Source organism: Saccostrea echinata, unplaced genomic scaffold (genome assembly GCF_033153115.1).
Source record: "Saccostrea echinata isolate AGI-Se365-2 ecotype Australia unplaced genomic scaffold, CSIRO_AGI_Sech_v1 ptg000011l, whole genome shotgun sequence".
Taxonomy (NCBI): domain Eukaryota; kingdom Metazoa; phylum Mollusca; class Bivalvia; order Ostreida; family Ostreidae; genus Saccostrea; species Saccostrea echinata.
In genome coordinates, this window is record NW_026889760.1 from 499,670 (window position 1) to 571,758 (window position 72,089).

The following is a 72,089-nucleotide window of genomic DNA, read 5'->3' on the forward strand; positions in this document are numbered from 1 at the left end:
TTGCATATAAATTGCTTTCATATCGATGTTTCATTTGTGAAAATTTCAAAGTGGTGATATGATGCGGACCTATCGAAAAATGCTTTTAAGTCCCTGATTTTAACGATTTTTCCGGAAATACGCATTCCGTGCATGATTTGACCACGAATAAACAGTATACAGGGGACACATTCTCAAAGTTCGGGGTTATTTTTTAACAAGCATATATCCAACCTGTATTTTCAATGTAAAGTTTTGACTCAGCATAAACTTTAATTTTTAGAAATTCTCAGGGCCAAATATTATATCAAATGAACCTTGTCCTTTATAATTTGGTTAGAATCACCCTTGCTCATTCTAACCATGCAAATAGTTTGTCTGTTAAAAACATGTAAAACGTAGCAGAGATGAAGACTTTCAACGAATTTACTTGTATGGCCAATGAAGCCCCGCCTTTACACCAGAACTCCTGACCACGGGATATGAATTTAATAATTTAGGTAGAGGCACACTTACTCATTATAACTATATACTTAATTTGTATGTAAAATAAACAAACAGGGGGAGAGAAAAAAGTTTCTTTTTTTTTTAAAGAATTTATGCATTTTCACTATATGACCAATAAAGTCCAGCCCAAACACCAATATCCCTATACCGTATATACTCGCCTATAAGTCGATTTTTGGGAGTTAAATTTTGAACCAAAAGTCTAGGTCCGACTTATAGGCAAGTCCTAGAAAATTTGGAATTTTTCTGGAAGAGATAATATAGTAATAGTGTGCGAACCCCACGTTTGTAAAGACTGGAACTTATTCCAAGGCAGGAAATGAAGATCTAAGATTACCACATGCACATAAGACAAGTACTTAGATTTTAATGATCCTATATTTGTAAATTGTCAATAAAAGATCAAATATTGATGTCTTACTCCAAAATATACTTTGAAACACTGGTAAATACAACAAATTATGTATCTAAAATTGGTAACAGATTCCAGCAAAAACCTGCACCGACTTATAAGCGGGTCAATGGCTAATTCTTCAGAATGATTCTGAAAAAATACAACCGACTTATAAGCAGTAGGCGAGTATATACGTTAATTTATGAAAAGAAAAAGTTTAAATGTTTACCAATCAAGAAAACAGAGGATGGATGACGACCGACGAACGACTACGGGCGAATACAGAGAGCAATATATCACCTGATTGACTCATGTGTCTTACGAATGCTGCTCATGAAAGGCCAAACCGCCAAAAAATCAATCAGCAATATCCCTGTAAAGTTGTAATTGAAGTTCTTTTTGTAGTATGACGCTTTGATAATTCTGTGCATTGAAAATGATTGTTGTGAGCATTTAAATATTTTTGTACAATTAATGTACCATTAGCATTATTAGAAAATGGGAAAATGGAAATAAATTATGTGAACAAACAAGTGTAATAGCTTGAAAAAGTCGACTTAATGCTGTTTTATATTCTGTTAAAAGTTCCCTTCCTTCATCGGCATAAACAAAAGCACTCAACGCAATACTTTAAATTACTTTGATATGATTTGATTTTTTCCGATATACCTGTTATTCACATTTTAAAGTCGGTATTTGCACAGATTTAATAAATAGCTAGTTCATAGATATTAAACAAACGTGCATGTATCACTACAATTTTTTTTTTCAAATATCAAGAAAATAAAACTATTTCTGTGATTGTGAAATTCAATTCAATTTGTAAACTAAAACACATGTAGTTTTAAAAATATTTTTGCTCCTCACTGTCTACTCCGTTAATTTCTAGAATATTTTCAGATTTTTTTTAAACATAAATGGCAATCTATCAAAATTAAAATAATAATTTCAGGACTGTTTTTAGTATCGAGATTAAATGCTAAAAACACAAGGCTAGATTTGAAACACTGAAAATATCAAATATGCAGCAAGAGAAAAAATATTAATCAAAATAATTAATATGCCAAATATTCTGTCTAATGTGCGACTTTTACAAAGATGGGTTGTTCTGTTAAGCTTTATTTCTTTGTTGGTAGTATCAGATTTCTCAAGCTTTGTCGACAGTTTGCTTCCATTTAAATTGGAATCCTCCGTTTGATAATAAACATGTAGTACAATGGCTTCCAGGATCACAACGATTCCACTTACTGTTAACTGCGTGAACAAATAGACGAGAAAGTACGAGACTTCGTCTGACGTCTGTGGCATGAAGTCCTTCATCATTGTCAGAAAGACAGCAAAGGTTAAGAAAATAGCCATACAGGTACTCATTTTCTCTCCTGATTGGGCAGGAATCAGGAAGCAAATTACATTTAATGCAGATAAAATCCACACAGGTAGAAGGTGTGAACACACTGCAAACAACGGTTTTCTTGTAAGGTGAATAATGAGCAATGCCTGTTCTTCTCCTTGTCCAATACCAAGGACATCTTCGGAAGCTGCTGTAGCGTTTGTAAGCGTCCATTCTATGTGTTCAGTAAAATATCTCAACAAATCTTCATTTCCTGTTAATTGTAAACGAAGTTTTACAACACCCGGGAAACGATTTAAATACAAAACGGTACATATTTGTTTATCAAATGGATAATATTTTAAACTTATCCTGCAAGATATTGAAATGCTATAAGAATATGGTATACCAACTACACCCTTTGATGACACAAGCGACGTTGAATCTTCAGAAAAACAATAGGGAGAAAAAACTTCATTATGAATATAAATTGAACTCGGAAACCATACTTCCTTTGACGGTAGAGTAATGTCTGTAATGTCGTTGTATTCAGATGCATTCCACTTCAGACGATTGTCTATCCAATTCATCACTGTTGCCAATGTCAGAGAGAGGACTTGAGTTTTCTCATCCACACTATTTATAGAGAATATATAAAATGTTAACGTGGTATTTAATATATCGTTACCATGTTCCATCGGTGGAACCAAAGGATTTGAGTGATTCTTTAGATATTGGTATAAATCTGACCGGGTGAGGCCATATACACCCCGAAATATAAAGGAAATTATGGCCAGTACAAGCAAAGAACACGTTTCCATTTTCATTTTGCAACATTCATTTTCCACGCGTCTCATCAGCCTTTGATTTGGAACTTTATCCGCTGCTTTTCAAGCTTTCATCCTTAATATCTGTTGACAGTGGATTTAAATATCAGAACCAAATGAATAATCAATTAGGAAGTACTTGAGCTTGGGTTGCGAATAGCGAAGTATGTACAACTGGGGATTTACACTGTGTTAGTAGGACAATCTAAAAATCTTTTTTTTTGTTTATTGTCAAACATTACATGAGAGGTGCAATGACATAAATCAACAGAATTAATGGACTGTGTATTGTCTTGTGGTACTCATCGATCAAAGCATTGATTAGTTTTTGGCTAAAATCTTTTGAATGCAGAAAAGAGTATTTGACTTAAAATGCTCGCATGGATTTATAACGTTACAAAATTTAGATGTTAATGTTGTAAATTATTTATTGAAAATTTACGAACTAGAATATAAAATTATATTCTTAGGGTAAGAAATTCAATAGCCCTATATATGCATTGAAGAAACTGTAATTAATTTAGATTAGTTATATTGGGAAGGGGTGTGTGTGTGTGTGTAAAAACCTATGGAATTCTCATTCTAAAATAATATTTGGAAGGTGCTTTTGATATTTGTCAATTGATTTGCGAGTGCATTTGTTATTCATCGACACTTTTAACTCCCTTAAAACTTCAACTGATTCATTAAGAAGATAAAAAAACGTGAAATATAGTACCGGTAATAAACGTAAATACATTCTTCTTTCAAAAGTTTTGCATTTTTGCACATGAATAAAAAGATCAAAAATATGCTGTGTAAGGTCTCATTAAAAACAGAGAAAATAATTCTTATTTGAACAAGTATGAGCTGATTCGGGACTTGAAGGCTTTGAGTGTGACCATGGATACTGGAAATGAATGACAGATCACTACTCCGGCTGGAAAGAATGAGACCAGAGAGAATTTGAAGTGGGAGAATGTTTTAAAACCATCAAAGCATGTCCTCTTTTGTTGTTGAGAGTTAGTTGTAAATACACCTATGATATATATCGCGCAGTCCTTCGTTGTACGTCATCCATCTTTTTCATATTGGTCTTGTTGGCATCATCCAATCTCAGATCTGGGGTCTAACTAAGGTCTTATAACTAGTTGCCTTGGTGGACAATGGATAGAGAGAGAGAGAGGTTGCGGCTTAAGAAAGTAGTGTTGTTAGTGATTTTCCATGACATGTTACTAATATGCGATACCATTTGAGCTTGTTACCAACTGTGACTTCCTGGCACTTATTTGCTTCAGTGGTATGCTGCAAAGTTCGCCTCAATTATACATGAACGTTTCTTGTTGACAATACGTATTATTTCGCTTTTCAGCGTTACAACTCCTCATCTAGTTCGACTTACATGTCTGTAGTCTGTTTAGGACTTGCTAAGGAGTGCTGGTGTCCTCCTCAGTGGTGATGTTGCGGTACACCACCCAGCAATGTTAAGGCTTCCCGAAGCTTCAAAATATAACACTGCATTGCAAGGTCGATTTTTATTTTAACTTGTAAATTATGTACTTAAGTACGGCCAATTTATATAGAGAGTTCACTAGGCTATATATACGTAGTTGTTGCGATATCACATGACCTCGTTGATCACGTGACGGTCATTTCTACATTTTTTAAGTGTTTCACATAAATCGCTTCGACGCAGGTGATTAACACAATTATTATTAACGTTTTGTTACATAAATAAACTCATCGCATCCTTGTGAACCCGAAATGTGCTTGGGAAAAGTTATACAATACTTTGGTGCTAAATATTTCACAATAAATTGAACTTACCGACAAATATGAGGGTATTTTCCACTCATTATCGTCATCAGTATTAAAACAAAATTAAAACAAAGCCATCACACATTTTTCCCAAGCAAGATTCAGTTACAGGGGAAACTCCTCTTACAGATTTCCAAAAAAAGAACTCAAATAAAATTTAATCCTCATTAATCACCTGCGCCAGGCTCTTTTATACACATATTTTAAATTCTACCTCTATCCAAGGTTATAAAAAAAGGGAAATGTCAAACGTATATTTTCGTATATATTTTGAAAACGCTGACTTTTAAAGAAGAGTAATAAAGGAAAGTTATCTAGAATATTCGGATATAAAAGATATTTAAAAAAAAATTAAAACACGTTTATTTTACAATACCTTCCTGACACTATATGCAGATTGAAATAAGGTGTTAAGTTTATGACACTCTCCCCATCATATCAACTCAAGCTTGCAGTGACTTAATGTCATTTTCAATTATGACGTCATATATTTGTAGTCCAGAGAAGTGAAGGCACAGAGTACACTGCAATATTCTCTGGGAAGCCTTAACGTACCTGAGCAGGCAATCGTCTTCAAAAAGCCTTGTTGTGAATTTGACACAGGATGGTAAGTAGTTGATGTAGACTCCATTGGGATTATATATTAAATGGATGTAAACATTTTTATAATCTGTACAAAGTTTGAAATCCATACCATAAACCTTACTAAATACACAATAAACATCCACCAATATTGTTTTCATTTAGGATTTTGCCTTCTCTTTGAATGGCTTTTAGTATTACGTATGACTTAAAAACAAATTCATTTATCCCTTTTTAGGCATTTGTACCTATAAATCCAACGAGTATCTTTTTAAATATAGAAATTGAAAAAAGTGTAGGTATCAGCTGAAGCTGGTGACTTTTTTCCCCCTAACATTGCAGTCTTCAGATTCCTAGTTTAGATATAAAACCAACAGTTTATACAATAAGTTGAATGAATGTAAAGTTTCTATTAGAATTGTATTTTAAAATTCCTTTTCCAATCCCAAGAGTTCTATTTCAAAATGTCCTGTCAAAAACTGTAAAACCTGTGATTTTTGGATTACATGCTCTTCTTTCACTAGTAACCTATATATGATATTGTTTTATTGCCTCCATTTGTATCATACCTCTCATAACATAGTTCGCTAAAATTCAAACGAGCAATGAAGTCTTTTCAAGAGCTTCAATTTGCAGACAAATAATTATTTACATATGGTAGATATAGATATGGTTTTTGCTTATTTGTTTGCTTGCATTTTAATTGGGCGTGGGGACATAACTTAAGATTATCTTCTAAAGCAAACAGCAATAAACCCATGGAATTCATTAATGTTAAACAGTTGCAATGTCGTCAATTTTTCTTTCAAAAATTCTGCTTGTCTAAAGCTTCCTCGAGCATATTTAAAATTGATATATATATATATATATATATATATATATATATATATATATATATATATATATATATATATATATATATATATATATATATATATATATATATATATATATAAATTATTTTTAAAAAACTACCATTATATTAGACATGAATATTGAATGTTATGATGTTAAAGAAGTAAAAATCGTATTCATTTTATAGACATACATGTTACTAATTCATTGAGATTGTTTTCATGCCTACCACGACACTGATTCAAATATTTAAAGATTCATATAAAACGTTCCGGTTGAATGTCATTTTTTTCGGAAGAAGAAGAAGAAACAACCACTACCATTTTTATCTCACATGTCTTACATGGTCAGGCTTAAGCTTTGCAGCCATACCTCTTCACAGATTAATTTGAGCTCATCGTTAAAAAAAATAAACCCAGTATCAGATGCTGCTTTTTATTCTACATCGCAAAGTATATTATTCAGAGCAAACATACATAATCCTGTCCGCAATAAGAAGGCGAGACGCGCGAAAGATATTTGAAGGAGATTACTGAATGCTTAAATCGTGTGTAAAATATTAAAATTTCAAAGTATGTTTACAAGATTTTGTAGTGAATAACGTCTGTTCTCATGGGATGAGTGAGGATTTTCTCCATTTTCCCTCAGGGTGGTTTTCATGAAAAGCTCATATTTCACTGCATGCTTTATGTTTCTGAACATCCTTAAGGCTTTGAATATAGCTGAATGTAGTCCTTAAACGGACTAAATAATCAATGGAACCCTAAAAATGCTCACTGCTCAATGGTCCTCAGTGCCGAGTAAAGGTCAAATTTTGCAGCTCTCCACCGGCAAGTGGTGACGTCTACATATGAGTGAAAATTTTCAAGAGGGACATTAAGCAACAAACAAACAAAAAACAAAACGTCTCGTAGTTTCCTCCCTTTGTGTTAAACAAGAGTATTTAGGTCACACTTTTAAATTATTTCATTACTGCTGAAAACCTTATACAAGATCTTTTAACGTTTTAATGTGTAACAGACATAATCGTTGCTGACAAATATTTCAAGCGGTTAATAACGGTATATGCTGTAATACTATGAATTTATCTCTAACTATCGATTTGAATAATTTTATGAGTTTTTCTATTCATTGTAAAATTTATTTTGAATTAAGATGAATTGCAATATTGGTAATTTTAAAATGTTTAATCGTTAGTATCCATTATTTCTAATCACAGGTATTCGCCATTGACGAAGTTGCAATAATCAAATTGTGAAAAAGAAAAGAAAAGAAAAAAAAAAAAAAACAAATCATAGATCTCAAATCTACATCCAGTGCAGCTGATATACACCATGTATATAATAATGATACAGTATGAACTGAGGGAAATATTTTTTTGAAGCAAAGATTTATATTTTTTTAATGTAATGCACGAAGGTTTATCATGGATTGACGCCTTAAAATAAAAACAACTTAAGCTGGTATATCGATAAATTTTTACACATTTATTCGAAATATATTTCTATGTAGTTAATCTGACGAATTTAAATTTTCATGTTCATTCACTCGTGTCATGTCATACATTTGTTCTCTATATATTCTTTTTAATTTTTCAATAATTTTCTCAGCTCGAAGATATTTCTTCATAAATGCAATGGATGCTGTTAAAATACTATGTGTTTGTTTTTTGCCGCTTTTTATAGTTTCACTTGCAGTTGGAAAAGCATAGATTGAAAATGTTTCAATTGGACAGAGAAAAACAAAATATTTTCAGAGTAATTGTTTTAAATTGGAGTAAAGATTCAAAGATTCAGGGATAGGAGGGACACGTTGTATACCGGATCGCAGTGCAGATGTGCAAGGTCAAGTCACGTCAGAAACTAATGTGCTCGCATATGATACAACTCCGATAAGCGATTAAGCTGCCAAAGTTAAGTGAGGATCTTTACTTTTTGGAAGAGCCAATTACAGTTCTTTTATTAAAAAACATTTGTTTAAGTTTTGAAAATATATATTATAAAGAAGACATTCCAGTGTAGTATTTAACTCCAATAAAACTCTTGAAGAAAGTGAGGCAGAGGAAGCAGACGTTGAAAAAGAATTATGTTGTCAAACGTTAACGTTATGAAGCACAAGGGAAAAATCGTCGGATGATCAAATAATATCGTTCGTATTCAATGATAAATTGACAGTAAACAACGTATCTACCTTAACACGTCTTAAGCTTTTGTTGTTTCACGATCCTTAAACATTTTTGTAACCACAACCTATATTGTATTAGTTTTATTGCAACAGACAGCTATTTGATCCTTAGTATACTGATGAGTATATTCCTTTAGGTATTCCAACAATCTGTTTGAATTCCAGTGGTCACTAATTGTGTTCCTTTATTAGCCAATCTTTTTTGAAAATCTTATGAAGCAGAATTTATTCAAAAACAACCCTCTAATTGAAAAGAAGAACACTTACTGGGGTCTTCAATACGACGTTCAGATATTTCTAAATTGATACATTCATATTTTGACTCAATATATCCCAGTGAATTCGAAATAAGATACCACACAGTCTGCCACATCTGTTTCATATCTTGATGTTATAAACAATAAGGCTAAATATCATCAGTATGCCAAACGAGATGATATCTGTTTTGCCATCGTCAATGAAGTAGGTGAAAATAACGAGTATAGTTGGAAGACATAAACACAGAATTATATGCAGGTGATTCATATTTCTTATCGTCTATAATCAGTTTACTTTACTGACTGTAGACGATTTGGGATATGAAATAGATGTGGAACTTTTGTTTATTTATGTAGATATATTCCACTATCACCTTCAAATGATCTTAATGTTTCCCGTTTTATCATATTATATATTTTATCAAAACTTATTCTATATGTAAATAGATTGATTGGTTGTAAGTTTTTTTACGTCCTGTTTGAGAATTTTTCACTCATATAGAGACGTCATCATATAAAGGCTTCAAATTTAGACCTTTACTCGGCACTCGGGGCCATTGAGTAGTGAAGGTAATTTATCGTGCCAATGCCTCCGTGACATGGGGCCTCGGTTTTTAAGGTCTCATTCAAAAGACCGGCAACTTTCACTTTAAAGTGTCGAACGATTAGATACTCAACATTTGCTACCCATTTTTTATCGACTTAGGTCAGTCGCGGCCCTGATTCGAACACACGACCTTCCGATCACAAAGCGGACTCTCTACCGACTGAGCTATTGTGAAGGCCTACACCTTCGGACTCGTTTTTTTTTTTTTTTTTTTTTTTTTTTTTTTGGGACAAAAAAATCTCTCCACTGTCGGGGTATATCTCCATCAATTCCTCCGACGTGGGAATACTTCCTAAATATTATAACTGCCGTCAACAACAATAAAAAAATAAAACGTTCGTTATATTGTCTCCAAACTACCAAACTGTTCAGGGGAAAAAATTATGAAACCTTGAATGATGAGATACACTTATTATAATGAGTACGCAAATTGAACTTTTATGACTCAGTATAAATTAGCAACGAGATCAAACCTGACAAAAGGTCCCAGAGCAGTTTCTTTTGCTTTTTTGGTCAGCTCTTGGATTGTTCATCAGTCATTGAGTATTCCCACAATACTCCCAAGAAATGTGTTTTACATGTATGGTGTTGAAAATTTGGTCATTTGGTTCACTATTCAAACGGCGTATATTTAGTACAAAATTTTGCATACGGATTCTTAGCAAACTTTGTAATGATATGGTGGCGAAAGAAACAAAGTCAAACAACTGTAAATCAAATGAATTTTCATAATTTATACATGTACCACTTATGAATATGTCGATCTCATTTGGAAAAAAACCCCCATAAGATTACTTTAATTTATTAAATAATTTGTAAATGTATCATCAGTAGGTGTTTTCTCATCTTTTATGCAAGAATGGAATTTTTGTCATCGAGATTCATTAAATCAACCTTTTGTAAGTGTATCCACTGTATATACCAATTTTAGATATTCAGATTAATGCCTTTTTTGCATTTGAAACGTACTGCTATGTTTATGTTTGTAAGTTTATGAACTTCAAGGATTATTTTATTATGTGATTAAAATTCTGATCTTCAGTCATTCGAGTTTTCAAATGCAATTTTTATATAAACAAGTGAAGGGCGGCGCCGCGAGAGTTCCACCGCCATCGACAGCGATCTTTTAACATGCCTCGATGGCTGTGCGGTCTCGCATGCTGTTCCTTCACTCCTAGGAGACATGTTTCATGAAGGTCAACCCCGGATTGTGGCGTGAGTGAGTATCCTTCCAAAATGATTTTTATTTCTTTCCACATTAATATTTTTCACTTAGGGCAGCTATTTTAGTTTTAGTCATTGTAAATTACATGTGCTTGATATATTAATAATTTCACGCAATACGTATCGGTAACGATCCTCTAATTAGGCTAATGTCTAAATCACTGTATCTCACTAACATTTTTAATGAACGTGTAGTTTAGGACGGTGCCACGAGAGTTTCATTACCATTGAAGAATTTTTTTACTTGCCTAGATGGCCGAGCGATCTAGCGTACTGTTCCTGTTCAAGTTGTTGATTGGCTGATGGATTGTACATCTTAATTTCATTTGATAATATGAGTCATGTGATGAAAGAAGTAGGTAATACAAGCAATCACACATTACGTTACACTGTACGTTAAGAAAGATTTCAGCTAGTTGTACGATGTAAACATTAAAAAAGAAAGAGGATGAGAAACTTATCATGTAAATATGGCTTTTTAGCCTGGTAAGAAATCTCTTACCACACCGGGCGACATAAACTTTATTAAGAATCAAATATAGGCTTTGTTAATGTTAAATTATACAGAACCGAACATTTGTAAAGCATATACATGTAGTATTATGTAGGCCTTTCAACTAATTTTTTGAAGTTGCACATATGGTTAAAAACATTTGATAGATAGATTTACAACTATGTGAAATTCTCAAAAAAGATTACAACATATACATACCTTTAATTAAATCTTTGAAAAATTTAATAAATAATAATTGATGTGTAAGGACAGATAACTCAAGTGCAAAAAATGACCAACAAAGTGCCGATTTATGAGTTATCGTTTATAGGAATGACATATAGGCTGCTTCAGTTGGTATTGTTATGTACGCAAAAGGTTCCTTACATTGTTTTGTACACAAAAGGGTTGACCAGAACAAGGAGAATGTCTTCACTCTACCTGAAATAACGAAATCAAATGAATGGGGAACGGACTATATTAAGATATTTAACTCTCTCTGACATTTGTTACGAAGAAGAAAATATAATGTCATGTCTTTTGTGTGTGCATTGTTGTGCTTCTTATATAAAGATATACATTTCTACAAGTAAATGCAACAATTTATTATCTTATTCGTTTTACTAAGCACGAAGAAGAACGACCAAGTATGAAAATTTAATCAGATTAAAATCAAGGACGGGGGTAGATTTCACTTTATATTTTTATTAAAAATTTCACTCATATATTATTTCACAGAGTCCGTAACTACATTATAAATAAATTTAACATTTGTGCTAAATTTTAAAACCACTGGATTCCGCCGAAAGTAAAGGAACACTGGGGAAATGCTGAAAATTGACCTATTAAAAAACAATTAGATACCTCGGACCTGCTGTAAACAAGTTCCGGTAATGAGTTATCGTTCTTTACATCGAACCCTAGCGGCAGTTGGAAGGCCTATATTATGCCAAAGAACAAATTTTTGATAAAATGTGTAGACTATCAGATCATTTAGTTGGTCGTTATTCAACAATTTACCTAAGCAAGGATGATAATTTTTTTTTCAAAACAAAGAATTGTCCTATCCTAATATTTCCCAAAGCAAGCGATAAACCTATTATGATTTAAATCGTTGATGAGACGTGAACTAGAACCAAACAAGGAAGTCTTTAGAATTTTACCTGTCTTTGAATGTGTCAGGTAGCAATGCTTGAATGCTCAAACACAAGAACTTTCTTCAAGCAATGCATAGGAAAGAAAGCTACAAAACTGACTGGGACGGTTTACCTGGCTGGCATTTGAGTAATTTCATATCATATTAACCAGACCTTTATGGGCGGCACTTGAACTTTACCTCACAAGACTTTACAACACAAATGCACAGGCATTTGAAGTTTTAATTTATTCTAAAGAAATACACATCTTTTATCCAATAATACATCTGCACCATGCTGCATTTTAAAACGGCATATAAATCAACTTGTTCTTGTATCCGGAAACTCGGTGAAATAAATTTTCTGCTGCCTTATTCATTCAGTGATTAGTCTTTCAGGGTCCCAACGTTCAAACCACACAACCAAAGGGGAATATTATACGCTCAAATAATAAAAAAAACCTCTTTTCAAGCTCTTTCGTTTGCTTCAGAAACACTGGGAATTAAATTCCTTATTTTGGCGGGATGCTAACATTCATTGGATAATCAAAGGGAAAGTCCATCTTATTGGTTAAGGTATTTTTTATTTAAAAATTATAACAAGTTTAAGTAAATAGTTCCGAAGAAAAAAGGGTACATGAATTAAAAAAATAGTGCTGTTTCCCCTGAATTATCTTTATATACCGAAGCAAGCAAGCAAACATCTAAAAAAAAATATCCAAGTCGGATTAACTACGGATTTTGCTGTTTGTTATTCAAATTGTGATGTTGTTGTAGAGAATAGCTAACATTTACTGCTATATATATTTATCTTGGTTATTGACAATTCTAGTTGTTGCTAAAAATATTTACAATTGCTGTTGTTTTATTATTCATTTTAAAATCTGCTGATAAAAGCTATAGAAAATGATGGTGATGCTGAGATATACCATTGTTTGTGTTGATTACTATTGGCTATTGTTCTCGGTAGCTGAATATTTGATAAATTGGGCCGTGCTCTTCTCATGCAATGTTTCACTGAGTCTATTTTGAAAGAAAATTTTTAAACATGATATACACCTTTGTAATCTACTTCTAAATGTGAAAAGAGTTTAAAAAAAAGAAGAAGATTCTATTCTGAACACGAGAGAGAGAAGAACAGAAAAAAGGGAGAGAGGTTTTGTTTTTTCTGCATATAGTTTGTGCATAACTTTTTCTGTAAATTTATATTTAAGTGTTGCTATGCAGTCTGAATTTTATTAAAGGCTTTTTATCACGTATCTAAATTTCTTTAAAATGAAACACTTTTGTATTCTTGAAACATATAATTATCGTTTAATTCTGAAATAATGCTGAAAACGGCCGTAATTAGACGATAAAATGCCCGTAATATAGGGTCCTCTAAGTAAAAATCTCCACTAATTAGATAGGGGTCACGTGGTACTGAAACGTCATAGGTGTCAATGGTCAATAGAACTCGTAAAGCTTATCGTAAGAAAAAATATATTGAATAGATTTTTACGCTAAATAAATAGACTACACAGTATGTCCGATTGAAATTTTGACATCGACTATATTCCTTTGGTTATGGACGTTCAATCTTTTATGTATGAACGTGTAGCAAAGAGAAATAATCAGAAAATATGCCGGCAATTGGAGAGATCACCGAAGACGAAGCCGTTGACCACTCGGGACTTCGACTAAATAGAACGAATTACTAAAGTTTAACTTCGTAAACATTTATAAATATGGGAATTTTAAATTCTCCTTCATTATTATTTTAATTAATTATATATCAATAAATCCTGTATATCTTCTATCTGTTCCAGCAGTGAATATCATGTACTAGAAATGACACTTCTTCAATGGCGCCGTACGCCATTACGAAGTTCACAACATTCCTACTAGATTCTGTGCAACTTTTAAAAAATGCGTGTTTGTCATTTATTATTTTTTTTAAAAGGTATCTTTCCTTAAAATATTTTATAGGTCAGAAAAAAAAATCGTGATCGATCGGGCATAAACGATTGTTCTGAATGGAGATAAACGCCATCGCATTTGAAAACATCTCTCGACCAAGTCCAGGAAATGTGGAAAAAAAATCTTCCTAAAACCTTTCTTGTGCACATTTGTTCATCTTAAAGCCATAAATTATACCTTACTAGCTGTCAATTATCCAATTACCTCTTAATTATTTTCTAACAGATTTAATAGACACAACAAATGAGCCCTTTTGTATACACAATAAGTATTTCGCTTGACCAGGATTGACACCTATGACGTCAGAGCAATGGCGCGTAACATCGGCGATCAAAATATGCATATTGAGAAATTCAAACTTTGAATCGCTGCAACATCAAAAATATTAATTTTCTAGCAAAGATTTTTAAATATATGATTTTGATAGCATGTATACTTTGTCATATCAAAAAATTTTGAGACGTGATAAAAACCCTTTAAACACAAACTGAAGACTGGAATCCCAAAAGTCTATTTAATGTGAAATACAAACACCATGTGGCTTGTCAATTAAGCGAATTGTATACCTAAGGTTATGATTCAAAAGATTATATCACCTAACTTTGCACCAAATGATCCATTTCGTTTAGCATAGACCTCCAATGGCGTTCGGAGATTGAATATCTCTCATGTACCGTAAGATTTTTCACTCAAAATCGCTAATGATAGCGGAAAGTGAAAAAATTAGCATAATACATTTTGAGTAGATTAAACAAAATTCTTTGATTTTATTTCATAGCGTTCAATACTTGCAAATACTTAATCTTACTAAGTGGCATTTGAAACTGGACATTTATGCTTACTTGACACAGAAAACAAATCCTGTTATTATCTTGATTGATTACATTTTTTGGAGTCATGGCTAATGCAGAATTAAAATAAACATACTTAACTGTATTAAATTTCTTGATCTATTTTGTCCGATAATATAAAATTGCTATGTTAACTTGGAAGTCGGTAGAGGGTGAAATTACTTATCACACCAGATATTTTAATGTAGAAATTTGGACCAATATATACAATAGGAACAGAGAAGAAGACTTTCAAAAAATGATAAATTTTTATTACATGTATATGATCAATAGAGCCTCACCCTAACACCGGAACCCATGATCTAGTAGTTATGAATCTCGCTATTTTTGTAGAAGCATCATTGCTTTACTATCCATGCGCTTAGTTTGTCTGCTAAATACCAAAGAACAGAGAGGAAAAATTTGAAGAAGTAATATATATTTACTTGTATGATCAGAAGAGATCAACTCAGAACTCCTGTCCCTGGGCCATGAAGTTCAAAATTAAGATAGAAGCACCCGAACTCATCATAACATTGCACTTACAGTTGAACTTCGTTATCTATAACGTCAATATCACTAATATGATCTAAACGTCGAAGTGGGAAAAGAGTCCCAACCCCTCTCTTCATCTTTAGCTCGTCAGCAAATACAACCTATCTTTAAGTCAAATGCTGACCGATGTTTTTTCATACTGATTGTTAGGCCATTTTTACACATTGAATTGTCTACGGATTTTTCCGTTTTTCCCGATCATGACAAGGAGCACAAGGCGGGTGTGACCGATAGGCAGGGGATGCTTATTCCTCCATGACACCTGATCCCACCTCTGATGTTTTGGAGGTCCGTGTTTGCTCTGCTCCCGAACTGTATTGTCTAAATGGACTTTGAGTTTTAATACTGTTCATTATCTCCATATTTCACCATCATCCTTATTGAAAAATTGGAAAACAAAAGTAAGTCGATAATTTTAACAATCAAATTTAATAGTTTGAAAAAGATAGCTTTATGCTAGTTATTGTGCTGTTGTTCACAATCATTTGCAATATAACGAAATCGTTTTCAATATAGTAATACCTTCTATGGTTTTGATATACTTTGATTTGTCAGCCCAAATGGTATGCAAATCTTATTTGCACAGGAGATATTGATTTGATAAATTATCGGTTCAAGGATACGTTAATTACAAAAAATACATATATAATTTTGAAAAAAAAAATGCTTAAATAGCACGAGAATGAAACAATTCCCCTGACTGTGAAATTTTGTCTATTTTGTTACAAGTTGAAAAAATATTGCCTCCTGCCCACTTCCTTAATTTCTAAAATATTTGCAGATTTTAAAACATAAATGGCAATCATCCAAAATAGAATCGTTGTTTTGTACTGTTTTTCAGAATAGCGATTAAAAGTGAGAAATAAATTTCTAAATTTTAAACTGCGAAATGCCTAGTATGCAGCAAGAGAAAAAAAAATATATTAATCAAAATAACAAATATGCTAACTATTTTGTTTAATGTGCTACTAGAACAAAGTTGAATTTTTCTATTAAGATTCATTTCGTTGTTGCTGGTATCAGATTTCTCAAACTTTGTCGACATGTAGTTATCAGATTTAGATGTATTAGAATCCTCCGTTTGATGATAAACGTGTAGAACAATGGCCTCCAGGATCACAACAATTTCACTAACTGTTAACTGCGTGAACAGATAGGCGAGAAAGTACGAGACCGTCAAGTCTTTTATCAAAACATCAAAGGTCAAGAAAATGGTCATGCAAAACTTAACTTTTTCTCCTAATGTGACGGGAATCAGGAAGCAGACTACATTTAATGCCGATTAAATCCACACAGGTAACAGGCGTGAACATACCCAAAACAACGGTCGCCCGCGTGGCACAGTGGTAAGAGCGTCTGCTCTAGAGTCGCGACGTAGGCAGTTGATCCTTACATCGCGGGTTGGAATCCCATTGTGGGACGTGGAGACCGGTCCTTCGGATGAGACCATATGAACCGAGGTCCCGTGTCGCAGTAGCTGCTGGAACAAAAACGATCCCTCGTTGCTCAATGGCCCTGAGTGCCGAATATAGGTCAAAATTTGCAGCTCTCCACTGGCAAGTGGTGGTGTCTCCGTATGAGTTAAAAATTCTCGAGAGAGACGTCAAACAACAAAACAAAGAAACAAACAAACCTAAACAACGGACTCCTTTTACGGTGAATAATTAGCAACTCTTGTTTTTTCTCCTTGTCCAATACCAAGACGTCTGTTGAAGCTGCTCTTGCGTTCGTATGCGTCCATTCTGAATATTCAGAAAAAAGTATCTCAACAAACCTACATTGTGTGTTAGGTGTAAACAAACCTTTATCATATACGGGAAGCGATTTTAATAAAACTCGGTACAAATCTGCGTATTCGCATGATCCAGAGGATAATATTCCTAACTAATCCTGCAAGATATTGAAATGCCAGGATAATCTGACTAATTATTCTTTTAGATGATACTATTGGATTGGAGTCTTCAGAAAAACTTTCAGCATTGCTTGATGAAAGTCGTTGTATTATGCTTTGTTTTTTCTTATAATCCCTATTTCTTTTCTTTGTTCTATTCTGATTTCGGATTACGGAAATTACCAAAAATTACGGATTTTTCCGTTATTTCCCGATCATGACAAGGAGCACACGGCGGGTATGACAGGTCGGCAGGGAATGCGCACTCCTCCATGGCACCTGATCCCACCTCTGATGTTTGGAGGTCAGTGTTTGCTCTGCTCCTATTTTGTATTGTTTAATGGACTTTTGAGCTCGTTTACTGTTCGTTATCTCCATATATTTCATTCCAAGTTGTCTTTTTTTTTAAAATTATTATCCCACTTCATATTTGTTCTAAGCATAGAATAAGTGCTCTCTTTTTTATATTATAGTCATGACACAAAAGCAAACATTTATGAATTCAAAACAATTCATCTCTTTCAAAAACATATGAATTTAAAATTAAAAATAAAATTTAAAAAAATTCATAAATCAACTTAAAAGAACCACAATGTCAAAATGTAACTATTTATCCATAACACGCTTAAGCATTTTAAAGCTTAGAGTTTCTCCTAGCAGTTTTCATATACAATATGATACGATTTATTGGTTTATATAACAAAAGTTTACAATAACCGTAATAATCTAATTTTTGTGCATTTTAGGAAAATTACGAGAGTCAGTCACGTGATCAACACAATCATGTGACTTCACAAAAATGCCTTATTATAATAACTGATAAAACTCTCTTTTTGAACTCGATGCACTTATAAACATTGTTTACAAATTCAGATCAAAACCTAGCTCACAATAAAATAACATGTTTTCATGCATTTTGAGACTTCGAACAACATTAATATATCTGAGTACATTGAGTTATAGATACATACCTCACAATCACAAATTACAATAACTGAGATATTCCGAAGGATAATCACCGCCTAATTTCATTTTTTAAAATCTTTTTTCTTGTGTTCAAAAGAAAAAAAAAAGAATATGAGAACTTCAACTGTTAAATGTACTGTGTAAGATAATTTTTTTTTTATATTTTGATACCTCGAAGTTATTAATACAAGAACACTCTGTACCGAATTTGGCTGACCTTGAATCTCAGAAGAGGTCAGTTGATAAAAGCGTTATCGTAATACATGTCTTATATTGTTTTAACAGAATATGACCAGAAAATGACAATAGTTTAAAATAATTGAACCTAAGAAAAGTTGTTATCAATATAATTAAGATTGATCATGTCAAAATGAATTATGCAATACATATTATCTATTCTTGTTGGCCTCATAAAAATAATCTTCTGTTGATCAAAATAAGTTGGTTGCATGAATGACAAAATTCCAATAAAGGACTAAAAATTCATACAGAGGGAAAAAGTCATCCTTATTGTCAATTTTTAACCACGTTTTACAGCATTCTTTTTAACAGGATGTTTCTATGTGATTTTGGTTTATGAATATGAAAACACTTACATAACATAAAATAATGGGATATAAAATTCTTTCAGAATAAACATTGTAAATTTTATGTTCAATACTATAAGAGTTTCAAAAGTCTCTTGAACCTGACAAGCTCTTTCATCCTATCAGAAACTAAAAAGGATTACTGCACTTAAAGCCAGGTTTTGGGTCTATTTCTGTTGCTTCTGTTGCTTATTTCACTTTTGTATATTTATGAAAGAATCCTGTCAGTTTGGAACCAAATTTAAATTTTATAATGATTTTAAACTGTGCTACAATAAAAAAAATTCAATAATTTTTGTCATTTCTGCTTTCCAAACATAGAGAATTTAAACTTACCTGCCCTTGACTGAATATTAGATATGCATGAGAGGTGAAGCTAACATTGCGAAGATTTTATATCCAAACCATCTTTTTCACCTATTCAGCAAATGAAAATGCTTATATTAAGTGATTCATTGAATTTTCTGGTTTGTCAATCGAGCAAATGAAAAATAAGCTCAAGGTAGTCATTTTGTACGCATATCATTTTAAGTAGAATTTTGATGCTTGAGATACCGGGTCGATTGTTAGCCTCCTTACGCCTCTTATTGGCTAGTACATTTATTTATTACTCTTGATCTATTTAATACATTGCAAATTTGGTTTGATGTTCCTTCAAAAGGCTTGTCAGTATACAGTTTTAAATTGATGCGAAAGTGTTGACGTGATAGAGGGCGAAAAAAAGACATTGGTGAGTATATCGTTAATGCATACAATGTAATATTTTATAAATCTTGAATCACACATTCATTTTATATATAGATCATATTTTAAATTTCCCAAAGATACCTTCTTTTTAATGAAGACTTTTAATCTATTATTATATTTATTATTTGGTTATTTGTGTCTAGTTTTAATTTATAATTTGTCTGAAATCTAAGAGTCTTTTCTCCCAAAAGATTAAAGAGGAGCAATTCTTAACATGTAGAAGATACAAATTTCCGTCATTTTAATCAAGTTATTTAGCATATATGAAATTTGCTCATTTCGATAAATTTTAGAATAATATTGAATAGAAAGTTAGTAAATGAGCTTTGAAATTTTTTTACTGAGATTCGTTTGAATAAAGGTAGTCATTACATTTATAAATTAAAAGACACGCTCGAGCTCCATCTAGATAAGATTCAGTTGGCAAAGAAAGTTTGGGAGTTCAGTACTACTATGGCGTATTCTGTTGAAAATGAAAATTGGGTGAATACAAATTTTACCGCAAATATAATGTGCCAAGGCATTGGCGAAAATAGAATTTGGTGCATTTTTAATATCTTTCGACCGTTCACGGTAGCTCAGTCGGTAGAGTGCTCGCTCCGTGATCGGGAGGTTGTGGGTTCGAATCTCGGCCGCGACAGACCTAAGTCGATAAAAAATGGGTAGCACTGAAGTGAAAGTTGTGAGTCCTTCGGATGAGCCCTTAAAAACCGAGGCAGGCGTTGGCACGATAAAGATCCCTCACTGCTCAATGGCCCTGAGTGCCGAGTAAAGGTCATAATTTGAAGCCCTTCACCGGTATATGGTGACGTCTCTATATGAGTGAAAAATTCTCGAATGGGACGTAAAACAACATACAATCAATCAATCAATCAATATCTTTCGAAATTTGTTTAATGCAGATGTTGTGATTTATTCAACGTCCTTTTTGGCCGTCAGTCAAGCACACTCACATTATCCTCAGATATTACAAAATGTGTCAGACACATTCTTTTTGACAATCCCTCGATCAACTTGTAAATAAAAAAGTGTAGTTCGCTGAAGAAGGAGTTTGGAATTTGGTACGCCGATTTGATTCTTTGTGAAAGTTGCAAATGACAAAATGTCTATCCTAGATTCTTTTAATTCTTAAACTGCCCGTAATGAAAGTAATTCTTCTGTTGGTTGGTTCCTTTTGACAATGAAATAATTGCATCTACTAAATATATGCTTAATAATTTAACCTTTTTCTGTAACTTGCACCACAAGGCAATCATACATATATCCTATACAACTGAGGGGATACACTTCAAATGTCGCTCTGCCTCTATTATTTTCATTGAAGAAAAAAATTAAAGAGGTAAAAAAGGCAAATTGAACTTCGTTGTTTCTTGGCAGTATTTTAGCAATTCTAATTACAATTAGAATCAATAATTTATATGCAACTATTATGACAAATTAATGTAAAAGGAACAAATACTGTTGAACAAACGTTAGTTAAAGTGTCACTTTTTACGTTTAATTTCAGTTTGGAAATGGGTCTGATGTTTTGCATAGTAGCAGTTCTGAGTGTTTTGATGCAGATTGGTGGAAATATTGATCACTGTCCTTTTGAACTAAGATGTAGATGTTACAACTTCACTAATGGTATTCACGCCGACTGCTCAAATTTAGGCCTTATACTGTCACCCTTTTTCTGGACAAATGTAACAAGAATCAATCTCAGTCATAACAATTTAACAGAGCTTCCAAACAGGAAAAAAATACCAGATAACATACATTATTTGGATCTTTCCCACAACTTTATCACAGCCTTTAGAAACGATTCATTCAAGGGGCTGTGGACTCTGTCAGTATTAAAATTAAATTCAAACAATTTCTCTATTACTGAGAATCTAAGTATGAAAGTTTTTGCAGATTTAATCAACATTAAAACCCTAGATTTATCTGAAAATCCTAAGCTCACTTTTCGAATTTTACCAATTTTGACATATGGTCTTCAAAATTCCACTATTTCCTCCCTTTGCTTGAACAAAATTCACTGCACATTTGGATTAGGTACAGAAATTAAAAAGAATGATGTTAGATATCTTAGACATACTAACCTTACAGAGATACATTTGTCAAGCAACAGAATTGAATTAGTGGAAAACGGAGCAATTGATTCTTTTCCAAAAAGTATTAAAAGAGTATCAATTGCTGACAACAGATTGACGTTCGGTTATTACCTCTTCGAACTTAAAGCATTGACAAATTTGGAATGGATTAACGCAAGTTTACAATATCTCTCCCACAACCCCACTGATGATATAATCCACAACATAGAGTGTCGAAATGAAAATAGAAAAGAATATTTCATATACCCGCATAATTACTCATATGATTGCAAAAATAAGGGCCGTGAGTCGCCGACGTTGTTAATGGCACATAAAAATAGAAATGGAGAAAAGTCTACAAGATCTGATCGACAGAAAAGTTTACGAGACAGCCTGAAAGAAGGCTTTCAATTACCACCAAATATGAAAAAGATTTTTTACAACGAAAGTGCGTTACGATTTGAAATACCAGCCATGTATTCGTCTGGAAACTGCGTAAAGGAGGTATATCTGCAGGACAATGTTTTATATTCATGGAAGGGTCCTATAAAAGGAATGGATAAACTTCGAATACTAAATATGTCCAACAATTTTTGCTCTACAGTCTCCAAATCTTTTTTTCAATACCTTGGGAATCTCTCAGAATTATACCTGAACAATAACTTACTGGGTTTTAGTCTGTTACCAGATACAGAAGGACAACTATTTGCAAGTCTGAAAAACTTGATTATCTTGGAGTTGAGAGCGAACCGAATTTCAAATCTACCAGTTCAAGCTTTTAAAGAACTTCGAAATATTAAGATTTTAGATCTGGCCGACAATACGCTCAGCGCTCTAGACTTTAGCATTTCCACTTTAAAAAATTTAGAATTTCTTGATTTATCTGGAAACCAAATCCAGTTTCTTTCAGATAAAAATATGAAAGACATTGACCGACAGACAGATCAAGTAAGTTTAACTTTAAATCTTGTTAGAAATCCAATTTTGTGTAATTGTAAAACTGTCATTTCTAAAGTGGATGGTAATCGGTCACGAAACTAAGAAGATCAATTTTAAATCATTTGAAAAGTACTCCTGCACCGCATCATCCCAAAGAAAACCATTACTGTTTTCAAAAATTAAAGAAAAGATTGAAAAGCTAGAAAAAGAATGCAATTCCTATATGTATTTGATTATCTCCATGTCATTCATTATTCTCCTTTTCTTTTGCATTCTTTTGTTAGGGCTATTGTACAGATATAGGTGGAAAATTCGTTATTTTTACTATATGACTAAAAGCCGATATCATGGATATAAATCTGTTAGAAGTGACAGCCAGTCAGATTTCAAATATGACGCATTTGTTTCATATGCAGATGAAGAGTTGTCATTTGTTCAGAAAATGATTTCGGAATTAGAAATAAATAATGGGATACGTTTATGTATTCACCATCGAGATTTTGTTCCAGGATATGATATTTCCGAAAATATTATCACTGCCGTCAACAAAAGTAGAAAAACAGTCGTTATAATGTCTCCAAACTTCATCAATTCAAGTTGGTGTATGTATGAGCTACACATCGCAAAGATGGAAGAAATATATTCTCGAGATAATGAAGGCGTCCTCTTTTTGATATTTTATGATGCTGTTCCTGCGGACAAAATACCGTTAAGTGTAATGGATCTTATCAAGCAAAGATCGTACATTGAATTTCCTAACGATGAATATGGAGATAAGGTTTTCTGGAGGAAAGTTTCTGAAACCCTTAATGATGAAGTTTTATGTTAGGCACGAGAGTATAATTATTTCACAAGTGGGAGTAGAATGGATATATTTGAATATTGTATCAAACAGATTTGACCTTTTCTTGTTAATGAGACTTTTTCGGAACTTGGTTTTCAATGTCTTGGTTTTTTTTTATGCATATCCATTTTCATCAATGGCAGTGGATTTTAATTTCAATATCTATCGATAGAAGATTTATACATGTAATATTGGACTATATGGTATTTATGTATAATATGCATAGTTTCAGTTGGTGCAAGGGAGATTGATGTACATAGCTGAAAATGTGAAACCCTTTGTTCAGTTGAAAAGGCTTATTTGTTTGGTTTTTTTTTTAAATACTAAAATGTATATTTTGTTCTTTCCAAAACATAACTTTTTCCCCAGTTCAAATAACAATAAGTGTCATGAGAATACAAAATTCCTCAAATCTAAATATACTTTCTTTACAATGCTCATTGAGCTTGTTCCTTGGATTTATTTTCTAAGGAAGAAACATGTTAATTTAAAGTTGTGTTGTACGTGAAATATATTTTCATGCAAGAGATAGATTTGACAGCATTAAAGATAAAGTTTTTTTTTTCCAAATTAAACATTACATTGTACATGTACTCATTTTGAGCCTAGTTGTCGGTTCTCAAAAAGTTCTAGATTTTGTTATTTTATCAGCTTGGTTGTCTTTTTAAAGTCACCTCGAATATTTTTCACTCATATTAAGATGCCACCTCTTTTCGGTGGAGAACTGCAAATTTAGACCTGTACTTACGACCTTACCTTATCTTATTATTAATATTTCACTTTTAAATTGTAGCATAATTCAGTGTTCTGACTGCTTTGTACATGTTTAACTATTCAACGTTTGTTCTTACATTATTTGTTGAATAAATCTTTTTATATACTTGGTCTTACTTCTAGAAACTACATTTTACTCTATCGTCTGTAGTTATTCATACGCTGTGTTGTCCTTACCGGATTCAAAGCATAAGGATGTTTTTAAATACATGTGTATAATGAATATATACCTTAATTTTTGTAATCGGTCTTCTATTTCTGTAAGTGTTGTATTTCCAGTTGGTGATTATACATTGTTATATTTGTTATGATGTACATAAACTTTTGTGACTAAAGTGGTTCTGTGTGGGAATTTATGTTGAAAATCAGCTTCCTGTACGAGAGTGGCTGATAGATTGTACAACAAACTGAATAAATCGAATCTATACATTTTAGGGATTGTCTTCTAAATATTCTTCCACCACAAGAAGTAGTTTTTGTCTAATTTAAGAGTCTTTTCTATTTAACGGATTGTTGTACAATATGCATTGTTTTTAATTTAAATATGAAATAAAAATTAATGTTTTATTGATAATTTTGATATTACAGGTCAATAAAAAATATTCTCACAAGCTGACGAATGACATAATTCAAACTGGCAGTCTTAATACCACTCATGTATTATACTATAATACAAACTGTTCGAAAGATTAGAAATTTAGGTTAGGTATCTTCTTGCATGAATGGAATTTTTGACGAGTCAAGCTTACGACAATAACTAGGACCGAACAAGGAAGTGTTTAAATTATACTTGTAATTGACAGTGTTTTGAATCAATGCTCGAATGCTTTATGCACAAAAACTGTCAAGTATTTATTCAATAGCATCAATGCATAAGGGAAAAAAGCTGTAAAATGATTGCGACTGCTTACCTGTCTGGTTTAGCATTTTCACATCATATTTACTTGACCCTCAAACTTTTCCAAAAAGCCCTTACAGTGCAAAAGAACAGAAGTGGTTTTAATCAAATTTAGATACTTAAAACCTCCAAGGAACTTTTAGAAAATTTAAAATCACAATGTTTTACCGAAATCAATAGCATCAAAATAAAAGAAATTTTCACGATTTTATAAAACAATTCCCCACGATAAACTAAATACCGGGATTTTTGACATTATAGACAACAGCTTCTTCAATACAAATTGAGTACTCCAAAGTTGATATTAAAATGATGCTTGAGTTTCTCATTGACATATCTTAGTACTTTTAGAGACCAGACTCCGGGATCATGAAACTTCTTAAGCTTAAGGATGTACAACACACCTACCCCAAAAATTTCCTGTCGTTTAATCTTCGTTATTTTTGTATGTTTTATACATGACAATGTCTACTATGTGTATGTACATTTTGGTCAAAATCGTTCGAGTCGAATTTGGACAGGAAGTTCCTAAAGTTACCTCCCTTTGGCTGATCACGAGTACAAAAAAATTTCAACCAACTAACTAAAAAATCCCTTATTTTAAAATATTTAAGGTTAGCCTAGCTGTTAAAATTTGCTGAATTGTTCGTTTAACTATTAAACACACAAGCAAAGTGAATTCGTAGAGGTACACTTCGAGAAAAACGATTTTGAAGAATTTAAACTGAAAAACTGTCGTTCATTTTGCATTTAAAAAATGCGTGATTTTCAAATGAAATATATTTTTTATAAAAAAAAATCTGTCGTTTAATTTTGAAAAAAAATGATTACTTCTTGTTACTGGTCATCAAAATATTTTTTATTTTTTTTTTAAACGACGCGTTTTGAATTTATAACGGAAAATCTTCCCTCCCCCTCTCTCCGTAAGTTACGTTTCTCACAGCGTCTTTCAGACTTGGGACGAAAGCAATGCCATGATTCTACAAATACAAATAAAAATTCCTGGCTGGAAAATATCTTTTACTTAAAAAATGTAATGTACATTATATTTATCATAAATATAAAACTTTACATCTGCATTCAAATGAAGATGAATAAGCAATTTCTGAAATTTTAAGACACCCCCCCCCCTCCATTCTTCTCTGCAATGCAGGACATTAGAACTTGAAAAAAAGAAAAAGAAAAGAAAAAAAAAAAACCATCGGTTACGTAGACCTGCATAATATATATAATTGGCATTTTGAACTCCTTAAGTAATGACCTTCATTCGTGTATACAGATTAAATATTGACTACTAATATTTTTTGTTATTCTAAATATTATTTTTTTTATATTTATATTTAGTAAAACTATTTTTCTTAGGATTTTATGACCACGTGTCCGGTTTGGAGTTCATGCACACAGGTGCAGTTTCAAACCTTTATATGATTTCTACTTGCATTGAATATTATTTTTTTAAGTTAACCAACAGTGGTGTATGTACAACTCTCTTGCGATGAAAATGGAATATATGTACGTATAGGTTTTAAGTTATTTCTGTTTCCAAACGAGGGGGGTGCCCGCCCTTCCCATCCCCCGGATATTGTATCCTTCTGTTGTTTCAATAAGTGGAGATGATGTATTTGTCCATATTAACTTCAGTTGTACCAAATTGTAAATTATTTATCAATATTGAAATTATTCATGTGCCTGAATCATCTACAATGGTATCATCTACATTGGTATCGATCGTTTTGTTTTTTATATTCGAGGAAATGCGAACTGAAACTGTTTACAGTAAAAGATTTTCTCATTGGGGCGCAACCGTTGTATTAATATCAGTAAATAAATTTTCACTGTCGATACTTACTTTAATTTGTATAAACTTTGGCTTTCAGTTCTTGTGTGACCTTCTGAAAACGGTTACGCTATTTCATTTTTTTTTTCAAAGAAAAGAAAAGCAAGAAAATGTTTATTTTCGTAATATGATGATATTTAGACATACCGGTAACAGTTATTCTCAATGTTATGAGGTCGATTGTAACGGGGAAAAGCAATGTAGAGTAGCATTAACATTTTTAGATTAGAACATTGCCTTTGTGTATATCATAAATACAATATTAAAGAATTTAAATTTAAATTAAAGAAGTTTAAGGAACCTGTCTTTTTTTCTTTTTTATGGAGGGGGGAGATTTATTGCAATTGCGCAAATGATCAAGGATAGGATTTGGTATTCCTAAAAAAACAACAATAAAAACCTCTATTCTATTTTTTTTTTTTTTTTTTTTTTTTTTTTTTTTTTTTTTAAACATAAAATTTCATTGGGATCGTATCGCTTGTCATTTTGACGCTTCGTAATTAACAACAAATTTAATGTTATGTTAAACGTTTTTTTGAAATCGCAAAAGTTATCTCCCCCAGTGTGTTGTACGTCTTTAAGTCAAAATCTTTCAGTTATATTGAAATGTTGTAGACGTCAAGCAGACAAAAATTAAAATATTTTTCAATATTGCTTCACACATTAAGTGTTGCTATCTTCAAATTTTGAGATTCATTCAATAATAAATAGACATTTTACAGCTGATTGAAAATTTGATTGAAGTCTAAGTCTGTTTCATGATCCTGGGGTCTGGTCTTTAAACAATCTGTGAAGAATTCTCATAGGTACAGATTGTGTCCCGCTAAAAGCAGACCTGTTTTTGTATTCTTATGGAGCAGAAACTATTCAACATAAAAAGAAGTTTCTAACTTCCAATTCAATATTTAGATATATCGACGACAAGTTATCAAACATTATTTTCATTCCTAGGTTGATTCCATCCATTCCTATATCGAACTCGAAATAAAAGCACCACACAGCTTCATAAATCTGTTTCATATTTACATTTTTTAATAGAGAAAGAGATTACGGACAAACTAACAGCTAAAGTTTATGATAAACATGATTAATTGAATCTTTTTATCGTAAACTTTCCTTATTTACACGTATGTAGTAATATTCCATTATCATCTGTATTTGGAGTTCATGTCGTCCAGTTGATTCGATATGCAACAGTATTATCCTGGGAACTAACAATTTCTAAAACGATACAGGCTATTTACAAATAATTTGATGATATAATTAAGATATGAACAATTTCGTTTAAGGTCAATATTTTGCAAATTCTGTTCGCTACAATTTCTTGTTTGCATATACAATCTGTCGTTTCGTCAAATGTATTTCTTACAAATTGTTTGGTCATTCTTTTCACATTGATTTGCCAACGGATAATTATATTTGCAGGATCATTAAAAGGAGCGTACGGCGAGTGTAACCGGTTGAAATGGGATGCTTACTTCTCCATAGTATCTGATACCACCTCAGTGTCCAGAGTTTTTTGGCTGCACTTACAATTTGTATTGTTTAAACTCGACTTAGCATGACCACTGTTAGTTATCTTCACATGTCATCAATATAAATGGTCTAATGAAGAAGACAAAATTGAAAATGAATATTGAAAGTAAGTGTCGCAATCAGGAAATTCTCTATCTATTTTAGGTCCCATATAGAACTAAAATATTGTGCCCACTTGATATATCTCGTGCAGGTGAACATGTGATTTCTGAAGTATAACAGCCAATCAGAGAGCTAGGCACAGTCAAATATTGAGATAATAAATTGTATTATTACTGGGCGTTTTTTACATTAGCGTATGACATGAAAATAAAGGATAAAAATATATGTATCATTTATTGGTATTAAGTCATCCACATAATGCTACGATATTTCACAAATGAATTTTTCATCGGTGGTTACATGTACTACATAGCTTGCTAAAATCATTAGAGAGGTATTGAGTCAGGATATATCTATCAATGACGTGTGTTGTGAGCAAATATTTGCTCCTTTTTTAGATAAAATATATACATGTTATTCCTTAAAACTGAACTGAGTGGTAACTCGAGCATTTATATTGTGTGCATGATATATTACTCCTCTGAATGATTTTTTTTGTTTAATTTTGCTTGTCTTACTCCAATAAAACACCATTCTCCATTCAAAAATAGTAAATTCATTAAAATTACACAGATATACTTTACTTACACAGATTTCATCAAGAACCTTTCAGTGATACATGTAAGTGATACATATACCATAGCAATATTGAGATTCTATCTTTCTAGCAAAAATAACTAAATATTCATGTACAGTTATTGAAGCAGAGCGTTACAAGCAAAGTTACAAACATGCCAAATATCGTGTCTTCCATTCAAGAACATGTTGATATATGTAGAAAATTGCCTCTAAGCTTCTTTACTCTTGTGGTCGGTAGATATTTTTCACGATAAAATCTTAAGAATCCTGAATTGAATAGTGATCATATAGAGGAAAAGACTAAAAAATGAGAACGAGTATACTTACTGTGAATTACCTGAACAAGTAAGTAAGAAGGTAATAACTCTCATTTTAGGTCAAGGCATGAAAAGAATATTATTGCCATGAACTGCTTACTCCCCTTATTTTCAAGATATGTGTTATTTTAAACACAAATGATCAATTTATCAAATTTAAAAGCATTGTTTCTGTATATTATTTATATCTTGATTAAATGCACGGAAAACACATTCTAAATTTGAAACACTGAAAATACTAAATATGCAACAAGAGATAAAAGATTAATAAAAATAACTAATATGCCAAATTGTTAACTGCGTGAACAAATAGACGAGAAAGTACGAGACTTCTTCAAACGTCAGTGGCATAAATTCCTTCATCATTGTCAAAAAGACTGCAAAGGTTAAGAAAATAGCCATACAAGTACTCATTGTCTCTCCTGATCGGGCAGGAATCACGAAGAAAACTACATTTAATGCAGATAAAATCCACACAGGTAGAAGATGTGAACACACTGAAAATAATGCCTTTCTTTTGATGTGAATATTGAGCAACACTTGTTCTTCTCTTTGTTCAATACCAAGGACATCTTCTAAAGATGCTGTACCGCTTGTAACTGTCCATTCTATGTGTTCAGTAAAATATCTCAACAAATCTTCATTTAGTGTTAGTTGTAAACGAAGATTTACAACACCCGGGAATCGATTTAAATACAAAACGGTACATATCTGTTTATCAAAAGGACAGTATTTCAAACTAATTTTGCTTGATGTTGAAATACTATAAGAATATGACAGGTCAACTCTGCCCTTAGATGACAGAATTGACGTCGAATCTTCAGAAAAACAATGACGAGAAAAGCTTCATTATGAATATAAATTGAACTTGGAAACCACAATTGTTTTGACGGTAGCGTGACGTATGTAATGTCATTGTATTCAGATGCATTCCAATTTAGACGTTTGTCAATCCAGTTCATTATTGTTGCCATTGTCAAAGACAGGACTTGAGTTTTCTCATCCACACTGTTTATAGAGAATATATAGAAACTTGACGTGGTATTTAATATATCACTGCCATGTTTAATCGGTGGAACCAAAGGATCCGAGTGATTTTTTTTATGTACTGGTATAAATCTGATCGGGTGAGGCAATACACGCTTCGAAATATGGAAACAAAAAAAAAAAAAAAAATAATGGCCATTACAACCAAAGAACATACCTCCATTTTCATTTTGCAATATTAATTTTCCATGCGTAAAGTCAGCCTTCAGTAGTTTATCCGCTGTTTTTTTGGTTGATTGTGGATTTAAATATCGGAACCAAATGAATAATCATTTAGGAATTACTCGAGCTTTGGCTACGAACAGTGGAGTTTGTTACACTGAGGATTTACTCTTTGACACTATGGCAATTTAAACAGTTTCATTTTTGTTTATTATCAAACATGCCATAAAAACTTGCAAGAATATAAATCAGCAGAATTAATGGACGGTGCATTGTCTTGTCGTAGACATTCATTAGTGTTTGCTAAACCTTTTGAATACAGAAAATGTATTTGACTTATACAATATTAAATGCTCGCAGATTGCTTGCAGCGATTTATGACGTTTACACACCTTGGGTGTTCAATGCTGAAAATCTAAGAAAATTTTATAAACTAGTATACAAAATTTGATTTTATATTGCAAGATAAGAAAATCAATAGGTCTATATATTTAAAGGAATATTATACAATTATGGACTTTTTCTGCGGTGAATATGGTTTGATATTTACCAGAAGCATTTCAGTATTGATCAAGGGTTTACTATATATTCAGGATTTTAATAGATAAGATATTGAAGGCGGTATGACTAACGAACTTAATTGCAGAAAAGTTAGTAATGTCCGGATGACAATTTATATATCTTCAGGTCCATGTTTTCTTAAACCATCATATCCATCGAATTGTTAGGATAATATTCCATCAATAGGCTTGCCTAACGTTTCTTTTGTTCAGATATACAGCTCGCCCCGGCCGTTACAGCCAACGTTATTTGAGGTTTGAGGGGTGTCTTTCCTCGAAACTTCTTTCTTCCCTTGACATGATCATGATTAGTATCCATACCTCTTCACATGGTGAGCAGTTTGAGCTCCATTGCTTAGGAAATAAAACCTTCACAAAATAAATTTGCTTAATTTTTCTATATATCAAATTGTATTAGAGTAAATTACATGCTCCTGTCCACAATGAGAAGGTGAGTCACGTGAAGATATTTGAAAGAAATGACTAAATGTTTAGATATTGTGTAAGATATCTACATCTCAGAATATGTTTAAGAGATTTTGTAGTGTAGAACGTCTGTTTTCATTGGATGAGTGAGGAATTCTTTCCCTTTTCTCTCAGGATGGTTTTCATAAAAAGCTTTTATTTCAGCGCATGCTTCCTCTTTTTGAACTTCCTCAAGGCTTTGAATATAACTGAATGTAGTCCTTAAACGTACTAAGTGATCAATGGACCCCTAGAAATGTAGAATAATCTTTGGGAAAAAAACGTGTTATGGAAATATATGTACATGACAAATGATGAACGTACTCATTTTTCATATATTTTAATATATATATATATATATATATATATATATATATATATATATATATATATATATATATATATATATATATATATATACTGAATTAGGATGGAAAGATATTTTTACGCCTGACTTGTTGTCATTTGAATTCAATTACTTAATTAAAATAATGTTTGAAATATAAAATCTAAAATATTGCTGAAGACTTATGCTTAAATCGTTGCCATCAAACACTTTTCTTGAAACCAATCGGACCTGGTCACAATTGTCGAGAAATTGTTTCCATCTCATGTCATAATACTGGGGTGAGTCCTTTATCCACTTTAAGATAAATTTTTGGAAATCCGCATTTAAAAGTGAGCTCTCATCTAAAACGTTCCAAACTAAAACTGTAATTAAAAAAAAAACAGAAATATCTTTATTTAATTCAGAATACATTTTATGAATGTTACACGTTTTAAATTATGATTATTACATTTATACATTTTGACATTTTTAGATCATACCAAAATTTCCTCCTGGTTTCAATACTCGGGCAATTTCGGAAATGTTCTCTTCATTTGCAAACCAGTGAAAGCATTGAGCAGCAATTATGGCCTTGAGAAGGAAAAAATATCTCAAATAACGTCCAAAGGGGTCAATTTTCAATGAAAGCCATTCCTGTTAAAGGATTAGTAAAATTAAGTTCTCCAAGATTAAAAGTCATTGTTGCAATGTTTCATTTAAAACTTATGTCCAAACAAGGGAATAATAGGTAAAAATAAAATAGCTCCTTTTGCCGTTCAGATTTAAAAAAAAGAAATTTAAAGGACAGATCACCAGAAAAACTCATTTATTACTCTCATAATGAGCTTTCTTACTTTAACAGAATTGTCAGGAAGTGGTATTTTGTTGGCACTGCACTGTCTTGTCTCTACAACAGGGATTTTTTCTTCCAATGTTTTAATGAAATCATTGGATGGTTCTGTTACTAGTACTTTCATTCCCTGAAATTAAAAAAAATATTATTCATGCTGCAGTCATTACTATGATCTACGTTATTTTAGTTATTTTTCAAATAATTTAAATTGGCAAAATATTTTTAATTAATAAGAAATTTGCTTATATATGATATTTTGTTATTAAGTTTGCTTTTCCATTATTTCTATTAATTTTATTAATTTGTTTATTAAATTATTTTGAAAATATACCTGAGGACAGTGTTTCAGCAAACATTCTGTAAATTTGCCTGTTCCCGCTCCTAATTCTAAAATATCGTACTCACACTCTATTGAACGAAAAACACGTGTTATGCTTGTTATGATAATTTTACAATAATTATATTTTTCAAAACTATAAAATAATTACCACTCGATATGTACAGAGAGATAAAAGTAAAAAAAAAAAATCTTCTGAATGTGTATTTTTAATTAATTACCTCCATCCAACAAATCCACTGAGTCCGTTGCCATTAAAATAATTTCTTTTACAACATCGTCGGTATAACCAGGACGATACGTCTCGTAGTTCCCTCCCTTTGTGTTAAAAATAAGAGTATTTAGGTCACAATTCTAAATTATTTTATCAGTGCCTAAAACCTTATATTTCGTGTCTTAACGTTTTAATGTGTTACAGACATATTCATTACTGACAAATCTTTCGAACGATTAATAACGGTATACTCTAAAATGATATAATTTTTCCTCTAAATATCGGAATTTGAACTGTATGGATAATGCAAATACTTACATCAACGAATCCAGCTTTTGCTAAAGGTATAACACTAATATTCCTGTCAGAGGACATCCTGTTACATGTACAGTAAAATGTTAATTGGAAGACAATAGGCTAAATACACATGTCAAGAGCGTCCGAGAACACGATTTCGTAAAATATTCATTGATCTAACTTTAAATGGGACAGTCCAACGGCAATAAACTTTATCTTCGCATAATAATAAATATTGGTGACTAAGCAAATTTATAGTTATGATGTAATCTTTAACATTAGAAAGATTTTGAAAACATTTCCTGTCCATGAACAGTATTGACGTATTTTTTAACAGCGTCTTAAGTAGTAGGCAGCTGGCTATGTAATACCTTCGTTTATGACATAGAACTACATGTAAGTGTAATGTTGATAAGAGTAAAGGAGATATGTCAAAAGTAATGACCTTCTGAAATCTTGTCCAGCCTTTTTTCGTGTGACATTTTTCGTGGTGAACATTAAATTTTAAAAATGACACGGTAAAATCGTATGAAAGAATAATGTAATTATCAGTCTAATTGTCTTAGATATGATTATATTATTCCTAAAACTAATAATAGTTAAATAATTTTATGACTGTAATAGTCATCGTAACATTTATTTCAAATCAAGATGAATTGTAAATGTGGAAATTTTTTTATCATTCGTATCGATCAATTCTGTTCACAGGTATTCGCCATTTACGAAGTTCCAATAATCAAATCGTTTTTATACCAAATCCAATCATAGATCTCAAATCTACATCAAGTACAGGGGCAGCTGATATACTCCATATATGTAACAATGAATCAGTATGAATTGTACAGAGGTAAAATGGGGGGAAATATTTTTTGAAGCAATGATATCCATTTTTAATGTAATATACGAAGGGTTATCTTGCATAAAAAGTTGGTGGACTGACGCCATAAAATAAAAACAACTTAGCTGGTACGTCGATGATTTTTTACACATTTATGGAATGAATTTAAAAACTATACTGTATAACCTGGGTTGGGTTAGTTTACGCTTTATAAACCGCGAAGAGCTTTATAAAAAAGCGTGAACTGTTCCAACACTGGTTATACCAGTAAAACTTGGAAAGATATTGAATTTATTCCTTATAATTTAATTTTCCATCATTAAGTGTAGAAAAAAAAAGAAGAAAATTTACCCTTCAAAAATGCCTTCAAATTGAACATGTTTTAAATGTAACGTCATGCGGATCGATAAGTTTTTGACGTAAGTTATTGTGACGTAGGCAGCACAGGTTAAAAGATATAAAGTATTTTTATCCAATCAAATGACGTGTTACATCCAAAATAAAATTATTCAACATCATTTTTTTCTGTTTACATATTAATAAACTATCAGCTTTGAAGAGTTTTTTGTAAGTATACGACGTATATTTATAAGTAATGAGTCTGACGATGAATTTAAATTTTCACGTTCATTCACTCGTGTTATGTAATACATTTGTTCTACATAATTCTTAATTCATTTTCTCGATTCTTAGAGATTTTATCATAAATGCAATAAACACTGTTAAAATAGGGTGTGTTTGTCTTTTTGCCGCAATTTAAACTTTCACTTTCAGTGGGAAAAGCAAGAATAGTTGGAAATTTTTGAATTTGACGGAGAAAGACAAAAAATGTTCAAATTAACTGTTTTTAATTGGCATAAAGGGTTCAGAATGAGGAGAGACATATTATATGCCGAATCGTGGTGCAGGTGTACAAGGTCAATCACTTCGAAAAGTAATCTTGGGCGCTTGTGATTGAACTCAGACAAGCAGACTTAGCTGCCAAAGTCAAGTGAGGTTTTTTTATTTTTTGTATATATTCAATTACATCACTTTTGTTAAAATCATTGGTTCATGAAGTTTTAAATTTATATAAAGAAGAATGGTTTCAGTCAGTATTTAACTCTAAGATACCGTATAGCGAGTTTCTTTAGCGGGTGTAAAATTTGGCGTTTTGCTTGCTCAAAGGTATGCCAATAATTTTGGCAGAACTTTTTTTGGCGGACACGGAGTTCCATGACTTTGCAAAAAAGAGGAAATTTATTTTTTAGATTAGTAACAGTACTTTAAATATACGTTTGAATACCAATTTACGCAAGTACCAATACCAGTTGAAAGACGTAAAGTTTAACAACAGACTGATCAAAGTTATTCAAGTTATTTTTCTTGTATTCGGTACTAATAAGCAAGAGTGCAAATTTAGCGATTAAAATTTTAGCGGTCTACTACAACACCGCAAAAATAAGCCAAAGTTAGCACCCTGCTAAAAATTCCCCCTATACGGTAGCTCTTGAAGAAAGTATTCTATGGCAGAGGGAGCAGACGTTAAAAACAATGATGTTGTCAGACTGGATGGTCAAATAATATCTTTTGTATTCAGTGACACATTGACAAATTCTCATCGTATAGACAATTTGTATGAAACAGATGTGGCACTTTTCTTATTTACGTAGTTTAGTTAGCAGCTTATTCCACTATCACATGCATATAGTGTTTATATTTTTATATGTATGTCTCTTATTTTATAAGCTGCAAATCTGTAGCTGGCTGATCTGGAAAAAAAGTTGGGATGGACGACCAAAGAGCTTGAGATGGCAACATAAATATAAGGAGATATAAATCGAGAAAACATCACACCTTTTGTGGTCAATAAATATACACTTTTTTCAATTGGTGGCAATTGGCTCTCTGGTCGTCCATCCAAATTTTTACAAACTAGCGAGCTACAGATCTGCAGCTACAATTTTATCATATTATAATACATTTTATCAAAATTTAATGATTCTACATGCATGTGAAAAAAATATATGTAATTGACGAAATCTTGTTAAACTGAAATCAAAACGAAAAGAGTATACATTCATTTGGATCAACGAAAAATAAATACGTTTGCATTCAACAATACGCAAATATGCTTATCTGCTTAACTAATTTTGTTGTACCAATTTTACAATTTCAGCCTTGCACTTCATACAAATGATTAACAACAGTCCAGCGAGGACCCAAAGCATGTAGCTGATAATGACATATTGTACTACTCATTCCAATTAAAGGTGAACTAAATGAGAATTTTACTTGCATAGATACGACAATATATGTAGCATTATATATTTATAATAAATTAAAGTTTCTATTAACAATGATTGTGTTTCAGATAGGGCCAATTAATACAGAATGATATTATAGGGTAATGTTAATGATTTCATTTTTCTATAGTTATATATGAAATTCATATTAAATTTCATATCTACAGAGTAAGAATTACAACATTTCAGCCAGATATGTTATGTTTTGCACGATCCTGAATAACATCCTTGAAAATACACATGTACAGGAAGATGTTTTTATTTTAAGATATGTATACATTTATAAAACATGCATCAAAATTACCACTGCGTTACAGAATGTAACACTTAATTGTTTCATCATTAAATTTATCATAACGGCTACTGGTTCAAAACAAAATCAAGCAATCATATTATTAACAACACATCTAGAATATAATGTAAACCTCAAAATATCATCTATAATATAAATATACAAATTGTGGTCAGGAGTTATATGTACACTTATTCCAATCTTTAATGATTATTGTTTGGTTGATACAGTTTAACATTCTTAATTATTTAATATATACATATTATATTCACAAGCATACTTCTTTTGTGAACAATGATATATATCTGTTGTACTTCATTTATTCCAGTGCATGTATTTCACCCGTTCTCTAACTTACTGATCAAATTCCTAAATTTATATTTTGAAATACTTTTCTAGTATTCAGATTTTTTATCTTACTAATGCAAAAAGAAAAAAAAAAACAAAACAAAACAAAACAAAACAAAACAAAACATTTTAATATTCTACAAAAAATGCAAAACAGCTTTCCTTTAACCTTAAGGTGAGTAACACTCTATGACATTAGCGCAGAAGGATTTCTTCGTAGATTTATATTATTTACAAATGATGTTATAATAAAAATATTTTTATTTACCATCTAGAATTTTTCCGTAGGGAATACAAATCTTTTACAGCCTTGTCTCTTGTTACTCATGAGTAATTGTCAGTTTAGAGTCTATGAGATATTAATTTGGATATTTGGTTCTTAAGGTGTAAGGTTCTTTTAAATTTCCTTTTTCTAAGATAAATAACAAATGATCAAAACAAATGTAGATAAACCAAGAATTAAAAAAGTCATTATAAGCATAATGGAGTCAATTTTGCGAAGAAAACAGCTCTGCAGAAATATTTTGCTGATGCACACTTTAGTCTATCCTTACTGTTGCTAGTAATCAATTTATTGTTGTTGTTTCCAAACTCAGCATTAGAGGGTAGGAATTCAACGGCACTTTCGGATGAAGCTGTTGGCAAAATTTTAGTTTCAGGTTTAGTGTTCAATTTGATTGTTATGAGAGAAACTGTAGTAGAAATCGCGCAAAGAAACAGATGGAACGCAACAAAAACAGTTATATAAGGAACATCCGTGGAATTTCGAGGCATTGTTTGATCAAATAAGGTCAGAAATACAGTAAATGTTAAAAATAGAGTCAAACAGTACGCCATTCTCTCCCCTGATGCTACAGGAATTAAAAATGTCAGAGAATTCATCAAAGCCAGAATAATGACAGGCATAACCGTGCTCAGTATGAAATATTGGTACCTTCTTCGGAATTCCAGTGTGTAAACAATCTGAGTTAAATCAAACTCAGAGTTATGGATTACAGCGTGAGTAAATCTTTTGAACTCCCACTCTCCGTTTTCTGTGATCTCTTCAACATCGTTCTCGGATCTTGCACGCGGAATAACCTTCTGCATCCAGTCGGTCGTCTGCCATGCTCCAACTACCATGCTACATTTTTGTTCATCAAATGGAAACTTTTTCACAAGCAGATGACATTGCACTGTATACTTAGCTCCTGGAAACCATGCCACATAACCTTGAGACGTGATGGAAACGAAAGGATGGGCTCCAAGGTCATGGATATGTTCTTCAGAATAATACAAGGATATATCTGGTATCCAAACTTTTTTATAAGGAACGTTGATTCTTTTGATCCCCGGATGTTTATTGGCATCCCATGTCAAAAATTCGTCCTTCCACTGGACATTAAACCATCCATAAAATGAGATAAATTGGAATCGTTCGTCCACTTTGAGAACAGTTTTGATTACCATTGAAACGTTTACTTCCACAAGTTCGCTCTGATTTCGTCGAGGTTTTGCAAGGGTAGTGTAGTTTTTGAAAAGATGGTCTTCAAAGGATTCTGTGCAAATTCCACTGAACATTGCCTGAATTATTACAAAACCTTTTATGATATCCATTATGCCACTAAAGTTTAATTAGTTTATAATTATAATTCGACGCAATTTCTGTCAGGAAACACCTCGTTCGATGCTCTTTTCAATCCATATACATTTACTCACGGCATATAAATACCAGAAAGGAATGATAACTCTTTGTTACAAAATATGTTTTCCTGTTTGGACTTTGTTAATTAATGCAACTCAAAACGAACGGCTTTTCTAAACGTTGCCAAACGTTTCTTATATGGTTTCCTTCGAAGTTTCCATTTTTGAAGCTCACTGTGAAATGATTAATAGAATAGGCACTTTATTCTTATTGTTCCAGACATGGCTACTTTGAAATAATGGCACAGTCATTGTGCTCTGCATACTTTTAGGCGATTTCCATGGCTAAAAGCAAGACCAATCGACAATACAGATGTTTGAAATGTTAAATTATATAGAAAACATGCATTCTTAATTGCTCAGACGGGATTGTTCACATCATCAAGATAAAATGCATAGAATACTGTGAAAGGAAAAGTCGTTAATATTCTATAGCCTGTGGGACAGTCCAATCGCTTCTACAGAATTTTACTAATGCATATTGTTCTCATTAAACTCTGATAACCTTTTACAGAATAAACAGAAACCTTTTGTTTCATTATTTGTACATGGAAATGTACCTCCCTATGGAATTTCATATCTAGAGATACGCGGTAACTTTTGTAATGTTGAAATACATGACATTTGACGACAAAACTGTGTTCATGTGAACGTCACTTTAGTTTTTTTTTAATTTTAAATTTCTCTCTATATTTATTGTATAAATAACTTGAGTTTAATGGTTTGAAACTTCATGAAAATTCTTAACATTCAATCCCAACAGTGTTTTTAGTAAACATGTGCACGAATTCCGTTATTGTGTCGCCTGCAGAGCAGAGCGACACTTAAGAATCACTTTACCCGGCGTCTGTCTGTCCATCTGTCACCTTAAGAACTGTATAAGGTATGGATTTAACATTTTGCACATATATTGCGTTGCACTTAAGCTTTTGCAAAATACCATTGTTATCGACCTCGTGAACTTTGAACTTGACCTACTTTTTAAAATAGCTCACTGTGTCGATATACGGTATATTTTTGACATTTAAGAGTTCAAATTCATGCTATTTAGCATGTGCACGTTTGACATAAAATATCAAGAAAATTACTAGATTTGCAATCCACTTGACCTTGACCTTTGACATACTTTGCAATAATACTCCGGACGGTTGATTCAACTTGTGTCTCTTTTGATTTTGTGAGGCAGGGTTTTGATATTGGCATTAATATTATATGTTTGAGAACTCATGACACTGTACATTGAAACTGTATGCTATACAGTTACCACACAAACTGAAATTTAAATGCTATGAAAATACATCGGGATCAGTATACCAAAATGATCGTAATATAGAATACTGCAGTAAAGAAAGACTGAAATCTCTTTTGGAGGATAGTTGGATTAAAAACGTATTTTTCATGTTTTGAAAGGAAAAATAAATATTTCTAGTATGTAATTTCAATTCATTATTCACTCTAGCTTTGAAGTTTGGGGAATCATAATACTATTTAAATGTCAGATTTTATATGATAAATGCTATAATTCTATCGGTCTTATTATTCATAATTTTTTTCTTTGCTATTGTAAATCATCATAATCTAGCAGCAAATAAATAACAGGCCACCATGATGCTATAAAGCAGGCGACGTATGTGTTCCTTGGGGCATTCTATTTTTTAAGTTGTACTGAATGCGTTCGATTTGTTAATACTGCGTACTAAACATTTGATTAGTGTGTTGGTTTTGTTTTCTTTCATTTCTACTTTGACTTTTCTTTAATATAGTTTTAATATCTTTTAACAAAACACCACACAGATTCCTCTTCTCTTAAATAGTATGGATGAATTTTAGTTTGGTTTTAGTTTAGTTTAGTTTTTTTTTTTAATAGACAAATAAAAGAAGTTTTTAATCACACTTTATAATAATATAGGTCTGAAATGCTGTAGAAACATAAAATGATAACATGATATGGAATTTTACCGTAATTTATTGATGGATATAAACTTCAAAAACTGTGCTCAGGCCTCTTTTCTATTTGATTTCTATAAACCCATTTTTCTAACAGAATTAAAAAGGGCATTAACAAATCCACATTGCCGTATCTTTGCTTAAAAATTTTATTTTCCCTGTTAATTTCAATAATTTCCGAAGTTTGATGAATAATTGCACTTATTACAAACAACTGTTTGTAAACATAAGCTCGAGCTCTGAATTATTGTTTGTGTTTATGTTTTATCGGTTGTGTCCAATTTGCTACTTTTATAAAAAGAATTAAGTTCTTTAAAAAAGTTCAAGGATGTATAAAAATTAAACATGCCCGAAGTTTGCTCTTCTGAAAAAGAAGGTTCTGTTTACAATTTTTGCAATATATTGTTGGAAACGAAAAGCTGAAAGTCACGAAGTTCTACCAAAAATTTTGAAAGATAGAAACATCGTCTAATTCATATCCATTTAAAATCCTGAATTTTGTTGAATAACTCTTGCAATATCTTAAGATGGAGCTCCTCATAGTACTGATCAATGGCTAAATAAATAAGCCATTGTCACGATAAAACATATCATATACATACATTTTTTTGAGTGCTGGATACAGACATGACGTTAACTAAGAACTTTGAAAGTGAGGAAGGATATTAACACCCCTGCGATTGTTAATGAAATTTAATTTCAAGACACCTGGTCTCTCGCGATACATTTATAGGTTGTAGGTTAGAGCCAGTTTGAAAAAGAATACAAGACAATAAACAAAGCACAGCTGTAGCCTAGATGTTTTTTATAATACTATGGGATTCGAAAATACGTATTGTCTACTGCAATATAACATTTAAACTACACAAGCTTGTTGTTTCTTAGACTACAACAAAAAAATTAAATAACTAAAACACAAACTATGATTACTGATTAAAGAAGTTAAATTTAAGTGGAAGTAGAATCATTTACTATAAAGTAATAATAATTTATTTTTCTGATATAATTCTTACGTTGAAAACCCTTTTATCAATATCTCATATCCATGTATCTTGAACGTAAGTGTATGACTTTCTTGAAACGCTATTCTGACTTACTTTCCATTTTTTCTCTAAAAATTGAAGGAATGTCAATGACAAATTTTCGTGAATATGTCGAATTCTTTCCTTTTCTACTCTAAAGTTTAATGCGACATTTTTATTCAGTCAAACTAATGTATTTCGTTTATGTTATTTGTTTCATAAATCAAAACATTTATAAAAATAACGGGGAAATAATGGAAGCTAAGCCAATTTTACAATGTAAAGGGAGTGTGTAAAGAGTGCAAAATATATGTGCCAGAAAAAAACTATGGTTGTATCTACTGCACCTTGTTATTGTCCATGTCAAGGTTACCCAACTTTTATTTATACCTACTGTAAAACTCTTAAACGACATTGAATTGAAGCATGCAAAAATAAAAGAAAAATATGTAATATATGTATCTTCTAATTATCTTTAAGGTTTGTATCAAATTCTTGGTCTACCAATATTCCACTTTTTTAGACCAATCGTACAGTAAGAAGGAGGGAATCAAACAATATTTTCATTTTGGGCCAGACATTTTTTTTTCTCCATAAAAATAACTTTTTTAGGCTTTTGAAACCTTTAATTTTATGAAACCTTATACTTTTAGGAATTGAAAAATTTGCATGGTCCATGCAAAATTTCTACTTTTGTCAATTTTCCCTTTTTTGCGTCAATCATCTTGTCTCTGAAATTTCGTATTATTATTTTCGTCATTGTTTGCAAAAATAACTGTCAGTTTATGTTAAGTTTAATAAACAAGGTTTTCAATGAAAACCTGTTTTTGTTTCTATAAATGCCTTCTTTCCTATTTGTTTCAGGACATTTTCTTTGGTGAGAAGGTTAGGAAATCGATTAAAAGTCTCGTTTTAGATAAGCAAAGCCTTTTTGAGTAAAAGCCACTACTTACGATTAAAAAACAAAATCAATCTGTACCCCCTGCTTACCTTTAACTCGTTTGTGCTATAAGTGCTTATTTGATAAAACTCAAATATTTTTTTATAACATAAAATACCCTTCTTTATTTACAGATGCTAAAAGCATATCGACTATCAGGTATGCTCACCTGTGGGATAATAATCTTTGATAAAAACTCTTTAAAACGCATTCAAAATAAGAAAATCTTAAAATAAGAGAACGATGATGATAACACTTATGCTCTTCGTGGTTGGGTTTATTGTCTACTCTGTTCATAGTTGTTCTGAGAACATCATTTATGGTTACCGTTTGGATGGTTTTACCACTGAGAAGTTACCAAATATCGGCGAACATGCCTGTATTAAAGATTGTCTGTTAAGCAAACACTGCCAATCTATCAATTATAATAAAAAAGGTTTTCGTGCGAAATTAATACTAAATCGGCTGAAATAAGTGTGGAAGGGGCTCAGAATACTGATTACATTTACGCCAATGTTGTGAATTCTTCTGAGGTATTTTTTGATTGATTTTGTGCTTGTGAAAATGGTTAAAGTTTATTATTTGCATCTAGTATTTTTTTATGATTTTGATATGAAAATGGTATGACGTAAGTCATTCCAAGATGAAAATCTTTTGTATTTGACTTTGTTCAGTAGTGTAATTTATAAAAGTTATCCAAGAACAAATTTTAATTCACAATATTATTAATCTGTATAAACATATTAAGTGGTAAACCTTATAAGAGGTAATATCCGGGATTGTCCAAATTTTGTGGAAATTTGCGGTAATATCAAAATTCTTGAGTCGAGCCGAGAAAATTACGATTTTATATACAGTTTATCGTATTGTTTAATGTGAAATCAGTCATTCATTAACGACGTGAACAGAATCCCTTATCTAAACTGTGTTGTATCATTCTCAATGATTCATGCAGGTATTTTAAATAGTTTTAAATGTATATTCTTAGATACTTTGCTAAAATATGATGGTAGGTTTGTATTTCTATTTGATATAGCTGCAGAACTGTAGCTCTCCGAAAAAAAAATTGACAGACCGGAGAGCTACAGTGCCACGCATAGAAAAAAACTGTATATTTATTGCGCACAAAAACTTGCGCTCGGTTCTGGATTTATTTCTCCAAATTCTTCCCTCAACTGCACAAAAGCTCGATTTCAAAAAAATTCCTTAGACTTCTATCAACTACTCTTGTAGTTGACATCTTTACGAAGCGCGTTTGGCCGAATTGTCTAGCCACCCAAAATGGCAGTATTAACAAGCGAAATTTTGGATGGTCTTAATTTCAGGCCCAGGAGGGCTATTAACAACGGTTATAGAAAATGTTTTGATGTGGGAATTGTGCAAAAATGTGTCAGTAAAAAACGGTCAGTAATATTTAGAGATTGTAGTTTAAAAATACGGAGAAATAAATCGAGAAAAAGCACACTTTCTGTGCGCAATAAATAAACAGTTTTTTCTATGGGTGGCACTGTATCTCTCCGGTCTGTCATTTTTTTTTCGGAGAGCTACAGTTCTGCAGCTATATTTGATACAAATGTAGGCAACTTTGGGAAAGTGTAGGGATTCCATATGTCCATCCTTATTCAAGTTTGTAAATACACACGACAGTGCCACGTGTTTATCAACAGGTAACACATCATATTTTCTTATAATAGTATTTATCTCTTTCTGATTAATTTTGTTTTAATCAAGTCAAAACAGTATATAATGAGTTACTGTAATAATATCTGGCAGCTCAACCAGAATTAACCTTTATTAATCATGCGTTTCTTAATGACAGAATATAAATATATATATAAGCTTATAATTATGACGAATAAGTGAAGTATCACAGCACAGTACTTGTATTATTAGATAAAATAACAGAATTTGATATACATGTAAATAGATAACACTAGCAAAGTCTAATTAATACACAACTTTGTGACAATATCAAAATTACATAAAAACCACACCATAGTCATGTAAGCATAAATGTACGAGGGCCATTCCAAAAATACGACTTTTATTATAACTTCTCTATTTAACATCATTTTAAAAGCAATTCGGTAGAATTATTTTAATAATAAATCCGAATAATTTGAATATAAAAAAAAAATAAATCATGATATATTTCAAAATTTTTGAGAATATAAAACTGCAAAAAATGGGATCTCGGAGCAATGTGAACGCAGTACACTATGCACAATAAAATGTGTTAAGTCATATCTCCTTAAAATGAGTTTGAACATTTAACAATTACAATTCTATGAGAAACTTAATCTTCTAAAACAAATTCAAATGTTAATTCGTAATGAAAGTTTGGAAATGCAGTATTGCTTCATATACTTATTTCCTTAACCTTGCTGGATGAAATCTTTATACATGTCCAGATACACTGATGTTATATATGTATGTACCTTCAAAAGATTTCTATAATATCAAGTTTACGTTCATGAACAAAGTATAATTTATCCTCTTTGGACAGATTGTGTAGCTGGAACATATAGTAAGGATGGTCAGTGTGAACCTTGTCCAGTTGGTCAATACAGCACTGGAAATGGCATGCACTGGTGTTTGATGCGTCAGCCAGGAACCTATCAAGATCAGCTTCGGTCAGGCTATTGTCAGCCCTGTCCCACTGGGACTTTTCAAACTAAACAAGGACAAACGACTGTAAGTTATATTGTAACGTGCACAAATGCATTCAATATTGCACTTCAACATTCATCGATTAATGTTTGCTTGCTTGGAATTCTGATTTTAGGATTGCTTTTCTTAATCGCTGGTATAGGATCTATAAATTGTGCACACATTTTGCATGATACAACATGCCCCTTTAATATGATTTTTTTTAAACTTTATTATTTCCGATATGCATACCATTATATCGTAGCTCACAAAATTTAAGAGTTTGACTCGGTACTGCATGGCAAACTAAAAACTTGTCGTTAGCGGTATTTCACTGCACACCACACGATATTATATTTTTCGCAAGATATACGAACTTTTTGTAGTGTATTACATTTTCCGCCGAAATATGGCTGAAATATTGCCGACTCGGCGTAAAACAACAATAATCAATCAATCATTTTATCATACACAAAAGTGTTTCAGCGCATATTTGATTTAAATTGTATTTATATTTCTATTGATTCTCTAATATTTATTAGAACTTGATATGATCATGATTTAAAAGCAATGAACCTTCGATTCTTGGTGCGGTATTCACGTCAGTAATATAGAACTTTTGTTCATGGCTGTTCTAGAAACGTATAAAATACATGTACTAGTAAAACGATTGAACCAATAAATAAAACATTACTGCTAGAGAAGATATTGTGACACTTTGAGTATAAAAAACATCTGTTTGAAAACCCCTACCGTTAAATGATGAAGATTTTAAATATTGCACCTTAAGCATAATGCGACAAAACATTGCTTGTCCAAACTGCCTGTTTGTACTGTGTGTAAGCAAACTGTGCTAGTCTTAAAACGTTAAAGCGCGTGCACATGTGTTTGTGTATCATACTCTGCACTAACTTTTGAGGGCATAATTACGTTTTCCAACCATATCATTTTGTTTATAACAATGCTTTGTGATTCCTAACCATAATACAAGGAAATTAGGAATATCACTTACATTGCATGCACATTCAACAGAAGATATACGTGTAGGCGACACTAAGACACTAAACTTGAACTGTTTTCTCTAACACTTTTCTTTTTTCTTCTAGTGTACATCTTGTTCTATTGGTCATTATAGCAACCAAAATGGCATGCATTTTTGTGCTGTGTGTCCAAAAGGGACCTTCCAGGACCAACCCGGATCTAGTGAATGTAAATCCTGTAGTTCTGGCACATATCAAACTGATGAAGGGGGGACAACTGTAAGCTTATTTTCACTATAATTTCAAAATAAAATCTACATGTAATCATGCACTGAATTCTTTTTCCTAGTGTCTGTCCTGTCCTGTTGGTCGGTAAAGTGCAGAAAGTGGTAGTTGGCAGTGTCTTGAATGTCCTCCTGGGACTTATCAGGATGCAACTGGATCGAGCCATTGCAAACTTTGTCCTGCTGGAACTTATCAACCTAATTACGAAGAGAAAACTGCAGGTCATTTGTCCTGTTTCATATTACATTCAAGATGCATGTATTTATTTGTAAAAACATATTTATCTCCGATTGCTCATGTTCTTCTTCACTCTAAAACTATAGTTCCACTGGACACGTCATTACTGGTGACGTAAAGATATTTATTAACGAGAACCTTAAATTTGACTTATTTTAAAAGGACCAAAATTTATGGGAACCCCGATCTTTCAACTGGCGTCATAATTTTATTAAATTGTAACATTATAAATTATGTGGAGGATTATGCCAGGTGATGGACCCACATAAAAAGAAGACCTTGACACTTTGTCAGAATGGATTAAAAGTATCAGATGGATGTTGAAATCTCGCATTAAGCAATTGAGCAACAATATGAAAATTATCTATCCCTCTGTCTTCAATAACTCACAAGTGAAAAAAAAAAAGAATTAGATAGACTACACGATCATTTTGTACTGATCCCAGCTGACAAAGCAAGTAACAATATTGTCTTTGTTTGTAAGGATCATTATTTTAATTGTATTATAGAAGAGCTGAGGTTTAATTCTGCAGGTTGTAACCCAATATATACCCTAGCTCCCTTTCTAAGGAGGAAATTCTTCAAAATCATACGTTAGTTTTAAATATTTTTAATATTCCGATCAACCAAATTGAATTTGAATTACCAAACTTATACTGGTTTCCTAAACTACATAAAAATCCTTACAAACAAAGATACACAGAGGGTTCCAATAAATGTTCTACCAAGCCTCCATTTTCTTTACTACTCACTAAAATATTAATAGCAGTGAAAGAGAAACGTCAGGAGTACTGTGTAACAATATATTTGAGAAGTGTGTGGATACTTAAAAACTCCAAGGAATTGTTAGAAAATTTGAAATCACAAAATTTTACCAAAATCAATAACATCAAAAGGTACGACTTTTCAACACATCATACAATCCTCCCCCCCCCCCCCCGATAAATTAAAGGCCAGACTTTTTGACATCATAGACATTTGCTTTTCAATAACAAATGGAACTTGTTAATTTACTTACCTTGTCATTGGTCATTTGCAACATCATTTTTTAAAAACATTCTGATTGAACATACAAGTACTCTGAAGTTGATATTCAAAAGATGCATGAGTTTCTGATTGGCAATATCTATGTACTTTTTGGTGATCTAGTCTTCCAACAATCTGTCGGAGTTCCCAGGGCACGTGTACCAATTGCGCCCCCATATTAGCATTATTAGTTTTTGCATTAGTATGAAGCAGAATTTACTCAAAAAACTATACATGAAAAGAAGAAAACACTTTCTGAGGGCTTCAACTCGACATTTAGATATATCGACTACGTATTATCAATTCACAATAGTTGCTTCCATTCAATAACATGTATTGACTCGATATATCCCAGTGAACTTGAAAAAAAAAGATACCACAGAGTCTGACACATCTATTTCATATTTGGATATTTTACTAGAAAAAGACGTTATTGGTAACATAAAACAAAACTTAATGATAAACTTGATGACATACTTTTTTATCGTCAGCTTCCCTTATTTATGTAGCAATATACCCTATAACTTGTATTTGGAGTTTATGTCTCCCAGTTGATCCGCAACTCAAGGGCATGCTCTACGAACAATTTCTAAAACGAGGCAAACTATTGAAAAACAAGTTGATGAAAAGAGAATATCAACAGTCATGATTTAGCAAGTTCTATGGTCGATACAATGACCTTGTCAGCTAGTACAGTCTATCGAATGCTGACTGACGCTTTTCATAATTGTTAGGCCGTTACTTAGATACTGTATTGTCTACGGATTTTTCCGTTGCCCTATCATAACAAGGAGCACACGGCGAGTGTGACCAGTCGACGGAGGATGCTTACTCCTCCATGGCACCTGATCGACTTTTGAGCTTGCTTACTGTTCGTTTTCTCCATATTTCATTGTTCAATAATTATAAACTTTCACTCAAAATCAATAAAGAATTGCAACATTCCTGGCATATAAATTATCAATGTTTATAATGATATATCAATGCATCACCAATAAAGCCCGGGTGATAAATCTAAACAATAAAATGCTTTCTTGGGTTGTTGGTATGGGAATTTATGTTGCAGCTGTTGCAAAAAAATAAAAGTAAATAGGTATTGTAATTTTTTTTTCTGTAATGGCTGCAACGTTAAACCCCCATACTAAAAAAGACATTTTTGTCGCAGATCGAAGGGGTTTACAATGCATTGATTTGTAGCTCCCTGGTTTGTCTGTCCATTTCTTTTTTAACCAGAGAGCTACAGTTCTACAGTTCTGCACTAATAGGAATACTAGTACATGTACTGTTAGAGCTACTTCGTGATAACGACTACGGTTTATGTTTGCAATTACTTATACAACCTAAAATAAACAGGTTAACTACATCAACAATATATAAGAAACAAAATCAATACATTCACGATGCAGGATATAAAGTGCGTTGGTCATTTATCATTTTTTATGCCCCGGTTTTCACAGAGTAGTTCACTTCATCCCTAATAAAGGTTTATCATTGTTCTTTATCATCAATGTACAGTTTTTATTTGAAGTCAGTATAACTAGGCACATTTTATTATTTAACCATAAATTTGTCGAAGGATGGTTAATCTTTTATATACTGTTATCCATGCTACTATTTGTAATCTGTCTGTTGAGATTTTAATGACGTGGAACATGAACGTGTACATTGCGATCGGTGATTCAATTATAACTATTTAGTCGATGTGTGACATCAGTTTGTCTTTAGTTAATAAATAAAACATCGTTAAAATAAGTGCTCTTGAAACTTAACATCTTAAATAATGTGAAACAATAACATTTTCACACATAAATTGACTAATATTATCATTTACACTACAAGTTTACACTTAGGTGAAGATGACCCTCTACAATTGCAAGTTGTGCGAAAGCGTAGAAAACATATCATAACTAAAACTGATGACGTAATAAGCGAGGAATTTAGGGAATTTCCCTCCTAGACGTACTCGTACACGTATGAAATCTCAACCTCTGTAATGTTTGAAAGTTTAGTAATTTTAAATTTTCTAAAAGTTTTTTGGAGTCTTTTTTAAATCCACAATTGATTATCACTACCATTTGAATATGTAGTGAGACATTACTCCTGAAGTTTCTCCTTCACAGCCGTTTATTTGGTGAGGGTTTGGTTGATCATATACTGAACCCTGCAACATATATTTTGAATTTTTTGGAAGCCAGTATAGAAACGGTAAAATCAAACTCCCTTGTATTGACTGGACCGCTGAAAGTATTTAAAAGTGAAAGTTGGCTTTGAAGAATTTTATCTTTTAAAATCACACTGTGTAAAGTGTCAAATGTTATTGTGGGTGGAATTCATGTCTCTTGACTCTAGTTTTAAATCTGAGGTTGTGTAATCATTTCTAAATATTAAAATGTTATTTTGTTTCATTTCTCTGGATTGAAATTAAGTATATTCCATACGTTAATACAAAAACTTGACTTTGAAAGGCTTCCGTTAACTAGAGAAGAATTTGTGAATATAACAGGCTGGCGCAGGTGATTAATAAAGATTAACTTTAAATACTTTGTGAAAATTCATAAGAGGAGAATGTTCTCTAAATGAATCTTGCTTGGGATGGAAGTGTAATTTCTTTGGAGATTAAAGAAAAAACTGTTGTGAATTTTGCTTATTTTCTCACACATAGATAATTAAGGATAAATAATGTTAACCGTTAAACTTTTATTTTAAATCAATGATGGATTATTGAGTAAATTGTTCACAATCCTAGTAAATCAGATATGTCTAGAATGCAATATACAAATGCAATAAGATGGCGATTCATCAATCTTGTATTTTTGCATGCTATCCCTTATTATACCATGAATTATTGTCCATTTTAACCTACTATATTTACTAAATAATCATAGACTTAATTAATATTTCATTTGCATTTACTTAGCGTAAAATTACTGACTAGATTTTACGCTAAGTATTGAAATTATTGTATTCTTGCAAATTTTACTTAAAAAAACAGTTTGTTATACAAAAGTTAAGTATCAATATTTGCATCTTTAAATTTAATTTCAGTTTCATGAAAATGGGTCTGGGATATCGCTTAATATCAGTTTTAAGTGCTTTGACGCTGATTGGAGAAGTGGATTGCTGTGCGTCTCAACCAAGATGTAGGTGTTACATGAATCATACTCTAGCCGACTGCTCTAATCTAGGCCTGAGATGGTCACCATATTTCTGGTCAAATGTAACACATATCAATCTCAGTCAAAACCAATTATCACAACTGCCAGATAGGACGATGATTCTAGATGGTGTAACTTATTTGGATCTTTCTCATAACTCTATAAAGGCATTTAGAAACAACTCATTTAAAGGATTATGGAAGCTTTCAGTTTTAAAATTGAATTCAAATAAGTTACAAGTAAACGAAAATCTAAATGACAGTCTTTTTTCAGATTTAATTAACATTAAAAATCTAGATTTATCCGACAACAATGAACTTACTTTTCGAATAATGCCAATATTGACATATGGTCTTCAAAACTCAACGATTACATGCCTTCGCTTAAATAAAATTCATTGCACATTTGGATTAAGTACAGAAATCAGAAGAAAGCATATTCGATATCTTAAACATACCAATCTTACAGAGCTGCAAATGTCAAGCAACAAAATTGAATTAGTTGAAAGTGGAGGAATAGAATTTCTCCCAAATACACTCCGGAGATTATCAATCGCTGACAACAGGTTTGAAGTTGGAATACATGTATTAGAACTAAGCGCATTGACAGGTCTAGAATGACTGAACGCAAGTGCACAGCATTTCTCTCATGATCCTGTTGAATTTATTCACCATATATCATCTGAATGTGAAGATAAAAAGGAACCTCTAACAAGCACGCACACTTACTCGCATGATTCAATGCGGAGGTTAGTTAATTCTCTGAAGTCGTTATTAGTGTATAAGAATATATCTAATGTGAATTTAAAACAATCACAGAAAACTTTATATTACAAGAAAACTACAGGTTTTCCGGGACCACCAAATCTAAAAATAATTTTCTTGAACGAAAGTGGATTACGGTATAGGATATCTGAAATACATTTTTCAAAAAACAGTGTGGAGGAGATATATTTACAGGACAATATTTTATATTCATGGAAGGTCCTTGGAGAGGACTGGATAATCTTAAAATAATGAACTTGTCGAACAATTGTGCTCCACAGTCTCCAAAACTTTCTTTAATCACCTTGCCAATATCTCAGAATTATACCTGAACGACAACTTACTGGGCTTTAGTTTATCCTCAGACACAGACGGAGAAATATATGCCAATTTGGATGGTTTGATTCGCTTGGAGCTTGGGTCAAACAAAATTTCAAAGCTACCATTCGAAATTTTTAAAGACCTTCAGAATCTTAAGGAACCTAGCGGACAATGCACTTAGTGCAGTGGGCTTTAATATTGTTAATTTAAATCATCTATAGTTTTTTGATTTATCTGGAAATCAAATCCAGTTTCTTTCAGAAGTGCATATGAAAGTAATTAACCGACATGCAGATAGAGTCAGTTTTACTTTAAATCTCATGAAAAATCCTCTTCTGTGTAATTTTAAAACATTGTCGTTCCTAAACTGGATGACAAACAATCACCATACTAAAAGGGTTAATTTTAAGTCATTTCAAAACCATTCCTGTAGAGAATCTACGCAAAGCAGTCCAATCATGTTTTCCAAAATAAAAGAACATATCAAGAAACTTGAAAAAGAATGCAGTACCTATAGAACCTTGATTATCATTGTGACAATTACCCTTATTCTTTTCTTTTGTATTCTCTCGAGTGGGTTGTTATATAGATATCGATGGAAAATACCTTATTTCTATTATATGACTAAAAGCCGATATCATGGATATAAATCTGTGAGTAGTGAAAATCAATCAGATTTTAAATATGATGCCTTTGTTTCATATGCAGAACGAAGATTTGCCATTTGTTCAGAAAATGGTTTCGGAATTAGAAATAAAAAATGGGATACGCTTATGTGTTCATCATCGAGATTTTGTTCCAGGATATGATATTTCCGAAAATATTATTACTGCCGTCAACAAAAGTAGAAAAAAAAACAGCTCTTATTTTGTCTTTAAACTTCATCAAGTCCAGTTGGTGTATGTATGAGCTGCATATCGCAAAGATTGAAGAAATCTATTCTCGAGATCATGAATGCGTTCTTTTTCTGATATTTTATGATTCGGTTCCTGTGGATAAAATACCGTTAACGATTATGGATCTTATTAATCAAAGATCGTATATCGAATTTCCTAATGATGAATATGATACAGTCTTTTGGAGGAGAGTTTTTGAAACTCTAAATAACGAAGTTTTAAGCTGACTACAAAAGGAAACTGGTTTACAAACGAAAATAGAATGAATATATCTAAATGCAATATTAAGCATGTTGACATTTCAGGTTGATAATAGTGTAAATATTCTGAGCTCGGTTTTGATTTTCTGTGAGTTGTTTATTTTAGTAGTGTACGTACAGTAACTCTGTTATCTTTGCTAGGTAGGCTTTGATTTGAAATGAAACAGAAGCGTATTCTACGATGTATGTGAGTTTCATTTCTAATTCATTAATTTATCATATGTAGGCTAAACAGTGGGTGAAGTGTGCACTAATGTTATTCTACTTCATCTTCTTTAAATTTTACTTTTCCTACACGTTTTTTACTATTTGCAGTATACTTGGGCAATTAAGAATGCTGTTTGTAACATACTTTTATTTCTTATTCCGTATAGAGACACCCCAAAATTAACATGTAAGCTTCATCTTTTTTTGCTTGTAAGCAGCTAATACCTTCACTCGCACAGGACTTGGAAATGGGAATCTTAAGCTTGAGAAGACAAAATAGTACTTTTGATACTAAAAGGTGTCTTTTATTCTTTAAAGGTCGGATAATTTTTCAGTTTAAATAACTGAATAATGAGTACGTACAAGTTTTCCCTTATAGAAATTCTTGTGAAAACTGTATTCATTGTTGATGTTCCAAATAGTAATATTTGTATTTTGTATGCTGAAGAAACGTGTTAATGTGAAATTGTAATGTACGTAAAATATTTTGTTACACTTAATTATGGTTCTCACTGTCAAATCTCCCAGATTTCTACGGGCAATTGAATTGGGTCTGGATCTGGATAAGGATCCAAAGCCCGAAAACGACTCCACTGGCAACGAAAAATAGAATCTACAATTGCATATGAATTGGTATAGATGTAATCTGCCTTAAATTCTGAAATAAAGAGTATTAAGCACCAGTCTTCTAAACAGCGTCATAAACTCAGCTGATTTGAAGTTTGTTTATATAATACATATATGTGTAGAACTGCTGATTGTCAATGTGAGTTTATATCTTTTTTGTTAGTAACTGGGACCCCACACTAATATGACGGATACTACAGGAAGCAACTCGGTCAGCCTGTCTACCCGATTCTATCAATGTTGAGCCATATATCAAAAGCCCACTGATTGTGAAAAATATTACAATTAAATCCCTCCTCCCACCCTCAACCCCAGACATAACCCCTGCACTATCTGTAAATATTTGGAGAGTATCATTGGAGATCCAAAGTCTCTCAAGAAAGAGGGTCACACCATTATAATGAATAAGAAAATCCAGCCACATCGCCAAGTTAAATATCATAGCAGATGTTACTCATATTTTATATAATTATCCTCCATAATATATATCGTGACATAATGAATCTCCTGATGAAAGCTCCACTAGCTGCAACAACCTGACCGTATTATGATTTGCACCTCACCTAAAGTAATATTTTTAGCATGTAATCTGTCTTAAAATTTCATTGCAAAATGTCAAAGACCTTTTACATGTAGCATATAGTTTAGGAAGAAAGTGTTACACAGACACAATGTACGGATTTGTGACCTTGACTTCTGACCTTTTTAACTCAAAATCGATAAGGGTCTTTTTTTTTACGTTAGAGGGAGTTGTTATATTAAATTTTATTGAAGTAAGCTCAAGGAAAACTTAAGTTATCGTCTGAAAATGTTATTTGTAATATTTGGTTTTGACCTTGACATATGACCTTTGACTTTAAGGTAAAAGTGATCTTTTTAGGCGATAAAAAGTTGTGATATAGAATTTCATTACATTAGCTCAAATAATTTTAAGGATATTGACCTGAAACGAAAGTATTACACACAAACAGAATGAATGAATTTATGACCTTGTGGAATTGTGATATATATCATTACATTGCAATAGCTTAAAAACTTCTTTAAACATAATTTGGAAACTGAAGTGTTACACACAAAGATAATGTATGAATTAATCACTTTGACCTTTGACCTAAAAATAGGGATCTTTTTCAGGCCATTGGGAGTTGTGGTATAAAATGTCATTGCAAAAGCTCAAAGGCTTCTTGAGATGCATGTCCGGAAACGAATGTGTTACACACAGAAGACTGTATGAATTCATGGCCTTTACTTTTGACCTTTTGACCTCAAAATCAATGTGTATAGGTTTTGTGTAGGCCAATGGGAATTGTAATGTAAAAGTTTATTGCAAAAGCTCAAGGGCTTCTCGAGATATCGCCCGGAAGCGAACGAGTTACACACAGTCAGATATTGTATGAATTTATGACCTTGACCTTTGATCTTTTGATTTCAAATTCAGAGGGTCTTCTGTAGGCCATAGAAAGTTTTGATATAAAATCTCATTGCAAAAACTCAAAGTCTTTTTGAGATATCGTCCGGAAACAAAAGTGTTACACACGGACATAAATACAGACATATAGACCAAGACCAAGAAATACAGACCAAGCTGAGCACGAGCTAAAGAAAGATATCTAGTGTTTATTCTAAATAAAGTCATCTGCTTTTCGAGGAAATAAATATTCATCCAGGTAATGTTTGTTTTGTAAAGCCGTTATATAATCATAGGACTTAAATATCAATTGAAATAACAAACTATATCCCCACTCTGTATTGAATTTAGTTTGGTCAGCTAATTTGACATGGAGTCAAAATCAAATAATATCGCAAGGGCGTACTGCTGCTCTATATATAATATGTTCCCGTTATTTCCCGATCATGACAAGGAACACACGGCGGATGTGACGGGTCGGCAGGGGATGCTCACTCCTCCATGGCACCTGATCCGGCCTCTGATGTTTTGGAGGTCCGTGTTTGCTCTGCACCTATTTTGTAATGTTTAATGGACTTTTGAGCATGAATACTGTTCGTTTTCTCCATATATTTCATTTATTAGTCTAAATTTCAAGTAATGTGGCTTAAGTTGAAATTTTTGTGATCTTAACCAAGTAGTTTATGCAATTATATTAAGCATTCATTTTAATTTCACAAGAGCAGCAGACCTTTCAAGTTAAGAATATTTCTTTATGTATTTCAAAAATAAGTCCATAAGTATTATTTGTTTGTTTGATTGTTGTTTAACATTCCTCTCGAGGATTTTTCACTCATATGGAAGCGCTACCACTTGCCGGTGGAGGGCAGCAAATTTAGATCTATACTTGGCACTCAAGGCCATTGAGCAGTGAGGGATATTTTTCGTGCAAGCACCTATTGCGACACTGTCTAATCTGAAGGACCTGTCTCCCCGTCCCGCAGTTGGATTCGAACCCGCGACATAAGGATGAACTCCTTACACCGCGACTCGAGAGCAAACGCTCTAACCACTGCGCCAAGCGGACGACTCCATATCTACTAAATGAATGCATTTGCCAAAAGGCAATTTAATGAGGAACCTCGATGTTAAACATCAACTCTGAACACAAAAACACGGTAAAATTATTTCAGTACATTCTCTCGATTATATTTTGATAATGACACTAAATCAAGATTTTTTAATGGTCTGTCTAACGTAAATGATATTCCGTTTGATAATAAAATAATTTTACTCTGAAAAAGTACATGATCTGCCTCTCACTACAAATAAAATGACTAAAATTTTACCATGATGACGTCATGTTACCTGCATTGTGGTCAGTTACTTGTTTTTACCATGCTGTGTGGGATTTAACTAACAACAAAAATAAATGCAGTAATAAGTTTTGATGTAGTTTAATACGCTTGTACAGTAAAAATAAGGAATTGCTCTTTTTAATTGTGTGATGTGATGGAGCAGCAGTTACATAAAGAATAAAAGAAAACTCAGATTTGTTGCAGACTTTTATTTATGCCTGAAGTTTGGATTTCTAGTCCACTTGATCAAGGGACATGAAATAAATACAAATAAAGCAGTGTAAGCATATTTAAATCTTACTTTCAAGTTCCATATACGTCTAATGACATTAATTCCCTTTAACCAAACGTGTGCATGTATGTTTTGTTTATGAATAATACACGTCTATTATATCAATTTTTTTAAAATACAGAATAAGGAAGTGTAAATGTTATGTGAAATGATTTTTTCAGAAAAAGAAAAATCCTTCTTGACCTCGCCCACTTTCTCAACCAATCAACAACTGATAAATCGTCTATCAAATGAGTCTCTTGATTGTTTAGATTTTCTTTCTAACTAAAGCTCATCAATTTATTTTAATGGTTGTATGAAAGTGTCTATGTAACAGGAAGCAGGCGCAGAAAGAAATTACTTGGTTGATTGTTTTTAAAAGTTTGCTTTGGTAAGTATTCATTCAAATTTGTTTTCCTATGCATAAACATATTTTCCTTTGTATGAATACTTACTTGTTGCTTATTTTTCTGCTAGCTGATTATGTGTTAGTAAAGCTGTCATGCTGTCTATCCGTCTAGACGTACGTATGTCATACAAATTTGTTCACCTATATCTCTTATACCTTAAACAGTGCCAAGAAACTTACCAAGATGCATTTCAAACTAATATATGTGTAATTCACTATCAAAAAAATATTAAGGACATAGGCAACGTAGTTTGAACTTTATTGTCTTTTTCTCTGGAGTTGAAGAGTTCCAATACTTAAAGGAACTGTGTGCTACATATTAATGTCTATATATGCTGTTGTACCCTTCTTCTAAAACAAGTTTGGATAAACAAAACATCTAGAATACACCCCTACTAATGTTATTGTGATTTAAATTCAGGACACGTGGTGTATGTTGACCCATTCAAAGGTTATAGGGTAGAATCGGTTTTATAAACAAAATTGGCAGTAAACAGGAAATTGCTATAGTCTTTTTCTTTTAAAAACATGTCCTATGAAAAATATGTTTACCTTATATGGCTATTGTTATATATGCGCACAGAGGATCTTACCACAAACAACTGACCAATCGTTGAATGAATAGCAACGTATACTGGACAACTACATGTTTACATTTTACTTCGAACACGTGGTTCAGGTCTATCTAAGATCGATATTAAATGCACTGCAAAAACCAATTTAAAAAAAAAACTGTTTAAAAAAAAATAAATGATGAGAAACAATGAAAGATGTCACTAGTCTGGTGTTTGCAATTTGTCGTTACGTTGTTAACTAGAAATATTACATAATAATATGTAGTCTGTATCACGTTCAGAACACCAGCACTTCAAGGTTAAGGAAAACGAGCAGCATCTCTTAGGCATTTAAACAGTTAAATGGACAGCAAAGATTTTTTTTTCACATTACAACACCCGTGGTCACGTGTTTTTGGCCAGGGAACCCACCTGAAAATTGTATTCACCGATAGTACAACAAAGGAATACAGACGCAATTAAATCGCCTTAGTCTGACTTTGAGAAAAGCTAGAATTCCACGTTTATTTAACAAATGAATTGTTTGTAATTGTGAGCATGGGAATAATAGAATAAAAATGGACAAATTACTTTTCATCTACGAAATGCATGAAAAAAAAATGTTCATTGTGCCTTTCCGATCGCCTGTAGATTTGGGTTTTTCCCAAGCGTAAAATTCCTATAGTATCCGTAGTAGCCCACAATGCAATTCAACTCATTCAGCTGATTTTTCAGTTTAAGCCATGTTGGTACCTCATTTGCTAATCTGACGCCAAAAAAAAAAGTCCCAGTTTCCTTGCAAGTATTTTTGTTCAAAAATAAATTATAATACATAACTGCAGCTGAAAATAATTTTAAAAGGAATACTCATTGAAGTTTGAATGAGTTCAAAAGAGACTGAAGTACATTTCTACAGATATTATACTGTGGTGAAAACTGAAATGCAAGATAACTTTTCTGTTTACCATGTCTCCACGTGGAAGTCACTTCATAGCCACATTTCCGTGAATAATTTACCTTATCTCGCTGCAGTCTCACTTAATCTCGCCAGAGCTACTGTCAGAGCTACTCTGAACTCCTCGAGTTTTATAATTTGCAGAACACCGAAAAATAAAAGGTTCCGAACACATTAGTAGGGGTGGAATATATGATAAGTAGTTTTTGTATTTTTTTCTTTGAATTATTCAAAAATTTTCACCAAATGATATCTTTTCAAAACCCCTGGTAATGTATGCTGATTTTTTGTCTACGAATATCTGACGGCACTATAATCTTAAATTTAAGAATATCTTGAAAAATTATCAGTAGGTAAGGTACGTTGTGTATGTCCTTAAGTGGTTTTAACTCATTGTATTATTTCAAATGAATAAAATCAGTGACGGATGGGATAGCATAATGATTATCAGGCTATAACTGATTATTTGACAATATTTAATACTGATTTTAGGTGAAGATCATATTATAATCATTAGATACACTGAACGATGAATTGATGAAATTGCATGCTGATCACTTTGAAGTTCTTGAAGTTTAAAATTTCAACTGTTTTCTTAAAAGAGTGTTATGCCCTTGAGTTAATGTTAAAATTTGGCTCCAACCAATTGCGAAAGAGTAGAGGATGATGAAGTGGTGGTTCAGTACTGTAATGCTATATGTAATCATACAATTGCTCCAATATTTAGGACACACACACACAAGTGTTGCAATGACCCTGTTATTTTATGTGTAGGAAAAATAATTTTTATTACATTTTCAACATTTAAATACTGTTATTTATACTTAAAAATATCAAAAGTTATATAAAAGGTGCAGCAAAGCTTTCAACTCCCATCCCCTTTACGAGGATGTTATAAAGTAAATGCTCCATGTTATCAAATAGCACGAGTAAGAAAACATATTTACAGCGCATGTCTTACAATGGCTTAACTACATCGTTTCATTACACTTCATCTATGTCTTCCCAGCTACGGCATTGCGTTATGAAAAGAGAATAAGAAAAAAAATAATGAGCAGAAAATTTAACATTTTGTAATTGGATAGAGAAATCATTTCAGTCATGAAACACTTTTCTTTTTCATTTTCATTTGTGCTGCAAGGTCGTGAAAAAGTAAAAAAAAAAATCCTGCTGCATTCCTAAAAATTAAACTAAAAGTAATGAATTTGTTCTATTTGCATTATAATTACCTATCAGTTAATAATTAATATGCATTTTAAAATGCAACAAGATTGCACACTTCCAAAGAAATTAAGATCTGATTTACGTTTACAAAAAAAAAAAAAAAAAAAAAAAAAAAAAAAAAAAAATGAAATTTCCGTACCTTTGTCATGGCATTTTTTTTTTTTACCAATAAAGCAAAAGTATGTTGAAAATTCGAAAGTTACAGTATCACTTTTTTTAAAAATTTTATTTCAGTTTGATGGAAATGGCTGTTCGATGTCGCGCACTATCACTTCTGAGTATATTGATGCTGTCCGGGGGAAATATGGATAACTGTCCATTTGAACCAAGGTGTAGGTGTTCCTATTCTTTGAATAATATTCACGCAGACTGTTCGAATCTGGGTCTGGAAAGGTCGCCCTATTTCTGGATAAATGTAACAAAAATTAATCTCAGCCAAAACCGATTGACACAATTCCCAGATAGGACAATTAATGCTTCCAGACAACGTTACGGATTTGGATCTTTCCCACAATTCTATCATTGCATTTAAAGACGACTCATTCAAGGGATTGCGAAAACTTACAGTTTTGAAACTGAATTCTAATAAGTTTCAGATAGCTGAAAACTTAAGTTTGAATCTTTTTTCAGATTTAATCAATATTAAAAACATAGATTTATCGGAAAATCGTGAACTTACTTTTCGAATCATGCCTATTTTGACATACGGTCTTCAAAATTCCACTATTATCTCCATTTCCTTGGATAAAATCCACAGCACATTTGGATTAAGTACAGAATTAAAAAAAGACGATGTTAGATATCTAAAACATACCAACCTTACAGAAATACATGTTTCAAGCAACAGAATGGAATCATTAGAAAATGGAACTTTGGAATTTCTTCCAAAAACACTAAAGAAAATTTCAATAGCTGACAATAGGATGACATTTGGTCCATATGTCTTACACCTTACAGCATTGAAAGGTTTGGAATGGATAAACGCAAGTTTACAATATTTCTCCCATATGCCCAATAAAATGATCGACAGCATAATGTGTAGGTGTAAAAATAAAAATAAACATTTATCAAACACGCTTAATTACTCGCATGATTGCATACATCAGACAGGTAAAATGGCAAGGTTCTTTAAGGTATATAAAAAAAGAATCAGGGAAAATTTTACACGATCTCATTTACAGAAATGTTTACCAAACAGTGTGAATAAAGAATTTAAAATTTCAGTACCACCAAATATAAAAATGATTTTTTACAACGAAAGTAAAGCACGGTATCAGATACCAGCCATACGATTTTCCAAAAACAGTGTCGAGGAGTTATATTTGCAGGGCAATATCTTTACTTCATGGATAGGTCCTATAAGAGGAGGAGATAAACTTCGAATACTGAACTTATCTAACAATTTTTGCTCTACAGTCTCCAAATTATTTTTTCCTTTCTTTTATAATCTCTCAGAATTGTACTTGAGCGATAACTTATTGGGATTTAGTTTGTTAGCGGACACGAATGGCCAAATATTTGCAAATCTTACAAACTTGATTCGCTTAGACTTTAGAGCAAACAGAATTTCAAATCTACCAAGTCAAGTTTTTAAAGACCTTCGAAACCTAAAGGATTTGGATCTGGCAGACAATGTGCTTAGTGGAGTGGTCTTTAATCTTGCTAACTTAAGAAAATTACAGTTTCTTGATTTATCTGGAAATCAAATCCAGTTTCTTTCTGACACAAATATGAAAGACATTGACCGACAAGCAGATAAAGTCTGTTTAACTTTAAATCTTTTAAGAAACCCGCTTTTATGTAATTGTAAAGCATTGTCATTTTTGAAATGGATGTTCAACAACCACAGAACTGGGAGGATTGATTTTAAGTCATTTGTGAATTATTCCTGTGCGGTATCTTCCCAGAGCAGCCCATTAATGTTTTCAAAAATTAAAGAACATATTAAGAAACTTGAAAAAGAATGCAAGTCCTATACTTACTTGATTATCATCGTGACAATTACCCTTATTCTTTTCTTGTGTATTCTCTTGAGTGGGTTGTTGTATAGATATAGATGGAAACGTCGTTATTTCTACTATATGACCAAAAGCCGATATCATGGGTATAAATCTGTGAGAGGTGATAGTCAATCTGATTTCAAATATGACGTGTTTGTTTCCTATGCAGATGAAGATTTGCCATTTGTTCAGAAAATGATTATGGAATTAGAAAAAAATAATGGGATATGTTTATGTATTCACCATCGAGATTTTGTTCCAGGATATGATATTTCCGAAAATATTATTACTGCCGTTAACAAAAGTAGAAAAACAGTCGTTATTTTGTCTCCAAACTTCATCAAATCCAGTTGGTGTATGTATGAGCTACACATCGCAAAGATGGAAGAAATATATTCTCGAGAAAATGAAAGCATTATCTTTTTAATATTTTATGAAGAAGTTCCTGTGGATAAAATACCTCTAAGTGTCATGGATCTTATCAATCAAAGGTCGTATATTGAATTTCCAAACGATGAATATGGGGATCCGGTGTTCTGGAGAAGGGTTTGTAAAACTCTTAATGACGAAGTTTTATGCTAAGTATCAACGTTGATGTTTTTTCATCTCCAAGTTGAAAAGTTGTTAATTGTTATATCAAACAGATTTGACATTATTGGGTTTTTAAGAATTAAAATGAACTTGATTTTGATTTTCTGTGCATCGTCTATTTTCTTTTGGTAGTGTATATGCCATGTGAAATTTTATTTATGGAATTTCATGTCGTTATAATGACCTTGTGTGTAAGGACAACCTATTGTTGGGTCGTATTTTGTCTGAAATGCTTGAGTGCATTTGCTAGGTCATTGCATTTATACTAAGTTGGAGTACTTCGTATACCTGATCAATAAATTGGGCTCACGTTGGGTGCGACCGCTAACCAGAGGATCCTTACTCCTCCTAGGCACCTGATCCCACCTCTGATGTTTCCAGGGGTCGGTGTTCTTGCCCTGTTCACGATTCGTTTTGTTTACAGGATTTATGAGATTAATCACTGTTTGTGATCTTCATATTTGTGATGAATCAGAGCCATTTTCCAATACAAATGTGTTTCTATTTCATGATTCATTGATGCATGATCATGATTTGTGTAAGTTATTCGATGAATGAGATGTGTGGTTTCATGTTCCTAAATATGGTGCTACTTTTTGGTGTTCAGATTTTCATTTTTTCTACGCGTTTTCAATCATTTTGTAATATACTAGAGCAATGAAGAATAATATACACTCTACATATTTGAAACTGGGAAATTTTAAATACTTTGATAAGACAAAATGTGATTGTTCTTTAATATTTCTTTTGTTCTTTTGATCTTTCCAACGTTTGAGATAATTTTTCAGTTTAATTTTAGTGTACACGAGATGAATATGTACAAGTTTCCTCAAATACATAATTTCCAGGGAGCAAATATGGTTGACTAAGAAATATATTTATGTGAAATTGTAATGTATGCGAAAAATTGCATTATAAATCAAACGTCAATTCTGAACTGGGTTTTATAAATATTCGGAAGATTGGCAAATATTACATTTCATCTCTCTGTCTTGTCATCATTTCGTGTGGGCATCGTCACTACAGTTAAGAACAGGATTTAGTGTATTGATTGTTTAGCATATTTACGTTTTTTTTTCATTACTTGGTGTTAAAAGAATGAGCTATTGCGTATTCTCAGTCTTATCTGTGTGAAACGGTACTTAAATATTTGTACACTATGTTGCTTTGTACCTAGTGTAATGTGTTTTTAAAAGATTGAATGCATAACTTAAATTTTCTAATCGCTATGTTGCTTTGTACATAATGTAAGGTGTTTTTAAATAATTGAATGTATCACTTAGTTTGACTGACAGAGTATATTTCATGTGTTCAATATATATTCCAATTACTTGTTACGTCATCGTATGGTAGCTTGTATTACAAAAGAAGTTTTGACTGGGAAATTTTATGGGACCATCAGATTCCTCTACAAGTTGTTGGCTGTTGGCTGATAGCTTGTACATAATATTTTCATTTGATAATATATGAGTCACGTTATCAGTAAAGGATGTAATATAAGTAATCACACATTACGTTACGAACGACTTCAACTAATTGTGTGGAGGCAACATTTGAAAACAAGGAGAGTGAGAAACTTATCATGTAAATATACCTTATTTAGTTTAGTTAGAAATCTCCTAACACATCAGATGATATAAACCTGTGTTTCTGAAAAATCAGCTATACCGTGTTTATTTTATAATATACAGAACTTAACATTCGTAAACCAGAATCATTCTGAAGAGATGATGCCTAATAAAATGATGAGATTGACTGATCACTCGGTCATAATTCAACAAAGTGGTACCTGGCCAAGGATCTTACAACTTTTTCCTTAATAAAATTTCACTTCTAAATACATTTTAAAATCCTTGATCAATCTAATATGTAAATTAATTTTTTCAAGGAGTCCTTAGATGTGGCAACTTTAATTTAGGAACACTAAGGTTTTACCCATATTCTTGCAGAACAATTGCTTAGTGGTTACGATATTTTCTACAAACATTTAACTGAAAAAAAAAGCATTTAAAATGAATAAAGTATATTTTCACACAGGTTATCTCATAACATCAGGAAGCCCGCCCCCTCACACTTTTTTCTTAAAACACAGTCAAAATCAAGACAGAAAATCTTTTTTTTCTGTTTTAAGCATTTTGCCCTCGGGTATTGACAAAATCTAACAGAAAGCTAAGTTTTATAAGATATTTATTGGTAAGATTGTGAAAATTCAGCATTTTTCCAATAAAAAGATGATCTTGCGTCACAAACAAAATGAAATGTAAACATGTAGAGGAAATGCTGACAATACATATTTACAAAAAGGGAAACTTTACATCATGATAATATTGCTCTACGGGATAAATTTCCCCTCAAGGAAAATCACTGTTACAGTATATATTATTCGCAACAAAGACAAACTTAACCTCTTTCTGATAGCAAGATTTTACGGAGTAATTAAATCCCCCCACCCCGAGAGTATCACGTATACAGTATTCACTACTCATAGAGAAAAGCGAACATTACACTTTGAAAATAGCAGAACTTCAAAGGTTAAGTCCATCTTAATTTGACATTGATACAGTTTATATACAGTACTTTAAAGCAAAAACAACCATCTTTCTGATAGCAAGATTTTACGGGGTAAATTTCCCCCCTAAAGAATATCACTGATTTAGTATTTATGATTCGCATCATCTAGAGATAGCAAAAATCTATAGAGTAAATTCCCTCTGAAAATCACTTCATGTTCTGTACTTATAATATACTGAAGGTACATTGTACAACAGTTACAGTTCCTATTGCTTCCCAGGCGACTGTTAAGACCCATCTGCCTGCTGTTTTATTGTGCTGTTTGTGTGTCAGAAAAGGTCATATTTGTGAGAGCCGATATAATCTGGTACTAAATTGGAAATGAAAGAAAATGCATTTAGTTATAAACAATCATAGATGCAAACTGCTAGTTTAAAAACCTTTTTACGTACATGTATAATTCAATAAAAGATACTGTTAAAAATATCAAAAGTTAAAGTAAGACATTCTCTAACATAAATGGAATTTTGGATGAGTCAGGCTGCTACATGAACTAGGACAGAACAAGGAAGTGTTTAGATTATATTTTTGGGATCAAAACTTGAATGCTAAACACAAGCACGTTATTCAATGGGAGCAATTTATGGGGAGGAAATCTATAGAATGAATGGAACTGTTTACATAACTGAAACATTAGCATTTTCATATCATATTTACTTGAGCTTTATGGAAAACCCTCAAACTTGACCTCATTTTACTTTACAAAGTAAATGCACAAGCATCTGACGTTATATTTTACCTTGTCCAACCAATAATTCATAAGGTACACATCGCCACCATCATGTTTTTTTTTTACAGGAGTATCACATCAACTTGTTTTCTTTTACAGAAATTAAATGAAATTACTTCCCTGTCACCGTATTCATTCTACGATCAGTCTTTCGGGGTCTAACATTAGAGACAGTGCAATGAATAAGGCACATCACATGCACAAATAATAACTCCTTTTCGATCTCAGTCTACTGCATCAGAAACCTTTGACATTGATCGGAAGTTAACATTCATTAGAAATTTAAGGGAAAACCCCTATTATTATTATATTTCTCTTCACCGAGAGCATTTATTGGAAAATAATAACCAAGTAAAGTAAGGATTTCCAAAGAAAAAACGGTATAATTATGCATAAGCATTCATGTTGTTACTCCCAAATTATATTGATAAACCGAAGCCAATATATCTACTAATATCAAAGATCGGTCCAATTTAGGAATTTTCTTTAAGCCGGGCTCATTGTTGAAAGTTTGATAATACGGATATTGTGGTGGTGTTGTTGATGATAATAAGTACTTATATTGATATCCCCTGCTTGAAAAGCGTGGAGGATGCGTAGTAAGGGGGAGTCCGTCCGTCCATCTGTCCCTCCGTCTGTTACGCTTTGGGGTACTTATCCGCAACTCCTCTTTATCACTGAATAGTCGTCCACGTGGCGCAGTGGTTAGAGTGTCTGCTCTAGAGTCGCTAAGTAAGGTGTTGATCCTTACGTCGCGGGTTTGAATCCCACTGTGGGACGTGGAGACCGGTCCCTCGGATGAGACCGTATAAACCGAGGTCCCGTGTCGCAGTAGGTGCTGGCACGAAGAATCCCTCACTGCTCAATGGTCGTAAAGTGCCGAGTATAGGACAAAATTTGCAGCTCTCCATCGGCAAGTGGTGGCGTCTCCATATGAGTGAAAATTCTCGAGAGGGACGTTAAACAACATACAAACAAAAATAAAACCACTGAATAAAATTTAATGTGTCATTTTGCAGAATCTTTATGACATTGGGTCATTGTAACCTCCTTTTTTCTTTTTTGATCGGAATCGGACACATATTTAAACTTTCTTATATCAAAACATGGACAATGCCATTCTTTCCTTAAAATTGGGGGTACCAATGTCTAATCCGTAGCTCCTCCTATACCACTGAATAAAATTTATTGAATTTTTCACATAATCTTTATTACATCATCCATAGTCATCTCCTTTTTCACTTTTGTCATCTGACACATATTTCGGGGGCACAATTTAATGAAACTTCCACAGAATCTTAATAACATAGTGCACATCGTACTTTATTTTTTGATCGGACAGATATTTTGGCTTTCCATAGCAAAAATGGAATTTGTCATTTTACTCATATGGGAGCGGGGTTTCATTTTTTTCAGTGCTCACAGAACCTCTATAGTTTTCTGCTATTTCAATTCTCTTCATCATGTCTTTGTACAAAATTTAAGATCAGCACATTTTCACATGTCAAAACATTTATTTTATCGACGTTCGAAGTTTTATTCTTATTTATTTAACGGAACTCATTTTACTTTATTACAAATTCAAAGTTTTTGTCACAACAGAGTACTCTTAATAAGATTGTAACGTCAAAAACAACGTCGTGAAATTTTCTCAACGATACTATCCCTTTTTATTTCTCAAACGGTCTGTAGCGCATTAACCAGACACGAGTCATAAAAACATCTCATTAATCCTTGAAACTTAGTTTGCTAACAATCATTTATTTAGCATAAAGTAGTTCGTCAGTGTTTTCAAATTCTTTACTATATAACTCTGCTTTTACAAGTTCCGCAGGAGTGAAACGCACATCACTTACAATGGCGTTTTTCTTTTGACTAGATTTTTATCTATAATATGTTTCCTCGCAGATCGTCCGTTCAAAAAATGTCTTAATAACTAATAGCATGTATAGAAATGCATAGCTGACCTTTGATATATTTCCTGCTTTTTCCACCACCATTTTCAGAGTTTGCTTTAGAGATTTCCAAAGTCCAATACAAATATTGTATTGCTATATGCTGATCAGTGACGTGCTGCAAAATCATTTGGTCGTGCTCTTTTTAATAAGGACTACCTACCTTCATAAACTTATTTCTAGTCAAAAAAGCAATTGCATCAAAATCTGGCATCTAAGTTAAGGAGAAAGGCCGAAAATTGTCCATTCACAAAATGGACAGTTTGAGGTCTTTCTCCTTCATAAAACATGATTTCCTTTGTTCTGAGAATTAAATTAAAATGTACAAAACTGGTATCAGATATCAAGAATTGAGTTTGACTGGTAGCACATATACAATGATAAATTCATTGTTTACAGAATGGACAGTCACAGATAAACTAGGGGTGCACAACAATTTGTTAAATAGCCATTGGTTTCCAGATGCAAATAATGAAATATGAATATAACGAACAGTATTCAAGATCAAAGTCCATTAAAACAGTACAAATCGGGAGCAGAGCAAAAACGGGCCTCCAAGAACATCAGACGTGGGATCAGGTACCATGGATTAGTGAGCATCCCCTGCCGACCGGTCACACCCGCTGCGTGCTCCTTGTCATGATCGGTAAATAGCAGATAAATCTGTTACATCTGTAAACAGATACATCAGTGTGTAAATAATGCTCTAACAATTAGTATAAAAAATGTCAGTCAGAATATGTCTTAATGATAAATTGTATATGTGCTGACAAGGTCATTGTATCGACCATAGAACTTGCGAAATGATGACTTTAAACGTGACTGTTGATATTCGTCTTTCATCTACTTGTTTGTCAATAGCCTACCTCGTTTTAGAAATTGTTCATACGTAGAGCATGCTCTTGCGCATCGAATCAACTGAGAGATATACAATCCATATGCAGGTGATAAGGATGTATTGCTGCATAAGTGAGGGAAGTTGACGATTGAAAAGTTAGTCATCAGATTTATCATAAAGCTTAGTTGTTATAGATTACAATTGAGTCTTTTCTAGTAAAATATCCAAATATAAAATAGATGTGTCAGACTTTGTTTATCTTTTATTTCAAACTCACGGGGATATATCGTGTCGACATATGAATGGAAATAACCATTGTTTATTAATAATACGTCGTCGATATATCTAAATGTTGAGTTGAAGGCAGGGTCCTAATTCGCGATTGATTTACTCGCCATATGTATGGCGACTAAAATTTTTGATTGGCGCCTAAAAATTTTCTATAAGTCGCCGAATTGGCAGCCATTTTAAATTGGCTTGCCGATCGTCGAATTTCGGAACTTTTAACATTTGAAACAATTTTTATTTTTCTGAAGAGGTAAAAAGAAATTTATAAGAATAGAAAGCTATTTTTAACAAAGGACTTGCCGTGTTTTCTTGTTTGTTTTTAGAATAATTTAGATTTATTAATAAAACATGTCTATCAAATTTGGCTAAAATACGACGTTAATTTTTGGGGGCAAAATTTACGTTTTAAGAGAGAGAGAGAGAGAGAGAGAGAGAGAGAGAGAGAGAGAGAGAGAGAGAGAGAGAGAGAGAGAGAGAGAGAGGGTGTGTGCATATAATCGGTATATAGCTTTTTCTCTAAATTTAGTAAATTTATTTTTATGTTACTATGCGTTCTGATTATTAATAAACACCAAATAGTTAACTGGGACAGACTTAAAATCTACTTAATAAGAAATATGAACACCACGCCCTTTTCGATTGAATGAATTCTATAGCGCAGGTCATGATTCAAAAGATATCGATATCATCAGCGTAGCTGCACAAAGTGATCCATTATCTTGTTTAAACATCCAATGGCTTTTGGGGATTGAAGATATTTTATGCACCGTAAGACTTTTTCACTCGGAATCAACACTGATAGCAGCAAAGAATGAAAATTATCATAATAAATTAGGGGTACAATCTTGGTTGCTTATTGAACAAAATACAACAGTTATCTAAGATCGTTTTATAAAAAGTTTCAAAAACTTAATTCTATTGATTTTGATTTGTAACTTGGGATTTAGGCTTACCTGACAGAGAAACTTCCTTAAACAACGCTTGAAATATTTCTCCATTGTTTACATTTGTTGAAGCGGGATTAAAATAACCATACCCAGTTTTATGAATTTGAAATCCCTAGATCTATTTAGGAACAATGTAAGAAAGGAATATGTAAGACTTATTATTGAAGGTTTTATCATTAACGTTCGGCATAGAAAAAAGATACATGTACAAACATGTAATTTATAGATATTGTGTTAAAAACTAGTGCTTATTCATTTCAATAGTAAATTTTATGAATTTTACGTCATTATTTTCACTTAGTATCTAAAGCAATAGAGAGGTATTTAAACAGGATGTTTCTATCAATGAAATATAATACGAGCAAACTCTTTTTTTTTCAAACAAAGTTGTCATTTTCTTATTCATTCAAAACTGAAACTGAACAAATGAAAGTAGTGCCTCGTGCACTCATACTGTGTCCATGATTCCTAACTCCTATAAATGTTTTTTGCTTTTGCTTGTTGTACGCGAAAAAAAAAAACCAAAACAAAACATCGTACTCCACAGGAGCGGATAAAAGATTTTTTTTTCTGGGGGAGGGTTCCACATCAACTGTAGTAAATGTCAGACACTGAAAAAAACATTGACAAGCAAAAAAATAAATGTTAAACAAATTAGATTGATGACACTCCTCAACGTTTTTAAACGGGGGTCCGTGTCCTGAGGGTGGGTGTTCAGGTCATTTTTTTCATTACTTTTACATAGAAATTTAAAACCTATGAAAATTCCTGGAGGGGGGGGGGTCGGGATACCCTCTAGATCCGCCCCTACTCCATTTAAAAAAAACATATTAGTATCAATTTATTTATTTACACATACCTGTATTTCATCAAGAGCCTTTCAGTTATACGTTATACCATAATGAAATATTCTATCTTTAATAGAGAAAATATCAATTAGAAAGCATGGCCTAGCACATAAAGTTACTATCACGCCAAATATACTATCCACTTTTCAAAAAGATGTTGAAAAAAGAGTGCCTTTTAACTTTTTTCTCCTCTTGTTTGAAAAATATTTTTCACGGTAGAATCTGATGAATCCTTAATTTAATGGTGGACATATAAATTAATTACCTCAATTACGAAAACTTAAACACTTAACTGTTTGAACAGTAAGAAACTTGACATAACTTTTCCCATTGCAGTGACTGCAGAGTTTTGAGCAAAATGGAAAAACAATGCTTTTCCTTCTTAGTTGCACAATTCTTTTACCTTGCTCTTCTTCTTGTTCAACGTTTGTAAACAAGCAATTTTAGTATTTGGTATAATAGAACACAGTAAAAATTTATTTATTTATTTATTTATTTTTTTTTGACAAAATGTTCAGACCATCTTTCACA

The 72,089-nt window shown here is 32.3% G+C and overlaps 2 protein-coding genes and 3 pseudogenes across 2 annotated transcripts; 3 read left to right on the forward strand and 2 right to left on the reverse strand.

Moving 5' to 3' along the window:
- The first annotated feature begins 21,220 nt into the window (after positions 1-21,220).
- Positions 21,221-23,566, forward strand: LOC133184844 (toll-like receptor 4; annotated as a pseudogene).
- An 8,056-nt stretch (positions 23,567-31,622) lies between these two features.
- Positions 31,623-33,948, reverse strand: LOC133184845 (uncharacterized). Its single transcript, XM_061319923.1, has 7 exons — positions 33,892-33,948; positions 33,581-33,677; positions 33,354-33,430; positions 33,024-33,149; positions 32,670-32,760; positions 32,419-32,552; positions 31,623-31,730 (listed from the first exon to the last, which is right to left on the reverse strand). Exons 1-7 carry the CDS (start codon positions 33,946-33,948, stop codon positions 31,623-31,625), a joined length of 690 nt encoding a protein of 229 aa, XP_061175907.1.
- Positions 33,949-37,917: 3,969 nt separating this feature from the next.
- LOC133184782 (neuronal acetylcholine receptor subunit alpha-7-like) lies at positions 37,918-39,361 on the reverse strand (annotated as a pseudogene).
- Positions 39,362-53,262: 13,901 nt separating this feature from the next.
- LOC133184846 (toll-like receptor 4) lies at positions 53,263-53,765 on the forward strand (annotated as a pseudogene).
- Positions 53,766-62,520: 8,755 nt separating this feature from the next.
- On the forward strand, positions 62,521-63,372 carry LOC133184848 (toll-like receptor 4). Its single transcript, XM_061319924.1, has one exon. It carries the CDS (start codon positions 62,521-62,523, stop codon positions 63,370-63,372), a length of 852 nt encoding a protein of 283 aa, XP_061175908.1.
- The last annotated feature ends 8,717 nt before the right edge of the window (positions 63,373-72,089 follow it).

Bases quoted from the DNA above. Each gene is read 5' to 3' on its own strand.
- LOC133184845 (XM_061319923.1), bottom strand. From the start codon at position 33,948: ATGTCCTCTGACAGGAATATTAGTGTTATACCTTTAGCAAAAGCTGGA. The intron at 33,431-33,580 runs GTAATTAATTAA...TTCGTTCAATAG, and splicing joins AGTGGATTTGTTGGATGGAG to AGTGTGAGTACGATATTTTA. The intron at 33,150-33,353 runs GTATATTTTCAA...TTTTAATTTCAG, and splicing joins TGCTGAAACACTGTCCTCAG to GGAATGAAAGTACTAGTAAC.
- LOC133184848 (XM_061319924.1), top strand. From the start codon at position 62,521: ATGAAAGACATTGACCGACAAGCAGATAAAGTCTGTTTAACTTTAAAT.